This window comes from Alosa pseudoharengus, unplaced genomic scaffold, assembly GCF_046254945.1.
Source record: "Alosa pseudoharengus isolate Yale_2024_CS ecotype anadromous, Long Island Sound unplaced genomic scaffold, YU_APseudo_1.1 YU_APseudo_1.1_scf_11, whole genome shotgun sequence".
Taxonomy (NCBI): domain Eukaryota; kingdom Metazoa; phylum Chordata; class Actinopteri; order Clupeiformes; family Clupeidae; genus Alosa; species Alosa pseudoharengus.
Genome location: NW_027468576.1, coordinates 5,040,216 through 5,092,901, shown reverse-complemented (window position 1 = coordinate 5,092,901; position 52,686 = coordinate 5,040,216). Strand labels below are relative to the sequence as shown.

General features: G+C 39.2%; 2 protein-coding genes across 3 annotated transcripts; one reads left to right on the top strand and one right to left on the bottom strand.

The window, feature by feature from the left end:
* Nucleotides 1–2,872: 2,872 nt before the first annotated feature.
* On the bottom strand, nucleotides 2,873–44,153 carry stx6 (syntaxin 6). 2 transcript variants are annotated; one of them, XM_076277795.1, is made up of 8 exons: nucleotides 43,867–44,136; nucleotides 30,311–30,480; nucleotides 30,097–30,191; nucleotides 26,032–26,094; nucleotides 18,222–18,350; nucleotides 12,403–12,509; nucleotides 6,564–6,658; nucleotides 2,873–5,689 (listed from the first exon to the last, which is right to left on the bottom strand). In XM_076277795.1, the coding sequence occupies exons 1-8, from the start codon at nucleotides 43,899–43,901 to the stop codon at nucleotides 5,613–5,615; spliced, it is 771 nt and encodes a 256-aa protein (XP_076133910.1). In that variant the 5' UTR covers nucleotides 43,902–44,136; the 3' UTR covers nucleotides 2,873–5,612. The 2 variants fall into 2 exon arrangements, with proteins under 2 accessions (XP_076133910.1, XP_076133911.1); XM_076277796.1 differs by lacking the exons at nucleotides 2,873–5,689; nucleotides 6,564–6,658; nucleotides 12,403–12,509 and adding an exon at nucleotides 13,054–15,261 and having other exon boundaries at nucleotides 43,867–44,153.
* A 6,324-nt stretch (nucleotides 44,154–50,477) lies between these two features.
* On the top strand, nucleotides 50,478–52,405 carry tal1 (T-cell acute lymphocytic leukemia 1). The gene is made up of 4 exons (XM_076279227.1): nucleotides 50,478–50,596; nucleotides 50,846–50,941; nucleotides 51,078–51,157; nucleotides 51,957–52,405. Exons 1-4 carry the CDS (start codon nucleotides 50,478–50,480, stop codon nucleotides 52,403–52,405), a joined length of 744 nt encoding a protein of 247 aa, XP_076135342.1.
* Nucleotides 52,406–52,686: the final 281 nt, after the last annotated feature.

The following is a 52,686-nucleotide window of genomic DNA, read 5'->3' as shown; positions in this document are numbered from 1 at the left end:
TGATCTGCCTCTGCTTTGCCTCTTTACGGATCATGGTATGAATAGCAGTAGCAATGTCTGCATAAGTTGAGACATTGTTATTGACCTTCTGGACCAGAGACATTCCATCAATGATTGTTGCTGTATTATATTCATCTGGAAGATTATCTGATAGTGATGCAAGTTTCTGCAAATGCTTTGCAAGTGCTGCTTTAGAGGTTTTCCTTGGGGTCCCCTCAGGTGTCGCCAATGACCATGGTTAAGGTCCAAAGGGTGACAAAAGACTTCTCTCATGTCCAGTCTTAAACATGATGGTCTTGCCATGTGCCTGTGTTTTCTTTTTTGACTCATGCTCGTAAATGTATTTAATTTTTGCTTTGTCAATGTATCATGGAATTTGTGCTTAGGTGTATCTGACTCCAGCCTCTATGTCATGATCTTTGCCTGTAGTATGAGCCTGAATCAGATCATCCCTAACCTCGTGTTGCTTTGCCTGCTGTAGATATGCAAATGAACTCATGTTTCTCTGAAAATGGATTGATCCAATTTCAGTTTCTTTCTCATCAGATCTAACTGTGTAAATTTTTTAAAACTGTTGTAAATGTATGTACTTGTAGATCAAGTCTTGGAAAATAGTTGTTATTTCTTTTTAATGGAAATTATTTTAACATCAATGTTAAGTATGATAATAATAATAATAATAATAATTGTACATAATGATAACAATGTGTAAAGTATGAATATTTTCACCAACCAGTTCATCTACATCTCATTCCCACATTCTTACTAGTCAAAAGTACAACTGAATGTATAATGTAGATCATTTTAGCACCTGTGATGCAATTACCATAATTTCCCAACTATTAGCTGCAGCTTATACAATGATTTTGCTAAATTTCTTCAGCTATGTTGTTAATACACGGGGGCAGTTAATATGGTATATGGTTTTGTTTCTTTTAACTTGCATAAAACACTGTCCTGTGGCTTATACACAATACGGCTAATACACAGGAAATTACTGTATGTATTTAATGTGCCCTGGACATTATAAAATTATTATATTTATGTTAAGCTGGGTACATGTGGTGATGTGAACAATTTTCATATGGTATTCCTTGAATGTAAAGGTAATATGTGATTGGTAATCATGATGTTTTGACCTCTTGGAATATCTCTTATGGGTAGTTTCAATAAAATACTAATTTACTGAATTTTGGGGTGTTTTCTGAATAGTACATTTACAAATAGTTAATAGCATAGCAATGCAGACCTATGTAATCATTTATATTTCAAGTCTCTGCTGGGAGGTAGGAAGGTATAAATACATTGATTAATGAGGTAGTGGGCATTTCAATTAGTGCTGCAACACGTTGTGTCTCTGAAAATGTAGATTTGCTCATTATTACACATAAATCTTGAATTTTATCAACCAAAATGAAGGGCAAAATCACATAAACACCACATATGCATCAGTAATAATGAGGTTTGAATTATTTTCTGGGCTCTTATGAGTGGTTTAACAAAAAAAAGCCAATAGGCGGAATTTCCTTTTTTCAAATCAGAGGTTAACTTTGAAGGCCTGTACAGCCACAAAGCTACAGGATCCAACTTGCTATCATACCATTTTATACTCCAGAGATATGTAGCTTTCAGAAAAATATAGTGAGAATTTGCCCCCCCAAGTGGTAGTGACACGCCCCTTTTTGGGCCTGTGGCTCATGGACTAAAGGTCATTCTCTATGATCAGAGATGATACCTTTAACATCACAGAGACAGAGCACAATCAACATACTCTGAAAATTATGCCCAACAGGTCCATTGACTTTGTGTGTGTCTCCTTGTTATTTTTTACTTGCCACAGCTCGGACTAGCTATATAAGTGTCTTCCCTGCTATGTTCTCTCCTAGCCCCAAGTATTTTTTAATCAAAATTAAGCCCTGTGTTTGCTCTTGAACTTTATACCTATCTAAAATCGGGCCCTGTGTTACCACAGCCCTACTGTATGTCCCTTGCATTGAGTCCTTCTGCAATGCATATTACATGCCGTTAAGGTCCACCAAGGGAGCAATTCTGTTATTTTCAGAGAAATGTCTTTATTCCAGTATGAGGAACATAAGAATTATGATCGTGTTTGCTTGAATATTTTACTATTACCAATTGTATAACACTCAAATGTGAATGAATACTACCCTCCATAATTATATCTAATTTAAAAGTGAATTATGGTATAAATAAACAAATTAATAGATAAATACCTGTTTTGGTCATCACAATTATTTTTATATGCATAAACTATAACAATTGCCCCCTCTATAGAAATTGAGGTTCACCTAACAGGATTGCTGTGCTTATCATGCACTTCAACATGTTCACAAATTAGAAGTGGCCCAACTTCAAGCAAATTTTGGAATACTGAACTCAGCTGACTTTCAAAAATTATGTTGACGATCGCAATATCTGTCATCTATCACAATTACATAGTTTACTTAAATTGTGCAGGCCTAAATGGCAGGTTACTACATTACCAACACCATTCTGCTAAAGTGACTTACAGTAATGAGTTATGTTAAGTTTCAGAATTTTGTCATGATTAATTTGCCATGAATATACAACAAAACCATGGTTAACTGATGTTAAATGAGCCTTGTCTCACTTGTAATTACTGTTAGCAGCTCCCAACATGTTCTCTACAAGCCTACTACCAAGTACAATAACAAAAAAACTAATGTGCATTCCCGTACACAGGTGCTACGATTTGTACACAATCCACAACGATTTACAGAGACAACTGTTTCCCAATTCACTTTCATTAATTTGCCGCTTGGTGTTGCCCTCAGTAAGATGTCGGCGCACTTTACAACCCCTGGCAAAAATTATGGAATCACCACTTGGAGGATGTTCATTCAGCTGTTTTATTCTGTAGAAAAAAAAGTTTGTTTTCGAACCTCAAATTGCAGAAAAAGCAAAAGGACATGGTAATTCTGACTTGTCTTTAATTCAGAGTTTTGAGAGGTGACTCCACACAAAACAGTCAAAGATCACAACTGTCAATGATGGAGTCTAAAATACTTTTTCACTATATGAATGAAGGACAAATACACTACACTAAAATAACAGACTAAAACAAACAAAACAAAAAATGCAAAATGATGCTTAAGGGATTCTTCCCAACCAAGTCTCAGTCAGTTTCTGAAATGTATGAAAATAACATTAACAAATAAGACAGTGAGGATGTAGTATCCTAAAATGTTGCACATTAATCTACTACAGAAAACATACAGACTTGTTCTGAATTAAAGCAATACAACAAAACATAACCTTGAATATTCAATACTGTATGTTATTACAGCAAATAGTGTAATGAAAAAACATAAATTGCAATGCATCTCCATCTGGCCACCTTGCCCTTCCCCTCCACATCTTTGAGTATGTCACACATTTGCACGGCTTTCAGCTAGTTCTCACTTATTAGCTGAAATTAATCTCAATGTGTTTATGGAGCACAAATAAATCTACAAGTCCGAGTGCCAGCTTTTTCAATAATTGGAGTCCAGGACTTATGTGGTTATGCGACACAGAGATCAATATGCCACTCATTGCACCGTCAATAAACCCTGTAAACCATGAGACAGACATCTCTTTAACAATTTAATAAATCATGATCATCATTGTGCCTTTAACAAAAGCAAAAACAATTCATGATGCAATATAACAATTTTTTCCATATAGAGTTTAAGTAGTCCTCACAGTGGACTGATGAACACCGATATTAGATAGTGCTGAGTGTCCATTTTTCTGCCTCAGGACCAAAACAGAACTATGAATTATGCATTTCGCTAAGAAAGTAGTCAGCAGACTGTCTGTGAGCTGAAGTCTGATGTTCATTCGACGAGAGAATTTTAGGCAGTAAACATTTTGGGAGTCAAAGTCTGGACCTTAACAAATGGGAGTCAAATCTGACACATGCAGTAGCAGAACCTGGAAAATAATGGTCATGGGAGAAATGGTGCATTCCATTTGTACTCGTAAGTTGTTTTTCCCAGTTCCGAACAGGAAGTTGCAAATGGATTGCCCCCTTAAGTTTTAATACTTACTGTACTAGTCAGCTCTTTAAAACCATGAGTACCCAGAGTTCAAATTTCCAAGATGGCAGCGCCCATTAATAGTCAATGAGAGCTGTAGATGCTTATTAGCAGTTCTGTCCTATTTGTGTTCATTACATCAGTTGTAGAAACAATAGTGTCCAACCACTATCTGTCACTGTGTTGTTACGACTTTTGTTTGTGTAAAATACTGTGTAATGCTACGTTATGAACTGGCATTGCTATATCTGGTAACAATTGCTCACCAGAGACAATTGCTAACAAACTGTAGCATCTTGTTCTTGCGATGTGTTAGCAACTGGAACGCATTCAACTAATTTTTTTCCTCAGATGACGCCATTCCCAGTTACCATTTGCGAGGCAAATTGAACGCAGCAAAAGCCACTGACATCACAGAACTGAACTTGTTCTGGGATGATATTCTTCTCAATTGTTGTGCATTACTGATCAACAGCTCCTTAAAAAAAAAGGTTCAAACAGTCATTTCTGTTGGAGGGCTCACACCAGTTATTGGAAGGAGGTGTTTACATAGATTTTCACATTTAATGTCGGATTTTTTGCTTTGGATAAAGGGTTAAGGGAAAGAGAGGGGCATTTGTTATAAATCCCTCACAGTGTTAATTGAAAAAAATGTGACTAGACCCTTTCTCATGTCAAAGGCACTTCTTATGTTGGTCTGGGACATTGCAGCAGTTGCTGGGTTTTCTCAAACCTTTATCCATCCCATCTCCAGCAGCGTGATTCTACACGATCAATAGTTTCTGTACCTTTCGAGACATACCTTTAGCTTCTTATGGTAACAAGAAAACTGCACATCAATCTGCCTAAGGTGTCCAGAATTAAATTATTACCATCATTGCATTAGTGTTCCCCAATTCTGATGTTATCTTAACTCATTCTGTATTGCATTAGAGTTCCCATAATTAGCAAACAATACCAAACTAGAAAAAAAAAGTGTTAAATGCAAGTGAGGTCTGTAAAAACCCACTATGAACTCTATTCCCTGGGCATCATAAATCCAGTGTGCTGGTTCAATACTTTGAGTAGTTATTCGCAAACAGCAATATAGCAAACGGGTAAAGAGAGGTCAATGTTTGTAGCCCTAGATTAATTTCTTATGGGATAGTAATTAGGTGTAGTGTTATTACTTAAAATACTAAAGAACACAGAATAAAGTGACATGAACCATGAGCATCTAAAAATTCTTCCTGTATTCCACTGCTGGTGAGTATGCTCCCAATACCATTGTTGAGTAAAGTCCTTGGAGTTACCACAAACCAGCTTAAAACAGTTCCTTTTTACAGACCCATTAGTTATAGAGTAATAATTCGTGAGCAGCGATAGAATGTTGGGCGTATGACAAGTTGCGACTTCCAAGGCAACAATGTAAAGGTCAACAGAGAGCTGTGTCAATTTGAAGAAATGTTTTTCACAGCACCATCGATCAGCAAATCCTGTTAGAGCTATGTGTGGGAAAGGGTAAGAATCTGGAGTGGTGGTAGTGCAGTTGGTCAGTGCTGCAAGTAGTGATCACAAAATGATGAAAAGGAGGATGACAACAAAAATAACTGCCAACAGAACACCGATGGCACACCATTGACGCCGATCTGCAATAGAAAAGGAAGACGGAAAAAAAGATTGCAGAGATGATTATAAATAATCATCCTGTGAGCTTTTCAAAAGAGACAAGTAAAACTATCTTGTAACCTTCCAAGAGTAAAATATTTTGTGAACTCACACACTAGCGGTTGCACAGAGTACTCAAGCAGTGACATCAATGCTTGAGCTTTTATATTGTGCTTGAGTGCTCATTAATCACGGAATGCTAGTATGCGAGTATGAATTGAAAACAGTTATCTGTACTACAAAGGGAGTTTCCATGTCACATTTAACCCTGAGTCATCTAGGGAAGTCAGGATTGACAAACATTGATTGCCTAAATTTGTGTTAAACTTTAATGTTTAGATGGCTTAGATGTTTAAAGATGTTGGTTGACTCTGTGTTACCAAAACTGGAGTTTGTGCGCATTCGCATAGGGTCACGTTCACCAATGTAAGCCGGGTATATGACCAATTATTTGTACACCACTGTCTTCTTTCTTTTGAAAGAATGCGCCAACATAATTATTTTTTTTTAAAAGACATATAGTATAAATGGCAGGCTGAGACCACATGTGTCAGTATGGTTATGAAAGTTTCATTGTGGTGTTTGGTTGGGATATCTTATGAGTGTATACCTCCACTGTTGTGTACCTGGCGCTAGAACCTTTCTGGGATGTCCATGGGGCTCTGACTCATCATACTGATAGAAATGTCTGCTTTCTACATTTGGTGACTGCGGTACAGCAGTGAATATAGTATACATTTGCACTGTTACACAAAGGTCACTATGACAATCATAATGTTGTTTTTTTTCTTTCAAAAATATCAGAAAACGATTTGTTGTCAGGTATCTGACACATGAAACTGCAGTGTAACTCACCACTAGTCATGTGGGAGACCTTAGCCAACTTTTTCATGACATTGTCCAGTCTGGATTGGGTGCTGTCCATTTCGTGGGAGAAGTCATCCAACATTCTGTAAAATGACGCAACAAACAGAATTGTGCTGAGCTGCTACACATAAAATTAAGCTAGAACTAATCTCGGATCAATCAATTTATAAGACATCAAAATAAAAGTTACAGTCTCATTTAGACTCTGGCAGCACAATTAGAGAAAGTATAATCATTTAGGCATCCTGTCTAGATTTAAATCTAGACTTAAAGACCAAACTATTTTCAGATGCCTTCTGCTAACTGATCAAATGTACTTTCTGTTAGCACGGAGTTACAAATTCTGAAAAATAGTCCCACATAATCACATACCCTTCACCTTATCTCATGATTGGCATGGGGTACTTTCCATAAGATCATCTCTCAATGCAAATCAAACCAGCTACAGTGGGTACTACTTTGAATTGTCGGGTTTCACGCGTGATTTAGGGTTAGGAACGTCAGCTTTTGCCGCTTTGACTCTATGCGCGCCAGTATGCTACAGTATGGACCATATACTGTATTTTCCCAAGGTTTTTTCAGTTGTTTCCACAATATTACCCCCTGATTAGCTTTCATTTCGCTGGCTGATAGGCCTACAGTACGTCTCCTGCGACAGTCCCAACATTTAGCACTATAATCTACGGAGCCCGGGAAGGGTCACGTTGGTAAATATTTTTAGACCACACTATTGCGTTCCCTCGCAATAGTTTTGCGTTCCCACTCAATAGTTTTGCGTTCCCTCGCAATACTTTTGCGTTCCCTCGCAATAACTTTTGCGTTCCCTCGCAATACTTTTTGCATTCCCTCGCAATAACTTTTGAGTTCCCTTGCAATAATTTGTGGTCCCTCACAATAACTCTATGCTGCTGCTTCCTCAGTGAGCCGTGCCACATCCCATGTCGAATTGGACAAACGATACTTTAAAATCCTCACTTTAATGTTACTGTGTGAAGCTGGCAACTATAGTTATGCCAGTTCATAAGGAGCCTCACAGCTGTACAAGTTGCCGCAACTATTTCTCCTCTAACGGATCCCGTTCTCTCGTGAATCCATGTTGCCGTCTGCTGTGTGTGCATTGAGTTAGCCTACCCTCTCCCCACCTCTCCCCCCACTAGATCCCACTCACTCACTGTGCGCTCTGATATGACACTTACCATGAACTAACGTGCTGACAGCGCTGCGTGAATGGGGACTGAAATGTATGGAGCCCAAGTTGAAACTGCAAAGCAACAGAACAAAAATTATCCTGAGGAACTCAAAAAGGTATTGTGAGGGAACGCAAAAGTTGTTGCGAGGGAACGCAAAACTATTGAGTGGGAACGCAAAACTATTGCGAAGGAACGCAATAGTGTGGTCTAAAAATATTTACCAACGTGACCCTTCCCGGGCTCCGTATTTTTGAGTTCCTCAGGATAATTTTTGTTCTGTTGCTTTGCAGTTTCAACTTGGGCTCCATACATTTCAGTCCCCATTCACGCAGCGCTGTCAGCACGTTAGTTCATGGTCAGTGTCATATCAGAGCGCACAGTGAGTGAGTGGGATCTAGTGGGGGAAGAGGTGGGGAGAGGGTAGGCTAACTCAATGCGCGCACACACACACACACACACACACACACACACACACACACACACACACACACACACACACACACACACACACACACACACACACACACACACACACACACACACACACACACACACACACACACACACACACACACACACACACACACACACACAGCAGACGGCAACATGGATTCACGAGAGAACGGGATCCGTGAGAGGAGAAATAGTTGCTGCAACTTGCACAGCTGTGAGGCTCCTTATGAACCGGCATAACTATAGTTGCCAGCCTCACACAGTAACATTAAAGTGAGGATTTTAAAATATCGTTTGTCCAATTCGACATGGGATGTGGCACGGCTCACTGAGGAAGCAGCAGCATAGAGTTATTGTGAGGGAACACAAATTATTGCGAGGGAACTCAAAAGTTATTGCGAGGGAATGCAAAAAGTATTGCGAGGGAACGCAAAAGTATTGCGAGGGAACGCAAAAGTATTTCATGGGAACGCAAAACTATTGCGAAGGAACGCAATAGTGCGGTCTAAAAATATTTACCAACGTGACCTAAAAATATTTACCAATGTGACCCTTCCCGGGCTCCGTAATAATCAAAAAATCCGAAAGTGTTAAGTTAAATTCAATCCCAAAGCAAACTGAAAATCTTCTGCTTTTAATATAGCCTACCAATGCGCTGCTCCAAACGATACACAGTCTCACGATAAAACTTGTTATTGTTTATGAAGGTGTCTTTGTTATTTTATGAAAAGGCATCCGGCTGTTTTGTTTATGTTTGTTTTGCTTTCATTAATGGTTTAGCCCATGAGGTCACGAGGCCAGTGGCTACCCCACTATTCGGGAAAAAATTAAATGTCTCATTTTCCGACGCACCACAAAACATCTTATCTATTCGTCTGGGGCTTTCTATAGGTTTCAGTACGGGCTGTTATTATTTCCATATCCAGTGTTTTGTCAAGGTGCCAATTGCTATTCGTTTTAACAAATATTTATAATAAAAGTACTTATATATTGTATCTCCTTCTGATTGATTTGTGTCCCCTGGGATTTTTAATATGGAAAGGAATATTCACGTCACTTTAAGTGTTGTTTGACTCAATTTACCCCTGGACTGTTCGATGCAAATTATGGGCACTGCACTCCAAGGGAGATTGTTGGTCCACTGTGAAGATTTTCATTGTTGAATAAGTGTCAGGAATTTTGCCTCTGTCTATTGCGTGTCATGGCCAAGTGCATTCTCAATGCATTTAAGTAGCATTCTCTGTTCATTGAGACCGTGCTGTGCAAAGAATTACACAAATAGGCCTACATAAATTGGCTTTATTACTGCTTCTTCAGTTACGCTTCTCTGTTCAAGAGTGAACAGAGTGGCAAATATTAAATTGGCTAAAACTTGGCTGTCTGTATAACAATGTCCACAAGCATCACTCAGTAACACGCACAAAGCCAAGGCGAGAGCTAGAAGGTAAGAAAAGGAGAGTTTGAAGAAGGCATCATGCTCATTAGGCTATATTATTTTGTGCACAACTGACGCTATATAATGCATGGGCATAACGTTGTTCAATCAGCCAATATTTCAGGTGGCCTGGCGATTTTTGGTATTAATTAGAACACTTGCTGATCACCACAGCTTGCATCTAAATCTGTAGGCTAAATGTTCTAATGAAATTAGTATGTTGCCCGCTGACTTTGGTGAATGGTGGTTTTAAAAAAAAAGTGTTCTCACATTCAAGACTATTTAGTTTAGGATGGAAGACATGAAAGATTTACCAAGGAGTTGGGTTGCTTTAGCCTACTCATTACATAGCTTCTGAAAGCAATCCAGCTTACCACAGGTTGTACAAGGTACATGTTCCTGTTCACTGTGAGTGCCACTGCCAGAACCGCTGTCACCACTAGGGTTTACTATTTTTCCAGAAAATTAGATGAATCAGATCCAGGGAAAATATGACCCATTTCCCGGGAATCCCAGGAATGCCTATGTAAAACTGAATTGGAAAAAAAAATGCCTAAACACTCTGCTGCAATATCAGCATTGCATTGAACTTGTGACAAGGCTACACATTTCTTTTAGTTTACAATTCATTCTCATCCTGCCCTTCTTTCTTTTTTATTGGAAGTGTGCTTTCAAGAAGCAGAGAGCGTCGATAGATCTCTGCGCTCAGGCAGTTTCGGATTTTTGTGACAAATTGGCCGCAGATAGAAAACGCACTCTCCGTTCAAACAACTGTTGCAGGTGGGGTGGTCTCCTGTTGGTGGCCTCAAAGAGGGGCTACGGTAGGCCTACGGCGCAACGTTATCGCATGACAACAATGGACGCACACTCCTTGGGTTTTTAATTTTATTTTCCGTCATAACCTTTCCCGGGAATCAGGAAATAGTCTTGATCAGATTTCTCGGGAATTCCGTTTCCCGGGATTAAACCCTAGTTGACACCACCACCACTGCAAACATGTTGTCTGTATTTTTGGCACATTTGGCAGCATTTGCTTTTTTTTTTTCTAGCAGCTTCTCTGCGCCTAGTTGCGTTTTCTCTCTATCTCAGAGGATATAAAATAACGTCATGTTCATCTGTTTCGTGATATGATTGGGCCATCCCCGTGTCAGTGAAGAAAATAATCAAGACCAGCGCTGGCCGCAGACCAGTGTGTCAAGGGCAACGCTTCTACTTATCTCTGCTAAAACGCTTTACACGGGAATGGAACCTCAGACTCCCACGTCTTAATCTGTAACTCTAACCATTGAGCCATCTACTTCCACTCTTCAGTGAGAGTTTGCAGGCAGACTTATACTTCATAGGCCTGAGCGTCACAATCACAACATTTCTGTTAGCTAACAAAACTGGCCATTGTATGTGTTGACTGAACAAAGATTATGAAAATAAAAACACAACTTTTCCATCTAACTTAAGTTGTAAAACCCAAACTATTTGGGTTTTAATACTCTAGCTGAAATCATATCTGCCTGCTTCACTGGACCCGTATCAATTTGCCTACCGTCGCAACAGATCAACAGAGGATGCCATCTCAACAGCGCTCCATCTGGCACTCACCCATCTGGACAGTCCCAATACATATGTTAGAATGCTGTTCATTAACTTCAGTTCAGCATTTAACACTGTAATCCCCTCCAAGCTGATCTCCAAGCTAGGCCAGCTTGGCATTCAAACGAGAGTAATGGGTGTGTAGATGAACGCAGAGCTCTATGTAGACTGTAACTATGATGCAATTTCATTTCATGATATTTTTTTGAATACTTAAGCGTACAGACAAGTAGAAAGGGCTCTTAGGCCATCCTTAAAACTATTTTTGTCTGCCTGTCAATTTAGGACCAACCCAATTTTTATTTTTTTCTCCTTTTAGTCCGACCGACTTGCCGGTTGTAAACTTGTATTAAGACTGACCTTTTTTTTTTTTTTTACTCTTCAAACAACTAATACAAATGCAGTAAAATAATATCAATTATATTCTAGTTAAGTATTGTGAATATAAATTGCCTACTTCTTTAAAATAAAAACCTGTGGCGTCATCTATGATTATGTTTACACCATTGGTTTACCCATGCCACACTATGGCCGTTCGCTTTGTTTCAATTGTCAATTGTTCACGCTTGTCTGTAATGATACAGCAAAGGAAATGTTTGTGGTCAGCCTATAAAGTCACATAGTAATACATCTAAAAAATGCATGAAAACATTGACACCGCTTTAACTTGGCATGAAGTTCTGGAAGAACTGTGCCCAGATCTTTTCCTATCCCTTCTCCACTCTAACGGTTACCGTGTCCATTGACCTCAAGGAGACCATTAGAGTTTTGGTGGAGGAAACTCAAACAATTGAGGACGTGCTACAGTTTGACCCTCAAATCAAAGTGGTTTCTTTTAAATTGAAGACCCAGTCAGTGACGTCACGATATGCACATTTTTTTAAAGTCATACCTACGTAATCCCCATGACCAAAATTTTACTTTTTTACTTTGAATCTTGGAAAAAAATACATAAATACATAAATAAATAGACCTACCTACTGTTTGCCTGATACTGCAAACAAAAAATATTTTTAAAGATGGTCTTGGGGTTAATAGATAGCTAGATTTGACAGCCATACTGAATACCAATGAATCTATATACAGTCATTGCTGTAAACATATTGTAACAAAATAACACATGAATAAAATGCAGTTGTGTGAGGAAGGGATAGTGACTTACACTGCCTGTTCATCCAACTCCTGGCCAATCCTATGAGACATGTTCTTGAGAACACCAATGGTCCCAGATACAAGCTCTAGTTGCTCATCCTGCTTGTCAGATATGAACTGAAAACCACATAGAGGACCATCAAAGTAACACACAAACAAGACCACAAAGCTAATAAATAAGCTATATTTATCAATTTTATGAAACATTACTTTTACGTGTCCAAATTATTCATACCCTTTTTAAATAATCAATAAAAACATCTTTGTTTGCCATCACAGCTTTCAAAATGTTTCTTATAATACCTACCAAGCCTCTCCATGTCTCCACAATGACCGTAGACCACACCTTTTTAGCAGCAATACGGGTTTTGAGGCCAGAACCATTCTTTGCAATCACTCTGGCCTTGTTCTAACTTTTGTATGGATTGAGGTCTTAACTCTGGCTGGGCCACTCTAAAATGTTGATATTGTTTCTTGTTCACAATTTATTTCCCACTTTGGCTGGATGTTTCAGATCATTGTCTTTCTTAAAGGTTCCCTGCTCAGTGCCTGAGGTTTTCCTTAAAAATCTTGATGTAGTCCTTTTAGTTGGAGGCCATTTAGTTTAACAATGTTGCCAGGCTCCATTGTCTGAAAAACACCTAAAACAAATGGGTCAATGATGTGACATTGCGCATAGTCAGGTGGTGCAACCAGGTAAAATACTAATTGTTGTACCTAATTATTCTATTAAATATACTTTTTTTACTATGGATTACTCATAGGATATATAGCCTGTAGCTTAATTTGAACCTATAGCCTAATAATAACACAGGGGTCGGCCGGGATTTTTTTCTAGTTGCTATTCACACCATTTAACGTGATTTGAGAGGAACAGGATTCAGGAACTAAAGACAGGCCCAAGACTCACGTCACCCCATGCATTAAACCGCATGTCACTGCTTGAACATAGTTCATGTTGACAATGGAGAAAACACTTAGCCTACTTGGTTTCTGACAGAAGTTAAGTTTTGTGCACAGCCTTTATTTGGTGCAAACCTCCTTTACTTTCTTTGGTTACATTATAGGCCATCATCGCAAGTGCTTACAAAATGTTTTTGGCCAAGTTTTGCGCCGTCCCCACATTTGCAAAATTGCTTTAATCCCATTTACCTTCGTTACTACCAGTCATTGCTTTCTTCCTGCATCGAATCACAATTGAGAGCGCATCTAATGTAACAGTGGAGTCTTCGGAGAGACATCCACTCTACAAGTTTCATTTTCGCTGTTGTTGCGAGCTATAGGCTAAGATATGGGAAATACTTTTGAGTACGATCAGCTCCAGAAATTAATGGATTAATGGACCAAGTTGTACAAAAATTGTACCCGTAGTTTTTGCGATGTTGACAAACATGGGTAGCCCATGGAAGATCTTGTATGCCACTAACGTCTATAAAAACAATATATTTATGAAATAAAACTAGACAGGTACCTCGGATTAGCATTGCTGTTAATTGTTAAACCGCAATTATCTGCAGCCAGCACAGGGCATTTATAGCCTACCATGCGTCCGGACAATATTGTGCGTCTGCCCTAATTCTGAAGCATGGCCACCGCTACAAAATGAAGAGGAAACACTGGGAAGAAAGTTAATGTTTTAAATAGGCCACATCAATACAGTATGTGATATGTGAAGTGAAACTGGACGAGCCATAATAACCTCTGACTAGTTTTACTTATTGTTAAATTGCAATGTGAGTGGCAGCCAGCGGGGGAGGATACGTCGGCAGGATTATTTAAAAGGCAACCACAACTACATTGTGTGTCTGCCCTGATTCTGATACCATGGCGGCATTCATTTTGCCGTGGCAGGCCGCCATCCTAAAATCAACGTAGAGGAAACACTGAAAACCCCTATAAATGCTGCACAGCCATTAAGACTTGTTTAAACACAGTCTTCCAACTTGCAGAGTGAGAGCCACAAAATGCATTCTGTTTTTTTTAAAGCTCTCCACTGTGGGTATGGTGCTCTGGTGGTTAAAATGTTCACCCCATTCCATACCACTCGGTCATCATGGATGCTGATCATGGATTGTTTTTTACCCAGGGACATGGCCTGAGAATTTTTTTTTTTCAACCAGTGGGACCTGGTGACCTTGTCAAAGTAAATGGTAACACTTAAACAAGGGGCTACATTAAGATTCTGGAGGAAAAGATCAGGCAATCTGCCGAGAGACCTGCCCCAATAGGAGGCTTTGGACCATTAAACCACACAGTGATTCTAAACATAGTAAGTAAGTCAAATTTATTTTTATAGCACATTTATACACAGCTTACGCTGACCAAAGTGCTGTTTTCAAAACAGAAAAATAAAATAAGTAAAAATAAAACAAATAAAAAATAAAATACATATACATACATCTACACAACAAGGAACAGCAGGACACAGAAAGAAAGCATAGCACGCTAGAGGGCAGAGAAGGCCAGAGAGTACAAGTGGATTTTGAGCCTGGATTTAAAAGCAGTGATGGAGGGGGAAGTTCTTATATCAGGTGGCATCTGATTCCACAAGCATGAAGCAGTGACTGCAAAGGCTCTGTCGCCTTTTTGCCTTAGCCAAGAGCGGGGGATGTGGAGAAGGTATTTGTTGCCAGATCTAAGAGACCTGGGGGCTGAATGGGGGTGTATGAGGTCAGAGATGTAGATTGGGAGCAGACCATTTTATGCTTTAAAAACCATTAGCAGAATCTTAAATTGGATCCTGAAATGGTCTGGGAGCCAGTGAAGGGAGGCTAAGACTGGGGTAATATGCTCCAGTTTTTTGGTACCAGTTAGCAGCCTTGCCGCTGCGGGACCATCTGAAGGCGTGACAACAGTGATTGGGGGAGACCTAGGTAGAGGAAATTGCAGTAATCAAGCCGTGATGTTATGAAGGCATGAATGACTTATTGAGGGTTGTGATATGACAGAAAGGTTTGAAGCTTGGTGATGGTTCTCAACTGATAAAGCCCAGAGTCAAAGATAACCCCCAAATTTCTTGCATGTGGTTTGACAAATGAGGAGAGGTGACCCAAGTTGTCAGTGAGGGTTAATAAATTTGGACGGGTCAAAAAAGTATTTGCCATCCAGACTTTGATTTCATCAAGGCATTCTTGGAGAGCCTGTAGGGAGTCCCTAGATTTAAGTGGGAGATACAGCTGTGAATCATCATCATAGAAGTGGAAGGAAATATTACCCACTGTTCACATACAGTCAAACAAGGCAAGAAATGGCACAAGGCCAGAGTGATGGCAAAGTGATGGCAAAGAATCATTCCTGCAACAAAACCTGGATTGCTGCTAAAAAAGGTGTGGTCTACTAGCCTGACGTCATCATACTCAATTCTAGTCAGAATTTGAGTCTGATACTGCTCCATTGGGACATAACGAAATAGCTTACCGTGAGCTGTAGGGAGAACACCCCAACCAACCTTCTCCACAAATGCCTTTACATTGTTTTCTGGTCGTTTTTAAAGTTATAGCGCTGTCAATATCTTGTACAACACCCGATAACGAAATCTAAGACAACGAGCAGGGTAGGCTATTCGGAAAAACGGATATACTGGTACTCCTTCATTTTTAAAAATAATTCCGTTCACACGATACTAAAATCAGCTGGGGAAGGGTGTCGCAAACCCAGAGTTTTTCCACATATCCACTTTTCCCAGAGTTTTCAGAAATAATCGTTTTCAGTGATAAAACATGTTTTCGTGTAAATTAAAGGCCAAGCTGCATGAAAATAATATGCCTTTTTTCTTTGTGCAACAGGGTCTTAGAAGCCATCTGTTTAGCTTCTAGCCACAGCATTTTTGTTGTTAACAAAATCAACCTAAGCCTGCTCAGATGACGTGACAGACAAGGCACTGTTGCTCATCTGTCTATCATCGTACAAAGCCCAATCTGATTAGTTGGTTGGCAATGGGAAATTGCATTGCAACCAACAAGGTAGCTTTTGGGAAACGCACCCCTGGTTTGGGAATAGAGCTGCTCCACAACGGAACAAGTCCAGACCAAACTCCCCGACCTCAAATGTTGTGGGCGGGGCTAAGTTTGGCTAAGTTTGGCCAGGCTAGCGGTCTACAATCATTGTGGAGACATGGAGAGGCTTGGTAGGTAATATAAGAACCATTTTGAGAGCTGTGATAGCAAATAAAGATGTTTCCATTGATTATTTTAAAAGGGTATGAATAATTTTGGACATGCCATTTTTCATAACATGATTCCACGTTTCTACCACATTGTCTTACAAACTTTTGGCATATGGCAGTGTCATTTTCAGTCAGAACAAATACACTATATGGCCAAAAGTATTGGGTCACTTACCTTGACTCGCATATGAATTTAAGTGACATCCCATTCTTAACCCATAGGGTTTAATATGACGTCATTCCACCCTTTGCAGCTATAGCAGCATAGTTTAGTGAGTTTAGTGTGAGTGTGAATGAACTTAGTCCTGACCTCAACCTTATAGAACACCTTTGAGATGTATTAGATCGGAGGCTGAGAGCCAGGCCTTCTCGTCCAACATCAGTGTGTGACCTCACAAAAAAAAACCTTTGAAAAGCCTTCCCAGAAGAATTGAAGCTGCTATAGCTGCAAAGGGTGGACTGACGTCATATTAAACCCTATGGATTAAGAATGTGATGTCACTTAATTTCATATACGAGTCAAGGCAGGTGACCCAATACTTTTGGCAATATAGTGTATTGGTCAAGAGAAATTGACTAAATCTTAGATCAATATATGGCAGGGGTATGAATAAAAATTGTGTTCCTAACTGTATTAGCTTATTTATTAGCTCTGTGGCCTTGTTAATCGAAATTGACTTGTTATTTTGACAGCCCTAATATATTGGTCGGTTATATATATATATATATAATTATATATAACTAACTAACCGACCAACTCCCTTAATGAATTGACTACATTTGTTGCACACTTGAAACAAAATGTCTTCAAAAGTATGTAGAAGGCGGTTACATTTATTTCCATTCCAATAAATTCACAATGCTGCTTTCATTTCTTTGTTCCTACTATTTAGTTTATTTTCTTGAACTCCTATTTCTTATCCTGGACTGCCACCTACTGGATAGAAAAGGCAACAACCTAGTGATTATGTGAATAAAAATCTACACGTTTGAATGGCCAAAAAAAGGATAAATCATAGGTGGTATTCCACACATTACCTTGGTGTTAGGGAAGCCTACTCTGCACATGTCATTGACAGTGAGTGGTAACTTTAGTCATTTACATTTATCATGCTAAAAATCTGACTCCAGGCACTATGCTGATGCCTGACCCGAAGGGAAAATTATAATAAAAGAGACACGTTGATATTTAAAGTCTATAATGTTGGTTAAGCTGTTCATTGATACTCATCTGCCAAACTTGTTTTTAAGATTTGTTCATAGTAAAAATGGATGCATGCAATTCATTTAGATTAATTAATCACAGAGTATGTAATTAATTAGATTACATTTTTAATCGATTGACAGCCCTAATATATATATATATATATATATATATATATACATACACACACACACACAAAATATATGTACACACACACACACACACACACACAGACACACATATACAATTTTCATATTTTACGTCAATATTTCTATAGCACAGTAAATGATCATACATAGCAAACATGCATGTAGTCATACGCCCCACACCAGTTGTCAGATATTTACATTGACATCTTTAATTAAAATAGGTATAAAAAAGAGGGGTCTAGATCAAAGTATTTTCTATGTTGAGTTAAAATGTCCCATGACCATATAAAAATGCAATTCACTGAACATACTTGCTGCTGGGTCTGTTGCTCCTCAATAAACTGAGAGTTGGCAGTATGCAGCTCCCGATCCAGAGGAGTGTACTTGTCATCTCCAGGTTGCCAGATTGGGCCCTGGGAACCGCTACCACCAACTAAAGTCTTTGTAAAAATAGACAAGACAAAAATAGTTGGGATATTTTCAAACCATGTTTTTTGGCATATATAAACATAATTAAATTATTCATACATTGTCACAAAACAACCAAATTTAATCTCTTTGCAGATTCTCTTCATTATTCGATTTTTCATACTCATCACATGCGCTTCAAAGAGCCTGTCACTGTGCTTGGTTTATGAACCCATTTCTTTCTTTTACCATAACACCATCTAGCTGTTTATAAGGCTGGGATAGTTTATCTGGCGTTGGTTTTGGTACAGTGTGTTAACCTCTGTAGCACAATACATATATAGACAACAGTAGACATGACACATATTATTGCTATAGAAACATACACCATATAGACAACATAGGTAGGTGGATGGAAGACAGCAGTAAGTGAGCAGAGGACTACAGTGAGGAGTCCAGCGGCGCTTACTTGATGAAAGGAGCTGGAAGAGGCATGCAGTATGTAAAATAGTGGAGGTATTTGCTCACTTTACAGTCTAGTGAGTGGTTTGCCTATGATTTTGACAATATGTTGCCATTTTCCTGTGTTTGATTGTCTGTGCTGCTGTATCATATCATAATAAGATGTTATGATGGATAATAGAGTGACTATGGGTCATTCCGTGTGAAATCACCCAATTTCAGTGCAATTTGGCAGGTGACCCTCTCCGAAAAAATCTGAAAAAAATCACTGGTGTTTGTAGACCAAATCCATGCATAGATCTTAAATAGTATATCTGTATAACTAATCGTTGCAAAACTACAGCCCTTTGAAACTTCAAGTCATTTTAAGCATTGTGGTGAACAATCCTTTTTGTTCAACTTCCAGCATTATTGGCTCTTTTGGTATTTCACACACATTAGTGAAACTATGTGAATAGAAGTACATTTTCCTGTTGAATTAAAAAAATCCAATCGGATCAGACGTATCTTGTATACTTTCCCCTCTGCAAAGCTCTGAAAATGGCTATACATTCATAATGTGAAAAGACATCATCACCTTTGAGGGCTTCTCATTCAAAAAGTATGTGACACAAATTCATCAGATTTTTTTCCTACACATATATGTATTATAAGGTCCTGTCCATGCATTAACTTTGGTTGTTATCATTTTCATATTTTCAGAGCATTTTTTTAAAATTGGGCTTGATTTTCAAAAAGCCTGTTTTCATCTTCTCATTTCACCACGTGGACAGTTAACAGGATTTTTTTTAATTTTACCATATATCATTCTGTATGTGAGGATCATCTGCCCAAAATTTGGGCTTGTTGCTGAGTTTCTTCATTGAGATAAGATTTTTTTTAAATATTGTCTATAAATCCACTGAATTTGTACTGGATCTGCAGTACCACTTTGCACCACATGTGGTGCTCTTTTAATACAATGGAAGTCAATGGAAGAGTAAGAGAGTCACTTGTTTGCTGCACATATCCAATCTAAACACACAGTTTATGGTTCATATGGTTCATGTCCTTATAATCCATACATGAGTGGGAAAAAAATCTGATGAATTTGTGTCACATACTTTTTGAATGACAAGCCCTCAAAGGTGGTGATGTTTTTTCACATAATGAATTTATAGCCATTTTCAGAGCTTTGCAGAGGGGGAATTACACAAGATACACCTGATTTGATTGGATTGTGAAAATGTACTTCTATTCACATAGTTTCACTAATGTGTGTGAAATACTAAAAGAGCCAATAATGTTGGAAGTTGAACAAAAAGGATTGTTCACCACGATGCTTAAAATGACTTGAAACTTCAAAGGGCTGTAGTTTTGGAACCATTAGTGATACAGATATACTATTTAAGATGTATGCATAGGTTTGGTCTACAAACACCTGTGATTTTTTTCAGATTTTTTGGGAGAGGGTGACCTGCCAGCCACTGGGTGATTTGACACGGAATGACCCCTATGAGTAGAAGATGAGATCAAGTTATGTTATTGATTGGCTAGATGCAGGAGTAGTCATGTGCTGCTAGGTTCACTTTAGCTAGTGATTATATTATTCCCTAAATATTTAGAACAACTTGTCTGATCCACCGTCACTCAAACTAATTTCTCTTTAATTTTGCAATTTGCTTTCTGAAATGCTAATTTTGTGCGACCCTTCTGGGACACCGTACAAATGAGCTAATTAGTGAAAACACCTGTGTCAAGTGCAAAAAAAAATGCATCTTGTCCAAATCTATTGCAGAAAGCAGATGTTTTTACAATAATTAGGTTTTTTAATCTATACAAGATGTTTCCAAACAAATTTCACATTTTGGTTTACAACATCTTTAAAATTCTAGCATCCAGGTAAGATGCATCGAAGATATAAAGGCCTGGCAAGCACTCTGAACATGAACCTTCTCTGTTGCAGCCTAACTCACTGACAGGTGGAAAAGTCACATACTTCTTCCAACTCATTAAACCACCTCATCCTAACGCCTCAGCTACTAAATCAGCTAATTATTAATATGACTTGTGTTAAGTAAGTAAGTAAGTAGGTAAGTAAGTAGGTAAGTAAGTATGTATCTATCTATCTATCTATCTATCTATCTATCTAAATGGGGAACTCATCTCATCATCATTAGCTGTGTTTCCATTCAGCTCTATGTGCCATACAACCACAGGTGGCACTGTGGTAACTCTATATAAAACATATTGATCTCAATGGGGCATTTTGCTCATGTTCAGGGTGGAAAATAAAAATGAAAGATGTGTTTAAGACAAGTCAAATTGGTGTTTTTAAAAAGAAGGGATCATGGAGAATAAAGAAAAATAAAATAAAAAATAAAACAAATCTTTGTATATTCCCACAAGGTGTTTGGGTGCTCTGAAAATGAGAACCAAAATGATTTTTCAGACTTAGTACGGTGTCTTGTGTAATTCCGCTGGATTTTCTTGTAAAAATTGATTTTTTTGCATATTTTGCTAGTATAGAGTCTAAGGAACAAGATTTTTTTTGTCTTCAAATTTTCACGATCCATTTTCACACTTAGATGACATCATCATTTATATAATGCATAATTAAGACTGGGACTACTATCACTTGGGGGTCAAATGTGAGAAAACACTGGCAAAGAGGGTATTCTGCCTAATTTTTGGGTGCTGATTCTGAATATCATATTTACTTAGCTGATTTTTTAGTTTTAAACCTGCTAATTAGCATTTGCGGCCTAAAACTGGCCTCCATAGGCAACATAGAATGGGTGAATAGGGTAAAAAATGTAACTCTTTGATATTCTTATGAAACTTTACTAGTTGATTATTTATGTAGAGACAATATTTTTTTGCATTACAAGTTTTCTGAAAATATATGTTTATGCATGTAATTTAACAATATATCATTAATTATGCGCTAATTTGCATACATTTCAATTACAGACATCTGAATATTGGATAGTTAACATTGAATGAAGTGACGTTCAGGTTTGCCTTCAGAACTTTTTCTGGATTCAGAGCCTGAAAAGAATGGCTTGTTCAGTCCTAGGTTATGCTGATTTCAGTCGTCCCTTTATCTTAGAGACGGATGCATGGATTGGAGGCAGTTCTGTCACAGGAGAAGGATGGGTTACAGCGACCAATAGCCTTTGCTAGCCGGGGCTTGCGGCCAAGTGAGAGGAACATGTCAAATTATAGTGCCATGAAACTCAAACTCCTTGCAGTCAAGTGGGCAATCACAGAAAAAAATGGCAAGTATCTCCTGGGCAACACGTTCACCATGTACACTGACAACAATCCCCTCCAATACCTGCAGTCAGCGAAACTGGGCACTCTGGATTATTGCTGGGTTTCTCAGCTTGCCCTCTTTATTTCATCAAATATCATCCTGGGACAGCTAATTGCAATGGCGATACCCTTTCTAGGTTTCCCAGAAGCCCCACTAACACTTTGCGATCTGTGTCACACGGCCTGGACGTTCCCCTGCCGCTTGCCATAGCCAACATGCAAGCCTCGAGTGCACCTATCCAAGACTCTTGGATGACAGAATCTTGTATGGTGGACACCATCCCTGGTCGAACCAAAAGAGACCTGAAAGTCCTACAAGGGACTGATCCCTGTATTTCCAGATACCTGTGGTTTTGGTGACCGGGACGACCACATACCCGTTAAGACAAGTGGAGTGAACCAAGGGAAGTCCGCAGTTGATAAAGCAGTGGTCCCAGATACAGGAAGTGGGTGGGACCTTGTACCGAGCGATCTAGGCTCCTCCTTCTAGGGATCCAGTGCTGCAGCTTTTACTGCCAAAGGTGTTGCGAGTCGAAGTGCTCACTAGCCTACACAACAACCACGGCCATCTGGGGGTGGACAGGACCACAGATTTGATATGACAGAGGTGCTACTGGCCCCAGATGTGGCATGAGGTGCAAAAGTGGTGTTCTGAGTGTGAGCACTGTGCTTGCTAAAGCAAGACAACCCATTTCTTGGGAAATATGTTAGCCACTAAGCCTTTGTAGATAATCTCCATTGACTTTACTCTCTTGGATTGAGCATAGGACAAGAGAATGTTCTGGTTATCACAAATGTTTTCTCAAAGCTTACCCAGGCCTTTCCCACCCCTGATCAGAGAGCTTCCACCGTATCTAAGATTCTAACTGAGAGATGGTTCTATGTGTATGGCGTGCCAAGGAGAATCCACTCTGATCAGGGGCGCAGCTTTGAGGGGGAGCTGTTGAAGCACCTGTGTGACACCTACATCATAACAAAGACTAGAACCGCCACTTATCCTCCAGAGGGGAATGGTCAATGTGAACGTTTCAACAGGACACTTCATGACTTGGTCAGGACCTTACCCCCTGAAAAGAAGTGTAAATGGCCCCAGTTGCTCCCTCAGCTCGTTTCGACCCACCAGGGTCATCATTAGGCCTGATAAAGACCCTGGTGGGTCGAAATGTTGCGTTATGTTTTTAGCTCAATAAATGTAGTTCTTCTGGGAGATTGCAGTGTGTGGTCCTGACACTGCACCCATATTACCACCTGGCACTCTAGTCTTTCAAGTGGGCAGTGGTAGTGTAGTGGTTAAGGAGCTAGGCTAGCGTGCAGTAGCCTGAAAGCTGTCTGTTCAATTCCCGGCTTTCACTGTTGTGCCCTTGAGCAAGGCACTTAACCCCAAGTTGCTCCGGGGACAATGTGATCCCTTGTAATATAGCTGACATACAGTATGTAAGTGACTTTGGTCAAGTAGTGTCTGCTAAATATAATGTACATGTAAACTCTTTTGCAAGAACCATTTTCACGGTCGCCACAAAATCCAGGATACATGGGTGTCTACCAAGTATTAAATTGTGGAGTGTCTTGATGGAATTGGCACACACTATAAGATCAGGCTGTATGGGGAAAAGGGCCCCCTTAAGACGTTCCACTCATAATACTGCCGGACCGCATTCAATCCCCTTCCACCTCCCACAGTCTGTTTCACATGAGTATTTAGCAGAAGTAAATATTCTCCCCGTCCCCTTCAGGCCTTGGCAGATAGGTATGCTACAAGGATGGTGAACTTTAAAGCCAGGTGTGTACTGTATGCAGAAAGGCTGACCTGCAGCGCTGGCGCACACGCCCACCCGTGGGTGGTGATCATATACGTAGCTTCCTCTCTGGGAGAACACAGCCGGTCATTTGATATTTTTGCCGCATGGGTGTTTGTGGTTGTTGTTGTTGGAAGAACATGGCTTTATTCTTAATTCTAAGACTTCATTGCTTCTCTCAAACGCCCGGCCTGTTGGCTGTGGATAACCCGTTGCTTTTAAAGAGAGCAAATGCACATGGTTTAGTGTCTGAGCAATGTTTTCCCTTGAGTTATTTGTTTTTTGTATTAGTTCAGGCTGTGAGAGGGCCATCCGTGGTTTGTCTGTTTGTTTGTACCTTATATTCTTTTGTTTCTTAATTTTGCCTACTGTTACTCAACTACCCATGCCTATGACCCCTAGTGGTGTACTGTGTTGCCTATTTGTACTATTATAGATTATTTCTAAGACAAATTTCTCTTAAGGTAGACAATAGAATGACATGGCAGGTCAAGGAAAGCATCAAGAAAAGCAAAGATTAAGAAATCGTTTTTTGACATGGGCAACAAGGGTGGAGGTGTTTTTACACTTTTCAGACACTCAAAGTTTGAAAACTATGGATATTGTTTTAGAACCAACAACCTTTCTACATTATCTGGGGGTTTTGTGTGCAAAAAGTGGAATTAATTGTCAAAAAATTAGAAGAAAATGTGAAAATCACTTTTCGGACTAGATATAATCGCTTATTTTAAAACATACAGGAAAAAACACTAAAGATGGATTGTGAAAATTTGAAGACAAAAAAAATCTTGTTCCTTAGACTCTATATTAGCAAAATATGCAAAAAAATCAATTTTTACATGAAAATCCAGCGGGACCCTATTTTCCAAACACAGCGTACTGTACTAACTTGTGAGGTCTGCTGTTCAGACCCTGAAGGAATTTATTTTCTGTTCATTGCTTTTTGTGAGAGTGTTTCTACTTATCTCAATAAGGAACATAAATCAAGAGCCTATGTTGAGTACAAATATGTCTTCTGAAGGCCTAAACAGAGCCCAGCCGAAAAACTCCAATAAACTGGCTGTATCTTGGAAAGTATTCATCTTACATAAAAGTAATTTTAAAGTGTGTCTCCTGGTTGACATAGGTACACCTGGTAATTTTTTTAGATTTTTTTGAGTGCGTGGGACCTGGTTGAATTAACGTGGAATGACCCTATAAGAAGCCTAGTGATAACAGTACAGTGGATTTTCATGCACTGCAATAAAAAGTAGAAGAAGCCACAGAATAACAATACAGTGCATGGCTTTGCATGCACTGTAATAAAAGGGGAAATATCTAGGGGGGTGAGTCCTTTTTATAGGCACTGTATGTGAAAAATTGCCAGAGTTTTTCTTCACCGGGAAGGCTACACCTGGCACGTAACTGAAGCATTCCATTCGTGAAGCTTAAAGATAGTCCTAGCCTCTGTTCGAAACGGAAGGCAGCGACTCGGAATGGAAGAGACTTAGAAGACTGGTTTAATTTTTTCAAACGTGCGTGTCAGCTGTGTTACCTGTCCATTTCAATTTCGGTGCCCATGTTAACAGGTTAGAGCGTGCACATTGCCTGTGCCTGTGTACGTCTCACACGCATGCATACTAAAAATAAGACCGGCGCCTATTTTTCACGCAACACGCGAGTGTGTTGGAAGTGTTGCCCTTCAAAAGAGACAGTAAAGAGATGTTTTAATAGGCAGACTGGCTGCAGCAGCGGTGCATCAGAGACGTCACAGAAAAGACACGCAATGCACATGCCACATCGGCGGTCTGAACCAGCCCTAATTGTTGCAGCAGACACTATGCGAACAGAGCGCTTCAGTTCATTGTTGTGACGTCAGACTACTGCATCTCGGTGAAGTTGGGGTAGATTCATCGAGTGGCATTCCAATGCACTTTTCCTTGTCGGATGTCTGTAATTTCCAACTTCCCAGTTTACTGGAATGTAGCAATAGATATTGACCAGGAAAAAAATGTAGCTAAACACCCTTTATACATACGGTCCTATAAGTCTATAAGGTTTTTCATTTCATCACAAGGTACACTGAATGAGATCAAACACTTACAAACAAATTCCTCAAATTCACAATTTCAGAGGGAAATACACCAGTGAATCTTGCATATAATGAAAATGTACATACCTGACGATTTTTCTTTTCAGTCATTGCCTGAGCCATTGGACTGGCCATATAATCTTTCATGTCCTGAAACATATCCGTAGAATTTTATCAGTAGACATACTGTAAGTTCATAAGTGCAGCAATCAAATCTTTTTTGTAAATTTAGGCTTTAAATGCAGTTGTTTATTTAGTTCCAAAGAAAATATACATCTGTATCTGTTTAACTCTGTCACCACCAGTGACTAGGTTCTCCCAGGATACCATGAAGGTACAACATGCTTGGAAATGAGATACGATAAAACTATGATCTGCTTAAGCAACATTTACTTTGAATTTTCCATCAATAGCGGTGTATACAAAAAATATTTCTTGATGATCAGATGTGTTACACTGTTACTGCCCATTTCCTTAGCAACCAGCTAATAAATGTCCCATAGCCTACATTTTATTGAGAAATTGGGAAAATGATGGGTGCACTGTGTGACAGCTATATTTCTGTAGAAAGTAATGTTGACTCGTGTTGAATACTAAAATGTTTTTAATGACAAAATTATTATTTTTCTACATGCTGTATAAACTGTAAATAAAAGCACAATGTTATGATCTGCAAATCTCAAAAGTTATTAGGAGGTATGAGGAGGAAACCATATATAGACATGACCCATAAACTCCACTGTCTTCCCTAGACCCGAGTTCATTTAAGATGAAGTGAAAACTGTCCTGTGATCAGACCAATCAAAATTTTAAATACTTTTTGAAAATTATGGACCAAAACAAAATAATAAACTTCCCACGATATGACTTACATATAGCCTACATAGCCTAGCCTATTTGTTACCGTTCATCGTGGCATTTGCTGAGAAACATAGTTTGCAACAACACACGTTGAACTTGAATCAAACATTCTTTAGAACACAGCTGATCCGCCTGCTTTCACTTTTGAATGAAGTTCCAGTTCTTGCGTAGTGATATGAAATACCTAAAGTAGAAGCACAAACTCCGTTGCCATTGACAGCGGTAATTATATGTTTGCAGCGGTAATTACATGAAAATATTTTACCGTAGAACTTTGGGAAAGCCCATTCAAGTTAATGGAGCGTTCTACTTGCCTTGTGAAGAGCCGTGTAATAAAGAATAATACAACATTTAGAAAACATATTTTTTAGGGCAGGCCTAGAATATTTCAGGAAAACAGTGCCAAACTGCATTCTTCACATGACAACGCATGGCTCCATAGTGGAAGAGTCCAGGTGTTAAAATGACTAGCCATTAATAGTACCTACTGTACAAGCCTGTTATGATCTGGGCTTAATCTTTCCTTCCGTCATAGCATGGCATGGGAAAATTCCAGGACGACAATGCCAGGAAGGATCTACCTCAAACTGTGAAAAAGTGGATCAAGGAGAATGAAGAATCATCTCCACTGATAAATTGGGAACCACAAAGTACTGACTTAATTCCGATTGAAAGTCTTTCAGGTATGCTGAAGAAGATTTTATGCAAAGGGTGGAGTAAAAGTAACAAAAACGTAAAGGTAGTCAGCGTAATAGGAAGTATTCCTCGCACGCCGCGCATCATTCATTCATTCATCGAAACACTAACAGAAACAAACAGAAATGTCCATCTAACACAAGCGGATAGATAGAACAAGTAACTATGAATACAACAACAAAGAAGCAAAGGATTGAAAGAGTCCAAAAATACTACAAAAAAAGGATTTTAAAATGCTGAACCTTGGGGAGTTAACATCGTCACCTCAAACCAAGAAGTCTAAAAAAAAGTAATGCCTTATTTGAAATGTATGTCCGCTAAACACAGACTTTGTCAACAGATCAGCCGTACAACTAAGGAGCTTAATTAGCCTACTAGATTAATCCCATTTGGCCAGGTTTTTTTTTTATTCCCTGAGAAAAGTTTGATGGTCCCCTGAACCCTTGGACAAGATGGAGGACTTTGATGGCGAGCCTCCATTACAACCCAACGTTGAAAACACTGAAGGCGGCTAGGGGTGGCACAGTTCACAAAACCCACGGTTCAGTTCTTATCACGGTTTTAGTCACAGTTTTCAGTTCTGTACGGTTCTTGTTGTTATTTTTCCTTTAAATCTTTAATACTTCAGAAATACCATACTTCAGCATATGATGTATAGCTTAATTATCCACCATTTAGGCTACAGTATTACCTACCCGAGCTATACAAGATAGCCTCTACTGTAGGCTACCACATAACATTGACAAGCCCTGTAAATGCGCACTTTCTCTCCTGTCTCGAATTTGAACGATCCTCTAGAACGCTCCACTGAAACGGAACGTTAGATCTTTCATGTGAGGAGGACCCAACACACATTGTAATATTCTATTTTCGAGGGCTTTTAAGATCTGGGGTTATTACCTTACAGTGAAATTAATTATTATTAGCCTACTACATGTCTCCACTGCATACATGAGAGTTTGTCAGAGTCGTGCCACTGGAGGAGGGGTCGCTCATAAAGCCTCCTACTCCCCTTAACATAATAAGTAAGTGCATGCTGAACAGATGCCTTTAGACCCCTCTTGAAAGACCCAAAACTATCACAGGGGCAGAGAGCACTGGGCAACTCATTCCACCAACAAGGAACCACTGAGTAAAAGAGTCTTGAATTTGATCTAGCGTTTATGGCTGGTCGACACAACAGATGCTCATCAGAAGACCGCAGTGGGCAGTTGGGGATACATCTGAAGTACTCTTTTGGTCTCTGCATTTATCCCAATCCGTGAATTAGTGAAACACACTCAGCACACAGTGTACACACAGTGAGGTGAAGCACACTCTAATCCCGGCGCATTGAGCTGCCTGTAACAACAGCGGCACTCGGGGAGCAGTGAGGGGTTAGGTGCCTTGCTCAAGGGCAATTCAGCCGCTTCCTACTGGTCGGGGTTCGAACCGGCAACCCTCCGGTTCCAAGTCTGAAGCGCTAACCAGTAGGCCACGGTTGCCCACAATCTTGATCATTGCTTTAAGATAGCAGGGAGCAGATCCAGTCAGTGTCCTACAGGCCAAAGTGAGAGATTTAAATATATTTCTGGTCATTATAGTGAGCCAGTGGAGAGTAGTTCAGAGAGGAGTTACATGCGTCCTCTTTGGCTGATTGAAGACCAGGCGTGCTGCAGCATTCTGAATAAGTTGTAACGACCTTACTACACAAGCAGGTAGATCAGCTAACAGTGAATTACAATAGTCCAGCTTGGAGATAACCATGGCTTGTACAAGAAAATCTTGTGTCAGATAAGGTCTGATAAACCGACATGATTTTGCAATTGAGGCTACATGCTCAGAGAAGTTAAGTCGGTCATCAATTACGACGATAGCATACCCAATTAATTAACTATAAATATAGTGACGGTGTGGGTCACTCTGTCAAACTTTGTTTGTATATTATATATATATATATATATATATATATATATATATATATATATATATATATATATATATATATATATATGTATATTTAAATTATTTGTAATAGATAGCCCATAGTATTATATAATATTCCTATATTGTGAACAGGATTAACAATATTTAACTGAACTTACTTTTAAATATTTTATATTTCTGTTTATTCTACATATTTAAAACAAAGTTGTTATTGTCTTTTATTTCACCTCCCCACATACCTAAACTGGTCCAAACCTATAATTTTATTAAATTACTACGGACAAATAAGTTACACACTGTACATATTAAAGTTGTTCATCTTGAGGAGTTACACACACCTACCAAATTTTGTGCATGTAGGTTAAACATATAAATTAGACTGGTAAGACAGAAGTTGGACAGAAGGAAAAGGGATAATGCCTCTCTTTTTTTATCAATCAATCGAGAGACAGGGTATGGGTACGGGAAATGACCTCGGGTCGGACTTGAACATTCTGCTGCATTATGGTTCCCCTCTGAGATTTCCCCTCTCCTCTGTGCAGCCACATTACTAATAGTAGTTAACAATTCATCAAGAAACCAACAATGATTTTTTTTTATTACAATCATAATAGATGCCATTAATGAATGTCTTATCTACTCTTCACTCTAAGATTGCATTACACTGACCTTGACTGTCTGTCTGGTGCTTGTGATGAATGCCTTACGTTTTCCAAGTTCTACAGCATCTAAGTTAAACTTCTTTGGGTTGGACTCAACGATACCTGCACAAAATGTTAAGGCCAAAATACATCATCTGTATCAACATATATTTTATCCACTGGAATGGGCAGAATAGAAGGTTTACAGATGACTGAGAAATTTGTACTGTATTAAAGGATACTGATAGTCTCATCCAGGTCCTCCAGGTCCCACTCAATGGATCTCAGGCTGTTCCTCAATTCATTGGTTGTCCAGTCTACCTCCTCTGTGGAGGAGCTACCAGGGTTTTGAAGTAGCTCACTCCACCTTTGGTGCAGACTTTGAGCAGTGTTCACGGCCTTCTGTACCTCCCTGCAGAAAAAAAAGACACACTAGAAGCTAACTTGATCAGTAGTTAAGACTTGAAAATTATCTGATGTGTAATATAATAACCCAGAGCCATCTCCCAAAAGTCAATACCATTTGGATATTTATACACTACATGAAATGTATACAATGAAATGTAAACAGTCCATGAACCATCAAGTTGAAGACTAAGAGCTGTTTTATTGGCAAAGGAGGCTTTTAATACAGTGGTATAATTAGGCTATAAAAGTGTTCACAAATTTATTGACATCTGTGTTAGTAAGCACTTCACCAAGATAACCCATTCCCTGACACTAGGGCTGGGACAACGCGTCGACGTAATCGATGACATCGACGCAAAAAATACGTCGACGCAAAATATTAGCGTCGATTCGTCAAGCATAACGTGTGCTGCTAAATATTTTTAATCTTACACCTTCAGTGTTTTCCATACGTTGACTAATCTGTGGCTGGGCACCACGAAATCAAAACCGGCCACCACACGTTGATGTTCTATGTTGTAGGCCTACTGTTTAAATTAAAGATAAGATAAAATAATTTCATTGAGCTGCACTTTTTACTCACACAGCCTTTCGTCGCCCCGCCCGCTCTCTATCGTAACGAGCCCGCTGCTCCTCCTCTGCATGTGCATTTAACAAAATATTCACGATTGTTGTTGCCACATAGAAGCACTGCAGAACACAGTGGGCTAAATTGCTATTAAATCCGCTTAGCATCGTGACCATGCTGCGCAAATTTGATCAAAACTGCTGCATTAAAGTTAAAGTAAACTCTGCTAAGGTCTTATCACAACGTAGTACATTGAGGAGACTACTAAGTTAAGTTACAGTATGCAATCAAGCAGTATCTCAAAGCTAACGTTAGAATACTGTTTGGATGTCAAGTTTAGCATGCTTACTTGCAGCTGCTTGTATTCGTTATTCATGCAGGGCTTATTTTATTGACTCTGAATGTTTGCAAAATCCCGATGTAAATGGAAAAGTGTTTTCCAAGACTCAAAAGTGCTTGTCCAAAGGAGAAGTACTAACCGTTATTTGAACTAACTACTTATGAATTGCATCCACATATCAGCAGCCTTTTAACTGTGGTAATGTTAAAGGAATTATCTGGAGTAAAATGCACTTTAGATCGATTTCCGGATGATTGGGGGTACATACATTGAGTTGACATCAAAATTATGTCATTTGGATGTGTTTTGAGAAAGTTCGATTGTACCGTTTTCAGTCACAACTCGTAGCCTGGAAGTGAGCGGGGCATTTCAATTGCGCCGCTACAAAACGCTATTTTTATACCTCTTCTACAGTTCCAAACAACATAACACTTACGTGGTAGTGAGTAGAGGGTCCCTAAAGCCAAACCGAAGTATCCCGAGGTCTTTATGTGGTCAAATAGAGAGTCCAGAATGAATTTCATCAAGCCAGTACCTTTCCGGAAATGTTGCCATCTTTGCCGCCACCTTCAGGGGAAAGTCCGTAGGAGTCTTATTGCTGTGTAACACGCTCTGGAAATTCACAATTTCGTCGCCGTTTAAAAAAAAAAAAAACATAGTCCAGTCCATACAACTTCATTTCAATTTCGAAAGAAATACTGGACTATGTTTTTTTTTTTTTTTTTTTTTTAAACGGCGACGAAATTGTGAATTTCCAGAGCGTGTTACAACACACTCAGCAATAAGACTCCTACGGACTCAACGTATGTACCCCCAATCATCCGGAAATCGATCTAAAGTGCATTTTACTCCTTTATAATTCCTTTAATTGCAAGGATTCCCACACGAACGTCTTAAAATGACAGGCACTCAATTAGACACTGCAAACTTTATTGAATGCTACCTCTGACTAAGAATGCATTACTTTGCACTTGTATAGTCTTTTATTTTGTAATCTTAAAAGCAATAAACGTATATTGCAATGTTAAAGAATTCATGTTTTTTCATTCAGATATGTAAATAAACATGTATAAGTTGCTATTAGTGAATTAATGTGGAGATAATCGATAATCGAATCGAAATCGAATCGAACTGAAAAAATTAATCGTTAGATTAATCGATGCATCGAAAAAATAATCGCTAGATTAATCGTTTAAAAAATAATCGTTTATCCCAGCCCTAAATGACACAAAAGATGATGATTTAAAAGCATGATTATCACACAGATTGTACTGGTCACGCTAAAATGTGCCATTTTATCACACACAACACAATGCCACGTGTAACTGGCAAGCTGACGGCAGGGATATCCACCAGAGTAGTTGCCTGTGAACTGAATGTATAGGTGAAGTGCTAACTAATACAGATTTCACCACTTTTGTTAACAAAATTAACCTTTGTGTGCATAGTCTCTAGATCTTTTACTTCAACTCTAAATAGCCTAGGAGTGAAATCTAGTGTGTCGTTTTTGTTTAGTATAGTTCAAGTTCAAGTTTATTGTCATGTACTCATCAAAGGATTTATCAGTAATGAAGTTTCTTGTGATCAAAAGCCAGCTCAATTTTACAGAATAAATTAAATAGTAGTAATAAAAAAAATAATTGTGTGTGTGTCTGTGTGTGTGTGCGCGTGTGTGTGTGTGTGTGTGTGTGTGTGGGGGGGGGGGGGTATGGTGTGTGTGTGTGTGTGTGGTTGGGGGATGTTCCCCTAAATGGTAGTACTCCATCACGTTCAAAATGTATTAGGAGTGAATGATGAACTGAAGCTTCACCTTTAAACTTGTAGAAAATGTCGTAATAGCGACGTTTTTAAAAAGATTTCTAGGCTAAAAAACTTCATGAGACTGGCTAACGACATACGCCTGAACAAGTGAAATACAGGTGGAAGACCCTTAAGACGTTGTATTATTCAACCAAAAGAAGGAATTCCACCAGCAGAGATTTACGTCATGACTTTGGGAGCCTATTTGTGGGATGCGTCGCTGACTTATTCGGAATAATGTTGATTGCTATGTAAACAGGAATATGCTCAAAACGTGACATTCTACTTGCATGTAAACAGGTTAAACGGAATATTGACATAAACGGCACTAATGTCCTGAAACACTGACTAAGACTATCTTAAGATGCATTATTGTTGATGAAAAAATACAAGACTAAAATGTTCTGCATGAAATAAAAACTAAGATAAAATCTCTCTTCATTTTCGTCTACAAAATGAGAACACAGAATATGCTGTTACGTTTTACGTTTTCAGAATATTCCGAATGAGTTCATGCACAGCAGCTTTCCTGTAGGCTAGTCTGCCAGAGCCAGAGTAGTCTATGTGCTGTTGTTGCAACCCTGTGGCTGCAACATGAAACTACATGGAACAAGAACACCAGAGATTTCTGCCAGAGTTAGCAAGCTAACTACCTAAGCTTTATCCCACTATGCTACATACCCAGAAGTTGAAGCTTCTCTCATACAAATTAACATCCCCCAGAATGTCCTTACGAAAATGTTCAGCAAGTAATGTCAACTATTTAACTAGCTACACTGCAAAGTTTGCTAGCAAGTAAGCTAATATCAGAGAATGTATAATAAGGGGAGAACCTCCACTCTCGGGAAACTTCCGGTTTCCACATGAGGGCGCTCACGAATAAGTGCAGAATGAATGGAGGCCTATGGAGCTGTACCCCTCAAATCCACTTTTCTCGGGATATAATTTTTTGCCCAGAAATTCGTATGTTGCAGTCGAAAGAGGGGGCAGAGAAAATACAAACCGCTGAGTATTATATTTTTTGAGTCACTTATTTGTTCTAAAAAGCCTTTCAAAGCCTGTCAATGACGTCATTCATTAGCAGAAAGCTAGTGTGTTGTGGGCAACAACGACCCAACCTGTAAGAAATCGAAAGGACGTGACTTGACTCGTTCATTCAACTTTTGACCTATAATCCATATTGAGCTTGCAGAAACCACAATCAAATATTCAATTTCTCAACGACAACCAGGTGAAAGAGACAAATTTAGCCGTCTAACTCCATAGACCCCCATTGTTTTTGCACTTATTCGTGATCGCCCCTAGCGGAACTGCAACAGATTGCAGGTACAATGGAGTTAATAGGGAGTGATCCGGCTCTCCGTAAACAGGCTCTGCTAATATGGAAAGTTCGCTAGCAAGTTAGCTAAGATGGAGAGTTTGGGGAATGTGTTGCGTCTGGGTGCATATCGCCATCTAGTGTGGCGGAGTTAAACATTAATACTTGGGTCTACAAAGATCATGATAGTGGTCCAGTCAAATCTTTTACTGTCTATGGTCAAATCCCAGTCGAGCTATAACTGTAGCTCGACTCACCTGTGCATGTAAACATACTGACTGACAAAAAAATCAGAATGAGTAATTATAACAGACGAGTAGCCCTGTGGACACACAATATTGTTGGAAATTGAGATGTGTGAATCACTATTTGACTGAAATGGTAATCAGAAATCATGTTATTAAAAGAATTAGACTAAAATGTTTTGACTAAAACTTGACTAAGATACCTTTAGTTTTCTTTTAAATAAAACTAGACTAAAATGACGAGACTTTTAGGGCATAAAAAAAAAATTCTTGGGTTCCGGTTTCCGACCGACCATGTCAATTTATGTGCGACCCAAATTTATTTTATGAGCTTGGGGAAGAAATAACACTAAATAATACAGTAATTACAATAGGCCTAATTACCCCTTGCGTTATGTATAGGGATGAGCGTATTCTCTCTTTTACAAAGTAGCCTATGCACAGCTGTTCACGAAGACGATTGTTTTCGTCACTTACCAAGGCACTCGCAATTTTGTCCAAACACCGCAACTTTTTCGCAAATTTGACCAATCATCGTAGTTTCACCGTGAAATTTCACCTACCACAACAGTCCCTCGCGCAGAATATTGAGCCAGATGGCACACTTACTTCTGCACCTTCTGCATATGACACCAAAGACTGCCCTAACGTGTTCGTTCCTCTGCAGTTTTGATGACAATAAATAGAAGGCTAAAGTTAATGATCTGCTTACTTGCATCTCTCAACCTGGTGTTGCTTACCTACCTAGGCTATGAAAGTAAGTTAATTAAGGCCTACTTGGTTTACTGACATTTGAGTAGGCTATGCAACCCATTGGCAAACGTTTACCTGGATATGTCCTTTTAGCTTATGTCATGTTTGCTAGCTTGTAGGCTTAGTTTGAGTAGTGCTAACAAAATCATAGAAATTAATAAAAATTGCAAGACATTTACCTCTTCTATGATCCATGAATGATTTATTTCGAGTTGTTTTTTTTACATTTATTTTAACTAATGACATAGAAGACATTCCCAATTGCATCCACATATCGTAATGCACTATGCAAAAAGTGATTTATACTCGTAGCCGAACACAGTGAGATGCAAGCCTTCCAATCCACTCAGAAATGTAATTAGGCTACTCTCACGTCCTTAAAGGGGCAGGCAGTCAATTAGACGTACACCACCAATGTAATGACATTAAACAGAAGTGTAGTCAAATAGTTTACATCAATATGAAATTACTAGATACTTACTTGGCTATTAGTAATTATGCAGGCCACAGACTATGAATTATTAAAAAGATATGAACTTAATATGAATTACTATCCATCCATCCAGGCATTTTAGGTCGAAACAGTCTCAAAAAACCTCGTGAAATCCTGGAGGGACTGATTTTCTACCTATCCCTTACTGCCACTGGGGGGAAAAAAAAAAATTCCCTACCGACCCATGGCCTCAACTGACAACCAACAGGAACCAAACCTTTTTTTTTTATGCCTAGTCGACTAAAACCTGACTAACAAAAATGATGTTTGAATGACTAAATGTGACAAAGACTAAAAAGGACATTTCGTCACAAGACTAAGACTAAATTAAAAATAGGTGACAAAATTAACACTACCAACATCTATGTCCAAATTAGGATGCAAGGACTGGAAACAACCACCAATGGAGAGTGACCAGACCCAAATCGCAAGGTGAATTTGTTGTGCCCTGGATCTTATTACACTCCAGCCATGTACAGTCACATAATAGAAACATTTATGTATTCCCTTGCTTTGATTCCTCTATGCAATTACCTCCAGTATTCACACATAAGCTCATCTGGGTCTATGGTGCATTCATGGGGTCTGGGAATGAAAATCAACATAGTAGGCTGACACGCTATCAGGAGCACCATATCAGACTTGCTTAATATTTGATGCACTAGATTATAACAATGACTGGTTGTTATAGGTTACTTAATTTAAATGTCAGCAATGTAGTAAACATTGCCAATTTAAGACCCATAGCCTACAGGGAGGCCATTTTTTTGGCACTTGATTTGATCTTTAGAAAACATTACGCCAACCGTCTTACAGCCATCAAGATAATGCAATGCAGCATTGTTGTTTGTGGAAAAACTATCGTTATCTATCTTTCTAAAAACAAACTAGAAACAGACAGGGCTGATGGATAGCTTAGCACGCTAGTCATGAAAATCAGAAATTCAGTATTTTAGTCAGTTGTTAATTAGTTGTTTATAGATCAATATACTTTTAATATCGTATAATATTGTATATTTTTATATATTTTTATATATATGTGTATATTTTATGTAGGCCTTATGTAGGCCTACATAAAATACACATGTAGGCTTTATTCAGTGTTCAAATCAGTCCAGTTTATACAGGTGTATACACTAGGGTGACCAGACGTCCCCGGTTTCCGGGGACAGTCCCCGATTTCGGTGACCTGTCCCCGGCTGGAGCTGTACCCGGAAAAGTCCCCGGTTTTCACTGTGACTGACAGACCCGAAATTGGAATAAAAGAAAGAAAGAAAACACTGACCAAACGTACAGTTCAAGCCAGTCAAAGCAAGCGCTCAGCTCAGACCTCCAAGATGTTCTAGAATGCCCATATTTCTGGTAGGCTATTTCGATTGGTGGAATAGCAGCGCGGTAGAATCTTTGAAATGAAACCACTTGTGCGGGGGAATTATTAAACTATTCATCACGAACGTGCCAGCTGCTCAAGTCCAGGTTAACTAAAATTGCAGAGTACCCGTCACACAGATAGCATATCATACGCAGAGATCACGTGGACGGCCGGAATCTAAGCTTTCCAATGATATTAGCGCCAAATTGCTGTGATAAATGGTTCGCGAGAAAATTAACAATGAACTTATGTGACAACTCGGTAGGCCTACAACAAGCGGTTCCCGAGTAGTCCGGTTTTGAAATTGCCCAATTCCAGCCCGCGACCTATGTCAAAATAATAATGTAATCCGGCCCTTGAGGGTATTTTTAGACCCCTGTTGTAATGCATATCTTCTTTTTTTCAAGACAGTCTGTGCTTTACCCGGCCCGCGTCCGGCCCAAATCCGGCCCGCGACCTATGTCAAAATAATAATGTAATCCGGCCCTTGAGGGTATTTTTAATTGCGACAAACAACGATACTAGGGGTGTAACGGTTCATGTATTCGTATTGAACCGAAACGGTACGGGCGTCACGGTTCGGTGCATGAATTTACACGGAGAATACACGGTATAAAAATACATAAAACTCGTGTGCGCATTAATTAATGTAATGCGCAATTACTGTTAAGTAGCGAGAGTTACGGGAGTTCTTTAGCGACACCTAACGCTAATCTGTAGCCTCGCCTTAGCTCTGAAGCTCTGATTGGCGCCTATGTTTTTTTTGTCAGGTCGTCGGTCGAGTCCGTCAGTCATTAGCAGCACTAAGGTTAGACCCACAAGAGTTAGAGGATCCGCTGGTCTCTTTAATATCGCAAGTTTGAGAACTTCAGTTACAGTAACGTTAGTACAGGCGAAAGAGTGGTGGATAAGATACAACTGTGTGTCGGCGTTGTTCAGCAGTTGTTGGGTATGTGAGTGGAAAAAATGCTACACATATTCGAAGCCATCACCCAGATGATGTAGGCCAGGGGTTTTCAAACTTTTTGTGTGTGTGGACCACTATTTGTAATGAAGAATTTCCGCGGACCACCTCATAATACCCTTAATAAAATGTCTATTAGGGGTGTAACGGTACACAGAAGTCACGGTTCGGTTCATACTTTGGTTCGGACATCACGGTTCGGTACAATGGAGGGAAAAGCAAAACCAAAAATGCAGAAAGCAATTTTTTTTTTTTATTGTGTATCAGGCTGTACCAGTGTCATACAGTCTCTTCCCTAAGCTATCTGCAACAGCCTGAAGTGTGCAAGATGTAGGCTAAACAGTAGGCTACAATAAGTACCCAGACTCCATCTGTAAGTTGTAAACAAAATAAGACAATCAGCTATAAAACTTAAAATAGGCCTACAGCATCTCTTATTTCTGAAAGTGCAAATTACATAGAATAATGATTTTTAAAAATCCACTTAAGCAAGACCTTTAACATCTGTGTTTAGTTGTATATGGAAGGGTCTACAATTTGCCTCAATATTTTTCAGTGTGTGTACAGTAATAATCTACCCTACTAACTATGAAAATATCACACTATTTTGCCTTCTTTTAAAAAACGAAATTGCTCCTTTCATTTCATAAACAGACTACAACTAAGTCACATGACTTTGCCCTTCGACGTTAACTCACCGTAGCATGGTTTGTTTATTAGCCTGGTTAGCGTTGACACTTACTGTCTATGCACTTAACACTACCAGCTCCTCATGTGAGAAGTTACAAGTTACCCCAACATAAAGGTAATTACCACGCGATTTACATGGCTTTCTGTCATTACGAAATCATTTAATTTAAGACATAGGTTTTGGCTCTGTTTGTATGTGTATCCAAAGACTGGTGAAGCGCAGGGGAAGTTTTTTTTTTTTTTTTTTCATTTCAGTGATTGGTAGCCTACATCATCTGGGTGATTGCTTCGAATATGTGTAGCATATATTTCCACTCACATACCCAACAACTGCTAAACAACGCCGACACACAGTTTCTTATCCACCACTCTCTCGCCTGTACTACTGTAACTGAAGTTCTCAAACTTGCGAAGAGACCAGCGGTAGTGCTACTATCTCTGACTAACTGACTCGACCAACGACCTGACAAAAAAAACATAGGCGCCAATCAGAGCTTCAGAGCTAAGGCGAGGCTACAGATTAGCGTTAGGTGTCGCTAAAGAACTCCCGTAACTCTCGCTACTTAACAGTAGCCTAATTGCGCATGACATTAATTAATCCGCACACGAGTTTTATGTTTTTTTATACCGTGTATTCTCCGTGTAAATTCATGCACCGAACCGTGACGCCCGTACCGTTTCGGTTCAATACGAATACATGAACCGTTACACCCCTAATGTCTATACACAGCCCTACCTGAATTAATCTGCACCTCTTAATAGGCCTACTAGCACTAAAACTAGGCCTATAACTGGGCATCACATCAGTAGGCTATCGTAAAAGCACCAATATGTCTAAAAAAAAAAAAGTTTTTTAATACTTCAAAATAGCATGATAAATTAACCTTACATTTCATTTTTCAGTAGCCATAATATGAAGTGTGTAGATTTAAACAAAATCTGGGTTGGTTCTTAGCGTGAGCTTTTACTGCCCAAGAAATTGGAACCATGCTCGGAGTTTGAATTCTTGTCGTGAAATTCCACTGGAGCTCCAAGCGGTTTTAACTCTTCGAGTCACTGTACATAGCTAATTTAAATACACTTATGGGGTGGGTGTTTGCGTTTCTTTAGGAAGCCGTCTTGGTTTGTATAGAAATTAATAGGCTATTAATTGACACTCATAAAAGGGCGGATACAACAGGCTTGTTAAAAGAAAGTTTACTGCACACAACGGCTGCCACGTATTTCATTTATTTATTTACTCAATCGCCCGATGGCATAATCAAGTTAATTTCAACAACGTATTTTCTTAACAATATATTATTAAATGTATAACGTTACAGTAATAAGAACATCTGTCTGTCTGAGAGCAAGAGAGAGATAGAGAAGGGGGAGAGAGAAACAGAGAAAGAGAATAAGTTTTCTTTTCACCCTCCTTTTCTTGTACCTTTATGAGGAATCTGGCCCGACTCACTGTCAATCTCCTCATTATTAGTAGAACTAGACATCTGCCTCTTTTCTCTTCAGAGAACCTGTTGCCACCCACCGATCCATGTTGTGGTTCTAACCAGTTCTTCTAACCGTTAGCGCTTAGCGGCACTGCACTTGAACGTCACAGCCTAGCGCCACTAGCCTTTTAGTCACACAATAATCACACAATAACTACTATTTAATTTACATTTAAATTTGATATGAATATACATATTCTTAGAATATATGTTAGCATTTCCTGGTATAATAAAGGTTTAAAAAAATATTATTTTATATTTTATTTTGCTTTTCCACGGACCACCTGCAGTACCCTCACGGACCACTAGTGGTCCGCGGACCACAGTTTGGGAATGACTGATTTAGGCTACCAATCACTGAAACGAGGGGAAAAAACTTCCCCTGCGCTTCAGCAGCCTATGGATACACATACAAATAGGGCCAAAACCTATGGCTTAAATTAAATGATTTCGTAATGACAGAAAGCTATGTAAATCGCGTGGTAATTACCTTTAAGTTGGGATAACTTGTAACTTCTCACATGAGGAGCTGGTAGTGTTAAGTGCATAGACAGTAAAATAAAGTGTAAAACGCTAACCAGGCTAATAAACAGACCATGCTACGGTGAGTTAACGTCAAAGGGCAGTCACGTGACTTCTAGTTGTAGTCTTTATGAAATGAAAGGAGCAATTTCGGTTTTTTTTTTAAAGGCAAAATAGTGTGATATTTTCACAGTTAGTAGGCTAGATTATTACTTTACACACAATAAAAAAAATATTGAGGCAACTTGTAGACCCTTCCATATACAACTAAACACAGATGTTGAAGGTCTTGCTTAAGTGGATTTTTAAAAATCATTTTTCTATGTAATTTGCACTTTCAGAAATAAGAGATGCTGTAGGCCTATTTTCAGTTTTATAGCTGATTGTCTTATTTTGTTTACAAGTTACAGATGTACTGTATTGTACTGTTTAGCCTATCTTACACACTTCAGGCTGTTGCAGATAACTCAGGGAAGAGACTGTATGACACTAGGTGGTACAGCCTGAGACATGTACAAAAAAAAAAATGCTTTCTGCATTTTTGTTTTGCTTTTCCCTCCATTGTACCGATCTCGTACCGAACCGTGATGTCCGAACCGAGGTATGAACCGAACCGTGACTTCTGTGTACCGTTACACCCCTAAACGATACTGATTAAAAAAACGATAGATCCAAGTACGGTGACAAATCTCATTTGAACTCTCCTCCATTATTTGCTAGACATCCAGAGCTTGATCCAAACCAAAATCGCTGCAAAACGTTTTCAGGAAATACTTGTATTACACGCGAGAAACACAAAGACGTGCATTTGTAATGACGCGGAAGCGATGCAATAGTTTTGCACAAATTGAAGCAGGATAGCAGGCCTACACCAACTCTTGAAAAACGTTCACGTGTGATGAAGTCATGGGTAGGCTATGTTATTCACCCATTCTGATTCTGAAGGAGAATATCCTGTTGGAGATTATGATCGATCGTCTATTGACAGTGATGGTCACGATGTGAATGGAGGTGCGTTTTTTCGCGTATACCACGGTGTCCACTAAGCATACCTAATTAAGCATGCTAAGCATGCATAAACACTAAGCATGCTTATTTCGACCCTCTGTCCAACATAGCTTGGAGGTTGCAGTGGTAATTGTGATGATAGTGTCCGTAATGGACGTGGTACAGACAGCAGGGGTTGTAGAAATAGGGCTCTGAAGAACTACAAAGTCACCCGCGATATAGGAACTGATTTGACCAGGATACTTTATTGTAGGCCTTGTGGATATAGGCTAGTAATAGTTTACTATCGTTGGTATACATCTTAGGTGTTTTCCTGTTAATTTGTTATGTGGGTAATATGACAAAAAAGAAAGTAAATCTACTCAACTATGTTCATCCAGTATTTACTGAAAGGTGCATAATTTGCTTGCCATCCAGTGGCAAATTAGATGGGTAAATCCTACAACTTTTGTTTATACTCAAAGATTTTTACATTTATAGTAGGACTTTATCTCTGACCACTTTCAAGCCATGGCCTTTTGAAATTTTGATATACAAATCCAATGGTTGCTTTCTTAACCCTGACGCCTAGTTTGCCAGGTTTAAAACAGTTGAGAGGAAACTATTTTTATTTGGTGTGAAACACACACATAGGCCTACCTGTTTTTATGCTTTTTTGTTTGTTTTTATCATTTGTATTAATATTTATTTAATCATTATTTTATTTATAAGCTAAGGTTGCTAGCACAGGTGTCTAAAAATAGATAAAAAGTCTTGCACTTTCTGTTTGTAGTTTTGTGTTTGAAAATACAGTATTTGAAAAAAAAAAACATTGCATTTTAGGAAATAGCCGTTCTTTTTTTGTATTATTCTTAACACTGACGTGGCCCTCCAACGAGATGACATTGGCAGAAGTGGCCCCCAGCTCATTTGAGTTTGAGACCCCTGCATTACAATGACCAAGATAACTAGCTAGATTAACTATCTGAACAACACGGCCACTATGATATAATTTCATGGAGTGCTGAAATGTACTATTTTGGACCATTTCTGAACTGTGAAACTGTGAAGAAAATATGCTTTGTGGATGGGCAATATCAGAACTTATTGCAATATTATACCTATTCCACCTGTGTGTGCATGGTTAAAATTCTGAAGTGGAAGTTTAGGCTACAGCACAAACATTTCCATCCATAGATAAGAAATTAAGTCTAACCTCTGAATTTCTTTTCAAAGTGCACCAGATTGATGCATTTAAACGTTAAAATATACCAAATTTTCTTACGGGGAGCATGCCCCCGAACACCCCTAGGGGGTCTTGTAGAGATCTAGTCTAGTGATGCCCCTGGGACAGTGTCCCCGTTTTAAGTTTACAATGATCAAAACGTTACACGTTTGGTTTTACGCTTCTCAACTGAAAATGTCCCCGAATTTTGTCTCAGAAATCTGGTCACCTTATACACACACACTCAAATCGAGGTATGGAACCGTGGTACAAAAATGAAAATGAAAACCATATACAAACCGAATGGTGAGCCCTAATTGGCATCCCAAGTTGCTCCCCGAACAATATAATAAGTCACAGGGGATAGGAGTGTCTGCTAAATGTAAATAGGTGCATCCCAAAATAAGTATATTTAAATAATATTAATTATTAAGTAATTAAAGAAAACAGTGACCATACAGTGCAGATATGTTCCGTTAGACCTAACGTAACGTTACACTAGTAAATCGATCGCTAAGTTAAAGTTATGTTAATCTTTTCGTTGGTACAGCTAGACGCAAAATTAATGTATGGCTAACTTCAATGGTAACGTTGACGTTATCAACCGAATGGAAAACATTTCTTACCCTTTCACGACGAAAAATGGATCTTCCATAGACATTTTGTACGTAGTGGCAGACCCTTTATGTTGAAACCTTAAATGCTCGCCCCTGCCCGACTGCAATCTTCACGGTAAGAAAACACAACTATACAATGTTTACATGTAATACTGATCCTCTTTTTTGAACACCATGACCCACCGAAATTGCATCCGGTTCATGAGTTCATATATAATATAGAATTTACATTTATACTGAGTTTTATTGAAAGCATTTCAGAATATATACTTCAAACTTTTTAATTATTATTTTTTTGTTTCTGAACTTTAGTAAATAATGATAGTAGGCTAGTGTTTCAAAAGTAGAGCCAGAGAATGTGGTAGAGCACTGAACCAGAGAATGTCTGTAGACGGTCTCTGACCTGGCTCTGACTGAACGTTCAAACCGGACGTAGAAAGGAGTTAGCGAATGTGGCTAAACGTTAGCCTAAATTTCAAAATTAAAGTCCCGCGAAAACAGCGGTTTACAGGAAGAAATTTAGAATAATAGACCTCGACAGTCACGCCCACAGCCGACAGCCAGGAAGTAAGAATCCAATACAATTTCTCCATTGACAATTGGGGTATAAGCCATAAAAACATAACTGTACACAATCATTTCTATTGTCAATTTCAGCTGGTTTGGAAATTGGACTAATTTAACATTATTTTTCCCCCTTTTTAAATGTATTTTCTTTTTTTACTTTTTATTTATTAATTTGTTTTGTTGTCTGTCTTGTATGTCTTGGTGTCACGGGTACACTGGCGACTACGCTGCTTCATCCGGCATCTTTTGTCTTTTTGTTATGTGTCTTGTTTGTGGAGCGCTTTGGGTTGCACTCTGTGCATGTTAAATGCGCTTTAAAAATAAAACTGACTTAACTTGACTAGACTTAAAACCAGGTACGGCTGGACTAGCGTTTCATATACAAGCCAGAAGTTCATGGGGCACCAATCTTGTTTTGAGATTAATGTCTTTTATTCGCGATGTCTTGGATAAGTACTTCATTACCCATAATCCTGAACAATCCCACTATCCCACAGTGATGCCTCTGATTGGTGGAAAGTCTGTTACGATAAAGTTTGAAAGTTTCTAGACAATCGCTGACCAAGATGGTGGATATGGCTCTATAAAACAAAAATCTTAATGTGATTAAAAACTTTCTAGACGAACATTACTTGTATCAACAAGGATTGTAGTTTATTATTTTAGGATTGATTTTAAAATCCTCCTTATAACCTATTACGTTACATGGTTTGGCACCTGACTATTTAAAAGATTTATTAATGAAGATATACAGGGGTCTTTATACCTCGACTAATGCTGCTTTCCAGTAGTCTTGCAAATCATCGTACACTCACCCGTACAACATGTACCAATGAGTGGCTTTAGGAACGCCTTTCTCTCGAGCCACGAGGGGCATTAGCAGGAGGCTAGTCATTGTTATTGTTTTGTGCTACATGTAGCCTCTAGCTAAACGGCTGGAAAACAAATTGTTACATTGTATTGCAGGCACAGCAAGACCGTGCAATGCATGAATTGGTGAACGGATTGAAGCAGCAATGTAATCTAGTGTGTAAGAGCATTACATCAACTTTAACATAACCAACACAGTAGACATGCAAAAAAAAATACATGTCATCTCATCTCAACTATGGGCGCAGCCATGTTTGTTGTAAGGTCGTACGTGCACCTCGGGGTACCCTCAAGTACTCCGAGGTAAAGTGGGCGTGCCTGCCCAAAATGGCGCAAGAAAGCTGGGTAATTTACACTTTCCAACTCGGGCGGCGGATTTACGAGACATCTCGAAAGCAGCATATGTTGATGTTGCCTATAAACAACAATTCATGTTCATAGAAACAACAAGGTCACTAAAACATAATATATTTCATATTGCAGCATGTAGCCTAAACCTTAGCTACCCTGGCTAGTCTTACAATGAAATGCAATGTCGGAAATGCTAATGATTGGCCTGTCGGCTACCTGAAAAAGTGTTTAATTAAGTACTTAAACTTTTGAACTAGCTGATAGCCCAATTAGCTCATTTCGCCACCACCGGCTAGACACGGCAGTCAAATGGTTTAGTGGTTTGGCCGTCCATGTCCCCGAGGCAACATTTCGCTGTTTCAAGGACGAGAACAAGAGTATCCAAAGAGGTGAAAACCACTTTAAATCAGGTCACATTATTGAGTGTAGTGTGTCCGAGAGTCAGCTTGTGGGTTTTGTAAAGGCCAGCACACATGGGCTGTTGCGTTCACCAAAAGCTAAGTTTGTGCTAACCCATTCACACAAATAATAGCCTATGTTATGTTTTCTCCATTGTTAACGTGAGATATGTCTCCATGTAGGGTAGTGTAGTGATAATGCATAAGGTAGCCAATGTTCACGTCACATGAGCCAGCTGCTTCTGTAGGCTAAAAGTATTTCTGAAAACATATAGCCCAGAGGCCTCAGGTGGTATTAAGGCTCCCCTGACTGTAGCCTTCATATTGTATGAGTCATATCTTCTTCATGCATTTAATGAACATTTTGTATAATAATTCACAGCAAGTTAATAAACTGAATATGATGGTGGTCCAAGAGCAGACCATGCACCGGTCCATGCATCAGACCGACAGCCTGAGCGGTGATGGCAGTCGTACGAAGCACTGCACCATTGCTAACATTAACGTTAACCGCTTTCACCAAAGACTTGCTAATGAGGAGACAGAGCACTCAAAAAATCCTCCATAGAAATGCATTGGGTTAGTTTGTAACGCCAATATGGCAGTCGTCTACAGATATCAAATCCCTTCCCATATCACACATCCCCCACATCGACATGTGAATACATTGAGCTAATCATGTGCTGTGTTGTGAATACATTGAGCCAATAATGTGGTGTGTTGTGAAGACATTGTGCCAATCATCTCGCCTGGAGCAAGATGAAGCCTTGCACACGTGCGTTTCTGCCGAAATAGATGCCTGATAAGTGCTCAAAAACCGTTGCAATATGGCCGCCAAGTGGAGGGACTTGCCTAAACGGACTTTGCTTTCACACACGATACACAATGATAAATATAAAATCAAATATACAATACCTATACAAAACACTATTATTTACACGATTACCACTGAAAGAACTGCTATTAACTACACATTCACTATATCAAAATCACTGTTTGGAGGAAAAGGTGTGTGTGGTTTTCGCCAGAATGGAAGTTGTTCAAATGGCTTTTTTATTTCCGAGCTTAGGGAATATGGGAGTCATGGGAGGCAGTTGACATGATGTAACACCGGTGTTACATGTCAATTTGCCGTCCATGTTAACTTGCTGCGTTGATGATGTTTCTTCGACAGATGTGGCCGTTTGCTGATTTGTCACTTTCTGATATAAACTGGAGATGAATACAAATCAGTGTTTCCTCTATGTTGATTTGTGGCGGCCCGCCACGGTTTAATTTTCTTCCCCCACGGTATCAGAAATGGGGCAGACGCACAATAGTCGCAGTTGCCTTTTAAATGATCCTGCCGACATTATGCACCCCCGTTGGCGGCCGCTAACGTTGCAATTTAACAACAAGCAGAACTATTCAGAGGTTTGGGGCTGTCCAGTTTAACTCCACATAGTGTGTTGATGTGCTTATTGTCCAAACGTCCAAAAGCTTTCTTCCGAGTCACTATTAAACAACACCTCCACCAAAAACGTCACAGCGGTGGGTCCGTTTTAATAAGACAACGTTCAACTTGTCAGTTCTGACAGCTCACGTCCTGATATCAAACATCTGGAAACATTAAAACGATAAGTGAGTCACTAATATAATACAAATGGGAAATAGTCTATAGATGTAGTAATAGATGTAATGATGTTAAAGTAAATAGTTGTGTTGTATGACACGGAAAAGTTGCGGCCCGCCGAGCATTTTCATCCGGCCCGCCGAGCATTTCATTTGGTTATCAGGCTGCTCGCTATTTTTTTCCTGCGATAGAGACGACGTTGGTTAGCCTCACTGCAAACTGCTTTTCATTCTCCTTAGAGAACGTTTGCAATGTCAATGTCAAAACATCATGTTAAATAGAGATAACATCATGTTAAACTAAGTTAACTCTTAGTTATCTCCTTTGCAGCAGATCTAACGTGAACATTATGCGATCCATTTAATTGGGAACGCGTCTGCACTCACGAGAGGGAGAGAGAGCCGCAGGTTCCAGCTGGCTTGTCATTGTTGATAACTGATATCTCCTTCTTATAAGAAACTTTTAAAAGGAAATCATGAAGGCAACAGTAGTTCCCACTACTGACCATTTAAAAACTGTGAGAGGGCCCAGCCTTAGGTACAACACTAGCCATAGCGGTGCAGGCAGAAGATCATTGAGAAATAAACGTGAATTAAAGCGACTGTCTTAAAGCGACAGTGCACAATTTATACATTTGTTAAACTGCATAAAATTAGCAGTATTTTTAAGCAATTAATATTTTAAAAGAAATACTTTTCATACTAAATTATAGGCTATAAAAACAATAGTTTTTTATGTATGTGTTGTTTGTTGTGCGGCAATTTTCAAAACCCAATGTGGCCCTTGAGCCAAAAAGTTTGCCCACCCCTGATCTAACAGCATGTATGCTACTCAGCATCAATGGACCACCTCTTTCTGAAATTCCCTATAACCGAGCCTTGGAGTTATTTTTCCAAAAGAAAAATTAAATGTGCACAGCAAGGCTTCTTTGAATTTTGGTTTCCCCACGAAGAATTTCTTGTAAAATTCATTTTGCAGACCTGTTGTAGATTCTCCAAAAATACAGTTCAATCACAACTGAAAATAATGCCTCATTGAATAGAGTGTGTGAATAGAGGTTAATAAATATAATTGTTTGTGTTGCAGCGAAGTGTCAGTTGTCAGTTCCGTGGTGCTGGGACGGGGGGGGGAGTGTTCGGACGGGCCTGCCCCCACTGCTTAAAAAAATCCTAGAGGAAACACTGCAAATAGCCTATGCATGACATATTTACATGTCAAACATGTCCTTGTAGCACAACACATTATCCTGGCCGCATGAGCCAATGTATGAACAAATTGTTGAGAAAACTAGATGTCCTGCACATTCTCTCTGCAAAAATAAATCATGCTTGTCAATTTGTCTTCTACTCCATCCCCCTTTCATAGAGAAGAAAATGGCAGTGACAGAAACAAACTCATTGGTCAAACATTTGACAAAGCAGCACCAGTCATGGTATAATTTCTTAATGTGAACTTCTAAAGCAGTGTTTCTCAAACTTTTTCAGACGAAGGACCACTTAAAGTAACACCAAAGAGTTTTTTGTACCTTAAAATAATCGTTTCAGTGGTTCATCAACTCGTAACAGGGTGAACATATGCCTACATTCTGTAAAGCGCCATGATACATGTGTTATGTTTTGGCGCTCTATAAGCACAATAAATTGAAATTGAAATTGAACGGCAATTCTGCATTCGCTTTCGCGGCCCTCTATCGGCTATAACCGCACTATGTAAGTTTGCCAGATCGGGTAGCGGATCTGTAGTTTCGGTGCCGTTTGAGTAGTATAGTCTATAGTATACTACTTAAACGGCACCGACAATCAAAAAATCCAGTGGAAACTATATGGCAGAAGTGTGTAGGCCAATCTGCCCACCAGCTTTTTCAACTTCGCTACCTACAGATGTTTTACCGGTATGATATTTCGAAACGCCATGTTATTCCCCATAGACAATCCACGCCCGGAAGTTGGATGGATACGGAAGTAACGGAGGCGGGACTTATTCTGGAGAGGTCTATTGCTCTATGCTGTTCTATGGTGCTTTCTGCCTCTTGGTTGCGCACGCATGATTTCGTGACGTTCCATAGAAATCCACAATAGGCCTACTCACTGAACCACCTTGCTTATTGTCTTTGCACTTTGCTTATTGTGTCAGAGGATTCATATGATTTAAACTGGGATATAGACAGTGTTGCAGAACTATTTGGATTTACATACAAGTTGGTTCAATATTGCAAACAACTCATCTATTATATTTTACCATGTCTGCTCGCGCACCACACTTTGAGAAACACTGTTTTAAAGTGAACGCTGCACACGCAGTTTGTTGTTTGTTATGCACAAAGGTTCAATAGTGTAAAGGAGCAGGTATCCCAGAGGCAAAGATTTGTGTTAGGCTATATTACTGTGTGCATGTGCATGTCAGTATGGCAGTGAGTGAGCAACTCCACGGATTTTTTTGTCAACGTCAGATAATCTACTTCCCAAGAACAAATTGACTGTCCAGATTGCCCAAATCATGCTGTCTGACATTAGCCTCAATCCGATTTTGATGAAGTGGTAGGCTAGGCCTATGGCCTACAAATGCTTAAAAAGAGACTAAATCACATTTTAAACACATTTTGTCATAAACTCACAATGAAAACAATGAGAAAAAAAATCCATCCTTGAATGAAAGCTAATTTATTCTGAGAAATAAAAATAGCCAACCCCATAAACAAATATAGGCTACCATATTTTAACAAAAACACAAGTGACACAATTATTGGCATTCCATATGTGTGCCTGATGGCGGATAGAACCAAATTTCATGGCTCTGGATCAAACTAACCATATAGCCACAACATGCACGAATTACAAAACGTGCAAAGTCTTGTGTTTTCTGATAAGACACCTTCAGACAGAGGATGGCGTGGCGTGACATGCGGGAAGCAGGAAGACACGACAACCAGCACGACAGTTGGGTAAGTGATAGGTTACGGCGGAAACTGGTGGGGGAGTGGTAGTGGTAGCCTACCCCGTCCCAAAGGACCACTTTGCAGCATAATTAATCGTGTTACTAAGGAAACCGCGTACAGCGGGATGTAAAAGGATGCAGCCTACCACTGAGAGAGCCTGTTGGGAGATGAGGGAGCGTGGATATAAAATGCAGGGAGAACACAGCTTGCAGACCACGGAGCTGACACTCTTTGTCACTTGTCTCGTCTCATCAGGACACTGCGAGGAAAGTTCGTAGCCTGTGGTCCAACAAAGTCCAACAGCTTTAGAGCGATGCTCCATAATCACATCACACAAACGCTCTCTAATAGGTAAGGCTAGTTCACGGGATATGCTATTCACATTTATCCATATTTTGTCGAAACCTAGCCTAGGCTACTAATTTCACTCTGTGTATGCAAATGAATATTTCAGGTCAAATAATTAGCTGTCTCATTTCTGTTTCAGCGGATACCTTGGAGAGCACTTTGGCACAAATTCCAGTCGCATGAAGCGTAACGCACCTTACGAAGTTGAAATCACAAACGGTAGGAGCATTTTAGATCTCACGGAGGCATTGGTAGGCTACAGTGTTATGTTTTTGTGTTGTCTACATCAGAATGCAACAGTCATATTCAACACAGAACATTATTCTCCCCTGAAATCCTAAAGTAATTTAGCAGAATTTACAATAGGCCTATGTGTTTTTGATTGAGCACGTTTAGTTGGTTCATAGATTAATTTTAATATGTGTCATATGATGCCATTTTTAAAGGTTACAAAATATTTTAACATACTGGACCTGGTTCTAGTGTATGTTTCAAGAAAATGTTTTGTGTGTGTGTGTGTGTGTGTAAAAAAGTGCAACTGTTATGCCTATAACGATCAGTTCATTAATCTGTTCATGACCAAAACTAAGTCTGAAAAGAGATTATGAACACCAGGCAGTGTTTTTGAGCCATGTAGTTCTGGTAACCTACTTTCCCATTGACAACGGGTAGCAGTGTTTTATTAGGAGCAACTTTATTAGGAGCAAATTCAGTCAGAACAGAACAGTCATGTGATTGCATTGGTCAAAAAGTTGCCATAAGTGCAACTGTTATGCCTATAACGATCAGTTCATTAATCTGTTCATGACCAAAATTAAGTCTGAAAAGAGATTATGAACACCAGGCAGTGTTTTTGAGCCATGTAGTTCTGGTAGCCTACTTTCCCATTGACAACGGGTAGCAGTGTTTTATTAGGAGCAACTTTATTAGGAGCAAATTCAGTCAGAACAGAACAGTCATGTGATTGCATTGCTCAAAAAGTTGCCATCATGACCTTCTCTATTTCTTTTTTTAACAGGTTCTCAACCAAAGATTGTCCGTCGGATCTTCACAAACAGCCGTGAGCGCTGGCGTCAGCAGAATGTGAATGGAGCATTTGCTGAACTCCGCAAGATTATTCCCACACACCCGCCTGACAAGAAACTTAGTAAGAATGAGATTCTTCGCCTTGCCATGAAATACATTAACTTCCTTGCCAACTTGGCGAGTGATCAGAAGGGGTTGATGTTTGAAGGGGTTGATGGCAAGGTACCTAAAGATAAAGAGACAGACAACCTAGGCAAGGTGAGAGAGAAGCTGATGCAGGACATGCTATCTCCCAATTCCAGTTGTGGGAGCTTGCTGGATGAAGAGAGCAGTCCCGAGAGCTTCTCTGAGGAGGTGGATTCCTACTTGGAGACGTGGTCCACGTCACAGGGACACAGGGACAATCAACAATTATATAATCTAGTGCAAAGAAAGGAGTAGAAATGATTAAAAAAAAAAACATGTCTTATGACAGAATATAAAATCCCTGCAATGCAGTCATGGTCAGTAACTGACTTAGTAACCCTTTGAGAACTGTTTTTTCAATGCATTGAGGAGCTATGTACTTCTGCTGCTATGAAATGTCACAATGTAGGCTAACGCATTTTAAAGTGCAGTTCCAACTAGGGGTGTTACAATATAACAGTCCAGTATGGATGATAATGGTATTTACAAAAACAATGATCAATATTGTGTTAATAATAAAAATATGTTCATATTGT

Bases quoted from the DNA above. Each gene is read 5' to 3' on its own strand.
- stx6 (XM_076277795.1), bottom strand. From the start codon at position 43,901: ATGTCTATGGAAGATCCATTTTTCGTCGTGAAAGG. The intron at 30,192-30,310 runs GTATCCTTTAAT...CATTTTGTGCAG, and splicing joins GGACCTGGATGAGACTATCA to GTATCGTTGAGTCCAACCCA. The intron at 12,510-18,221 runs GTATGTTCAGTG...TGTGGTTTTCAG, and splicing joins AGCAACAGACCCAGCAGCAA to TTCATATCTGACAAGCAGGA.
- tal1 (XM_076279227.1), top strand. From the start codon at position 50,478: ATGCACGAATTACAAAACGTGCAAAGTCTTGTGTTTTCTGATAAGACA. The intron at 50,597-50,845 runs GTAAGTGATAGG...TCGTCTCATCAG, and splicing joins ACAACCAGCACGACAGTTGG to GACACTGCGAGGAAAGTTCG. The intron at 50,942-51,077 runs GTAAGGCTAGTT...TTTCTGTTTCAG, and splicing joins ACACAAACGCTCTCTAATAG to CGGATACCTTGGAGAGCACT.